The sequence below is a fragment of the Seriola dumerili genome, unplaced genomic scaffold (assembly GCF_002260705.1).
Source record: "Seriola dumerili isolate Sdu_G_001 unplaced genomic scaffold, Sdu_1.0 BDQW01000088.1, whole genome shotgun sequence".
Taxonomy (NCBI): Eukaryota; Metazoa; Chordata; class Actinopteri; order Carangiformes; family Carangidae; genus Seriola; species Seriola dumerili.
Genome location: NW_019174343.1, coordinates 808260 through 880348, shown reverse-complemented (window position 1 = coordinate 880348; position 72089 = coordinate 808260). Strand labels below are relative to the sequence as shown.

General features: G+C 41.5%; 2 protein-coding genes across 2 annotated transcripts; both read left to right on the top strand.

Annotated features, from left to right (window-relative positions):
• Positions 1-21649: 21649 nt before the first annotated feature.
• Positions 21650-56866, top strand: cntn2 (contactin 2). The gene is made up of 22 exons (XM_022745119.1): positions 21650-21737; positions 25766-25907; positions 30210-30385; positions 30488-30583; positions 30794-31006; positions 32615-32717; positions 32865-33046; positions 33147-33283; positions 34965-35094; positions 35328-35478; positions 38396-38523; positions 38623-38798; positions 41502-41622; positions 43207-43365; positions 44264-44413; positions 45407-45477; positions 46336-46570; positions 47943-48058; positions 49281-49467; positions 51102-51214; positions 53580-53748; positions 56682-56866. Exons 1-22 carry the CDS (start codon positions 21680-21682, stop codon positions 56786-56788), a joined length of 3120 nt encoding a protein of 1039 aa, XP_022600840.1. The 5' UTR covers positions 21650-21679; the 3' UTR covers positions 56789-56866.
• A 7873-nt stretch (positions 56867-64739) lies between these two features.
• LOC111221569 (acidic mammalian chitinase-like) lies at positions 64740-71361 on the top strand. Its single transcript, XM_022745020.1, has 11 exons — positions 64740-64758; positions 65645-65719; positions 65817-66021; positions 67414-67470; positions 67564-67729; positions 68554-68678; positions 68937-69060; positions 69688-69870; positions 70091-70207; positions 70790-70916; positions 71153-71361. Exons 1-11 carry the CDS (start codon positions 64740-64742, stop codon positions 71359-71361), a joined length of 1407 nt encoding a protein of 468 aa, XP_022600741.1.
• The last annotated feature ends 728 nt before the right edge of the window (positions 71362-72089 follow it).

The window sequence follows — 72089 nt, the reverse complement described above, 5'->3', positions numbered from 1 at the left end:
ATGTTGACTGGCGAGACTGGGACAAGTAGGTTTTTCTGTGTGGGTGTGTTTCTCATTGTGTGTGTGTCTCCTGCTATACTCTAATCACACACCTATTACAGTCCTCCTTAAAGATTTCACATTCAGTGTGTGGTGATAGAAGGACGGAAAGGGCCAGTATTAACTGCTGTTTACTACATGTGACAAACAACAAATACGTGTGACCTTTAACACAATATTTTGTTTTATTGAATATTTCTATTAACTTCACATAATATACTTAACAGATCCAACCCCCCAACCCTCTCCTCCATGTACCCACATGGGAAATCAATGGGTCCGCATCTGTACATTTCCACTAATATTTAGCCAGGACAACTTTGCTGCATGTGCAGCTACCAACGCAGCATAGTTGCTGCTTTCTTTCATAGAATTCAAAGCTAACTACCAAGTCAGGAAACAATACCCAATAAGAGAAATGGGCCCGATTCCAATCCAGCTCCTGCACGGTCCCCCTACCCACTCTCACTCCGTTTTCGTGTTCATGGGAAGGGTCCGCCACATTGAGTGTCCAAGTCATAAATGACCTCAAACTCACATTTGATAGACTATTTTCACCCACACATGACGAAATTAGAGGTTAAATAGGACGTGTTTTTTTACTTGACTTGATATTTGAAACTTAAACAAAATTAAAAAATAACGATATAACTAGATTAAGACGGCAAACGAAAACATGTTCAGCAATATCAGAATGCGGCCAAAATAGCACGTGAGTGAATTTTTACTTATTTAATTAATAATTTTCCTTTCACAAGCTAACTGCCATGAATGTGTTCAGGGCCATGTCACTGCCCGCACATCTACAGCTTTGTTAATACTGTGTATAAGATTATCTTTTAGATAAATATTGATTTAATCACACATTATTTTGGGTAACAATGAATTTCCTGTTTCCATCGGAGAAAGTTGAGGGCGTCCCAAAGCTTGCCGTACAGCATGAATGACACTGAACTGAGAACCAGGAAATTAAAATCCAGCCAGCAGAGTTTCAGTGAACAGACCAAAACACACCCAGTGTATCACCACCTGTGTTCACTGTTGTTGGTGTGACAGTAGACGTACTGGAATTATCTTTATCCCAGTTCAGGGGACGCATCCTACAGAGGACGTGGTCTGTGAAGGTGTGGCACTTCGTAGCCGTCGTAGACCGTGAATAGGCCGAACTGAAATGAGACGGTCTGGTCTATGTAGGATTTTCACTTTGCATCATCAGCTGTTCTACCCTTACCGTTGTGTAACAAAGCGCGGCTCCTGTTGCATAGCAACCTTGACAACATATAACTTTTTTCTCGAAACCTTGTGGTTTTAAGGCATTTGGTTTTAACAGTTGTACAGTTAGTTGTTGAACTGAGCTGAAACACAATATTTACATGTCATAGTGTAATCCTCCTCTCTGTCAGTGTTGTTTGCTTTCATTACCGGTGCGCAGTGAATCTTGGGATAGGTTGGTCTACGAAAGATCCAGCTGTTGGAGCCTTCGTTGTCCAGGTAAGGAAGGACACATTTAAAGGGACCTTGGAAATGGGACACTTTAGCGACTGGTTGATCAACTTATGAAATCTATCACTTGATGTAATATGTCAAAGGTAAATTAAAGTTCAGAACCACTTTTACATCTGCTCTTTATACTGTTTAGACTCTTATTTAAGGTGTCATACAGCAGTGTAATGTTAGCCCTGTTATGGGACACTTTGCAGAGGTACTTGTGGTCAGCTGTATTGAGATAAACAGCTACAGTAACTTCTGAGACGGTTTAAAATTTAGTGTCTGGTATTAATATATCAATGTGAAAACACTGACATGATCATACACTGGTCCTCTCTCTCTGAAGCCATTGTTGATCTGTGACATTCATCTGTTTTTGATTATTTCAGCAGTAAGACACTAATATTAGGATGACACAACAGACAGGCTGCTGAAACTGCTTATCACAGGATCCAGTGTGTTTGTGCAGCACAGAGAGTGACTGTACTGAGTTAACACTGAGACTACCTAACATCACCTGTCACTGTAGCAGACTGTGTAATGTCCAGTCCAGTGGGTTTTTAACAGGCAGTCATTTCTTTAACAAGTAGAGACAAAATAAGTCCTGATGTTTCATACTGTTGAGTCTTACTAAAACAACGCACACAGTCTGAACATGTGATGTGACCTCCCTGACCTGAGACTGGCATCAAATGATGGTGTTGTTAGAGCATCTGGAAGGGTGCGTGTAATTTATTGTTCCCATTCCTGCCAAATTTGTGGATGCCTCGCTATTCAGGTTGTTTGCGTCAACAATACAACAATAATAACTACTACTAATAGTAATGATAATAATTGAAATAATATCATCCTTATAATGTACTGTACTCTTTGATTATTAGAATTATAATATAGGGGAATGGTTGAAATGTCATTTTAAGTGTTGGAGTATACATCCCTATAATTATTAAAGCTCCATATTTTCCTCTTCTTCTGAATACAGGCTGTGTGCATTTCTCTGTGGACTGAGGCTTTGATACTTTCACAGTATTAATGTGTAACCTAGACCTGCTTTATAATCAAACAACACACAAACATCTACCTCTAGACTATAGGGAGCTTTAAATTATGTGAAAAAAAGCAGTTATTTTCAGTTTTGGCTGCTGGGCCAGTGAAAATTTTATTAGGGGCCATTGGGGCCAATGGGGGCCCAAGTCGGGCCAGAGAACAAACTTTACTGTTGTTATATGAACAGTTCTGTCACAGACAGGGATTTCTTGATGGTATTTGAGTTTCTGGCTACAATAAACATAGTGACTGTTGTTAAGTGTTTTCTTTGTTTGTTGTTGTCACCTGTCACAGTTGGTTTTTCTGACTGAGTGGATGTGAGGGGAAGAAGGAGTGATGACAAGGTTAGGAAAGCTGATGTCTGACAGTAGGACCATGTGTGTCACTTAGTGCTGGGTCACTTTCTGGACTCTGAGCTGTTGATCCTTGGCCCAGGGTGCATCCTGACCTTATCCCACCCAGCACCCTTCTGTGGCCTGAGCTCAGCTATAAATCAGCCCTATCTACTGCCACGACAGGAAGTCAGAGGAGACACTAATCACACACTATTTTCTGATCTTAATCAGATTTCAATAACAAATAACTAAATAATAGGGATGCCCCAATTGATCAGCCACCAATCAAGATTTTTTAATTAGAAATACGTTATCAGTAGATGTGAATTAATGATTCTAGTCACGACCAACTTAGAACAGATCACCTGTGGTTAATACTCAGGTGGGTTAGGGTTACTCTGTGTGCTCTGTGGTGTAGCCCCGCCTCCCACCTTGTTCACAGGCCACATGTCGGCCGTGTGGACCTTTTACAAAGTGTGAGACTGATAGAACACACACCACCGGCAACGCATGACACCAAAAAATCCCATTATTCTTCAGTTTGCATAATGAAACTGAGTCTCTGTTCTGAGACATATTGCCTCTTATTCATTAGACTATTTGCACTGTTTATCGTATGAAATAGGCTTAATATTTTTTGCCAGTCTGTTAATAATTGTGTTAATTCACATAAATTAACACATGTAAATAATTAATTATTACATTGTGTAATTCGGTTGTTCTTACTGTAGGATACCTGCTGCATTTCTCTTTGGGAGTTTTTTGTTCTGCTCTGTTGAACAAGTAAAACCATGTTGTTGACTTTTTGTGGTCCTTTTGTCAGGTTACGCTGCTGCCTGTTGGAGGTCCCAGTTCACTACAAAGCTAAACATACTGACCAACCACTAAACCAGCTGCCATAACAAAACACAAAAATGATTAGTATCAGCTGTGGATCAGCTGATCTCTCATCTACTTTCAGTTTACAATTTAGAGAACAGAGAAAAACTGGACAATATTCACAAGTTAACATCATTACAGTCCAGCCAAAAATATTGTGATATACAAGACAGTTCAAAGTTTAATTTGTCACATGACAAGGTTCAATGTACATTAAGCAGAATAGTGAAATGAGGGATGGACTCCACAGACTGCACAAAACTGTAAAAAAAAAATTTGACATGAAAAATATTGTATATGGCAGGTAATATCATGACAGTCAATACTGAATATTGGACCATGCCGGCTTTAAACATGACTGAAACAGTTAATTCAATATTAAAACTAATTGTTGACTAATTGTTTCCTCTGTAGTCAGGTCCAACATGTATTCATTACAATCATGTGTCAGTGTGTCCAGTACCAGAGTGGATCATGATTATCTTTACTGATAAAGGTAGAGATGAAGGAGACTGCAGATGTGAGTCTGTTTTTGTAAATTAAAGCATGAACACAAGGTTCAGGTCTACCATTTGCTTGTTCTGGATTAGGTATTGATTATTGTCTCATGGATTGTACTGAGTAAGAGGCTGGAGCTCAGGTCTGCACTGGAGTCATGTGACTGATCAGAGTGGGTGTGTGAGTGCTGCTGTAGTGGTACAGTAGTCACTTCATGTAAATGGTTCTCTGTTTAACAGGGCAAGTGGAAAGAGGGACTCATAGACCTGCTATTGTTCCCTAATGATCAGGCACATACACACACACACACACAAACACACACACACACACACACACACACACACACACACACACACACACACACACAGAATAGATGTGTTTGTGTGCTGATGAAGTCAGACACAGTGTGCATGAAGTCATCCTGCTCTCAGACCCCCTCATAAGTGGAGGGGACACTAATGGCTGGTTGAGGGCAAGGCAGGCAGCCTGGAGATTTTTATCTGTCCCCAGGGCCAGGGTCTAGGTCCTGGTTAAGGACTCACCATTATGCATTAGGTTTTCAGATTTGGCTGCCATTTTCCTTTCAAAAGCAAATAGTTTAATTATGTCGTGACAGTATTAGTCTTGTTAATATTATCTTGGCATTAAGGTATGGTAAGGTATACTTTATTGTCAAGCTGGGGAAACTTGTCTTGGGCTCCAAGCCACTGCATCTAATCAGACAACAACATCACAGTGCACATGCACGCAAGCGCATACATCATACATTCAAACCTATAAATTGTGCCTAGGATCACAAGTTGAATGTGAGACAGGGTGAAACACACTGGAAACACGACAGAAGTGGACACAGTGGACACAACCATGGGGGTGTGGGTGGATACCATGAAGCATGAAGGCGGGTGGGGGATTACATTAGAGAATGATTGACTAAAAGTGACCACGGCACCGCCTGACGCACCTGTAGTACACACCTGCACCTCTCATGTCAAGAGCTGTTCGCTCTGAGGTTTATTGGATTGTTATTTTGTTGTTATTGTTTATTATCAACAGCCAGAGTTTTTTTTTTTAACAATTGTTCCACCTGGATCTGACTTAGCCTATAAGCTCTCACAGAGACCGGTGTGGCGTGTGTACTGGACTGGACAGCCGCCGGCAGCACAGTTGAGATTTATTAGGCTGTATTATAATTCTTTAGTCATTATAAATGAGGGTGATTTTATAACAAAATCAAGGTCTAGTTTGTATTCACAAAATAAAGTTTGCGAAGTGGCTGCGTCATGAGTGGACATGCCGACAGTGACTTTCCTCATCACTAAACCATCAGCTTCCCCCTCGCTCAGGTCCTGAGAAAGTGACTCTTGCTCTCTCTCCAGATCCACATATAAAAATGTAGGCCTAATGTTAAATGAAACAATAAGTGGAAAAATAGACAAAATAGAAACATTGTAATAAAAACAAATCAAAAAATTTTGAAATCATTATGGAAACTGAAGCAAGTGCTATTTTAAAGCTGGAAAAAGTTCAGTCTCTGCTAACCCTAAGCATGTTAACTACTACTGTAAACAGCTAGCCCACTAACTGCAGCTGGAGGCAGCAGGTCTTGTTCTGCTCTGCAGCCTTGGAGAGTTTGGTGTAGCTCCTCATGAACCAGGCGGAGACCGAGGCGGAGACCAAACTTTCAAATTACACTTACATATAGCAGCTCATACATAAATAACATCTCTATCCAAACGAATAGTCCATATGAACTAAGCAAATAGTGAGATTGGTAGCGACACAGTTTGTAAACAGAAGACAGCATTGTGGGTAAGGAGCAGCAGAGAGCTGACAAACATCTGACAGAAGAATCAAAGTGGTGGAAAGATATGAATCACAACTTCCAGTCAGGAGTTTCAGAATAAAATCAGAGTGGACACAGGTTGCAGATGATGAGCAAGATCGTGGATTGTGATTCTCCCCAAAAAGATTGTGATATGATCCTTAGGCCAGATCACCCACCCCTAGTATTTTGCTCCTGCTTATGTAGGAGCATATTATTCTCTTGACAATGTGTTCTTAAAATAAGATTGAAATACTGCACCACTGATTAAAGACCAGGTTTTTGTGGTCAATCACTTTCCACTGCCTCAAGATAGCATTGCTCTTGATCACACCTCATTTCAAGACCAACACACCCATGGGTGGTCAGATGGGTGCAAGTGTATTTGCTATTTAAATAATGTGGGCACTGGACGGGAAAATGACAACTGCCTCGGTCTGAAACTAGCAAAGACACTTGTGTTGCACTTTGTGCCGGTTGTGAGATAGAGCTCTTGAAGTTGAGTTAGAGATGATGCCGAGGTTTCTGGTCTCTGGCTCAGTCCCAAAGGATTTCATTTTGTGATGTTTGAGCCTCAAACCCTATGACTAAAATTGCAGTTTTTCAACGTCCAGTGACATCCGAAAAACATTTAAACTGCTGTGACTGAGGAGTTTCATATACAGTGAGAACAGACCTGGTTCCTCAGGGTCACTGACTGAAGAGATAAAGTCATCATGTCTGAACTGGATCAGTCAGAAAGACCTGGTCAGGAGAGCTGAAGGTCAGACTCAGGTCAAGCAGCACTGTACTGATACTCAGCCCTCTCTTGACTCAGCACCTATCAATAATAGATTAGTATGACCAGAACAAGGTTGGCTCAGTGCTATGTGACTGCACAGTACATCTCTCAGTCTGGCCTTCTCTGCAGACCAGGCTCTGGAATAGTATGAAAGGAGGAGGACTGAGTCTAAATGATAGTGTTGGTGCTGTTAGTTGATATGATTCATAGGGTTTACATAGGCAGGCTGAAAGTGCCACATGAAATCTGGAGATTGTCAGTCACGCTGTGTGAAGGACACTGAAGAGACATAAAGGACAGTCTTCAGGGACCTGGTCCAGGACGAGGTATTTGTGAAATCACTTCTGAGCACTGTGGCAGCCAGCTGACTCTGATGAATCTTTGGTTTGTTTTTCTGAACTGAAGAAAAAAGGAAACATCTCTCTCTGTCTCAGGGCTCCAATGTTCTGCAGCTGAAGAACACAAATAGTTTTAACAGAGGTGGGACAGAAGATGTGTAGAGGTCGACCTCAGAACAATCACATAAAATAACAAACACAGACAGATCAGGCTCCAAATCACTCTGACATTTTGAATCTTGAAGTCGCAGCAGATGCATTAAAGTATTCTCACAAGACAGGAAGCCCAGTGTGGGGTCACATGATCAGTTAAACTGCAGGATAATCCCTATATCACCTTTTTCTTTTTTTAAAGTATATTTTTTTGGGCTTTTTGTGCCTTTATTGGACAGGATAGTAGAGAGAGACAGGAAATGGGGAGGCAGAGAGGGGGAATGACATGCAGTAAAGGGCCGTCTGATGCGGGATTCGAACCAGGGCTGACTGCAGCGAGGACTATAGCCTCTACATATGGGGCACCTGCTTAGACTACTGCGCCACTCGACGCCCCTATATCACCTTTTTCAAAGGTCATGTTTCTTTTCTGCTTTTCAAAGGGGCAACAGGAGAGACTTAAAAACATACATTCTGCACTCAGCATCAGGCCAGTGTGGCTCAGACAAACACACCTGAGCATCTCACTCACTAACCATGTGGGGTGTATCGGAAGTCTGCAGGATGCTCAGCTGTTTTGTACATGTCTGTCATGCTAAGGAGAGCAGGGCAGCTGGTCCCCCACATACCCACACCAGTGTTTCCAGTCCCTTCAGGAGAGACAGATACTAGTAGATAATGGGCAAAATAACTCACTGCAAGACTGGGAATTAAACACTGTCTGTAACTTATGCCTCTAGGGGTCTCTCAATCAAAACAATAAGAAAAGGCAACTGTTGTCATTGACATGTTTTTGTTTTTCTGTTGTCAGACAATGGAACAAAAACAGTGACTGAAACATGGCCATTTTTAAGCTGCTGCTCTGCTGCTGTTAAAACTCTGATGTTATAACCACAACGTCATCTGAAAACAGCACCAAACACATCAGTTAAAGACAAAGGCTGAGCTGTGATTAGAAAGTTAGAAGGGACAGAATATTAGGGTGGTTTCATATATAGTCCTTTTTAAATGAAACAAACTCAGTCCTGTTGAAGTGGACCAAAAAGTGAATGAACAGTGTGTGTTGTGTTTGTAAGTGTGTGTGTGTGTGTGTGTGTGTGTGTGTGTGCGTGCATGTGCATGCGTGCATGTGCGTGTGTTTGTTCTTTAACCTCAGACAGACTAATGTCAGGTTTTACGACGCCAGAATGAGGTTCTCCTGGATCTGGGCATTGTGTAGTAGTAAGGTTTAAATTAGAGTCAGAAAGATGCTCTCTGGTGGTAGGTTCCTGGTGAGAATCTGGAATAAAATAAAAAATTCTGGGCTACAGTTGGATTTGTAGTCTCTGAGGTTAGTGATGCAGCTAGATTGTCAAGGTAGAAGCTGATTTGGAGGAAGAAGAAACAGACTCAGCAGAAATTAGCAGGGACAAAGAGCAGTGTGAGGCCAGACCTGTCAGAGTGTCTTCTGCAGGATCACAAAGCAAACTACTTCAAACATTTGCTATAGTTATAGACTGTACATTTTGAATTCAAACAGGTCTTTACAGTTCAAATATTTTTTCCCCCACTTTTAAAAGTACTGTAAACCCAGATAAGTAGAATTACTTAAAAAAATCAAGGTAACTGCACTCAAGCCCATAAATGGAATGGAATAGAATATTTAAGTTGAATGTACTAATAACAAAGTTACAGTAACTAAATATTCTTAGTTTAAACAACCTTTCCCCACCCATTTATTTAAATCAGCTTGTTAAGTTAACATTACTCCATTACCAATTCAACTAAATTGCATATTCTAATTGACCAAACTAAACCTTTTTAGCGCCTGAAACTCAAAAAATGTCTTTAAATCACTCATTTAAAATACAACCAACTGCAACATTTCAGTATCCAATTTTTTATTGAATACATCTTTTTTTCAGAGAAAAAACAAAGCCATCGCCTAATAGGCTTTGTCATATATGGTTTCATAAAGCAGAAGTAATGTTAACAGGCACGGCAGTTTAACGACAGGGACGTTTTACGGTAGCAGGTGGGAGGCTTTTGGGGGTACTTAGAAAAAGCCAGAAATTGCGGTATGTTGGTTGCCACAAGCTGTATGTTCAGAGCCGAGAATAAAGCTGAGCTAAACTGAGAAAAGCCTTCCCTCGATCATTCTACAGGCTTCAAGTGTGAAATGAAAAGAAAAAAAATGTCTTTACCTCAATTTCTGTGCTTCTACAAATGTGCTTGGCACAAGGTAAATCTCAGCCCTGCCAAACAATATCATTTTAACATTTACACCTCACATGCAGTCCTCAAATTTGGTTCACAAACCAGGAAAAAAAGTCAGCCCTGCTGAATACTGGCAACTAAACATTTACAAATAAGAAATCTGTCCATTGAACATGGAAGTAAAAGAGAGGAGTGTGAAGGAAACAATGAAAAGAGAGAACAGGAGGGCAAAGAAAAAAAAAACAAAGAGCAGATACGGAAAGAGCGGGTGTACGGAGAACCCTACTCTCCCATAAGCCTCTACAGTGTACCTCCTCTCTACATTGCAAGCTGATTTTTGAGGGTTTGGAGTTTGGGTTTTAGATCTGTCTTACCCAAGTTTAACAGTAGCCGTTGGAAAAAATCAAAAGTATTCCTCATGCATTTTGGGTAATCAAGGTGAATGGCATATGTGAGTCCAAACACAATGTACATGGCCTGGGGCAGGTTCTCAACATGCATCACGATGTTTCCCTCCAAGATAATTGCAACCGAGGTTGCATTGTGGTGAAGGGGCTGCTTGTGTATACTGACGTCCGGTTGATGGCAGAGGATTCCCACTGGCATGTTACTGTATGAATTCTCATCATCAACGCCCTGAAAAAGGAACAGGACATGATCATGTCAATATGACAACATAGTGCTACAAACAGCCTCTATAGGTACACAGATCACGTCTGCCCAGTTTCCGCCTACTGTCCTTTCACGAATGATCTGGGGTGAACAGAGGTCATGATTTTGAAGTATGCCTCCTCCAGAGAAGTTTTCTTTTTTTGTTGTTAGGGAGAGAGGAGGGAGGGAGAACAGAGGAGCTAGAAAGTGGAGGTGAAGAGAGGGGAAAGGAAATAGAGGGAGAGGAGGAGAGGTAGAGAACGGGGAGCAGGGAGGGGAGGTAAAGAACAGGGGGAAGAGAATAGAAATAGAGGGATAGGAGAGTAGGTAGAGAACAGGGGGAGCAGGGAGGGGAAGTAAAGAGAGGAGAAGGGAGGTAGAGAACAGCGGCGCTAGAAAGGGTAGGTGAAGGGAGGAGCAAGGAAATAGAAGGAGAGGAGGGGAGGTAGAGAACAGGGGGAGAATACAAATAGAAGGAGAGGAGAGGAGGTAGAGAACGGGGAGCAGGGAGGGCAGGTGAAGGGAGGAAAAAGGAAATAGAGGGAGAGGAGGGGAGGTAGAGAACGGGGAGCAGGGAGGGCAGGTGAAGGGAGGAAAAAGGAAATAGAGGGAGAGGAGTGTAGGTAGAGAACAGGCGGAGGAGACTTGAATGTGCACAAACAGTCCTGGTGCAAACAAGGAAATGGTACTGTCCTTGTGTAACTACCATGTTTTAACTGGTAGTGTTTAAAAAGCTGCGCCCTCTTTCCACAAATAAAACCACAATACTTACACTTCCACTCCATCCTCAGCTAGCAAAGGAAAAATGGCAATTTGCTAACAGTGCAAAGTTTAAGAAAAGACCTTGATAGTGGCTTTCCAAATGAACACAATAGCCAACAAGCTAACATTAGTTAATTAGCAAGACAGCAAAGAGTGGGACAGCCAGCTAACAAAAATTAAATCACTGTAATGAAGAAATTACACAACTCATAATGTGACCTTGTGTGCACCAACCTGCAAAGATGTCTGCGGATCCGTGGCTAGCTGCTTCACGTCTCAGCTCGGCTTGAGTTTTCTGGAAGCAACAGAGAAATTTTTCAGTCGAGTGCCAAAGGCCATCGTCAAACTCGACGAGTCCGCGCTGTCTCAAAACTGAGGTCGGTGCCGATGTAACCGACGGACGTCCACTGTGAGCCCACTTTGAGCCCGCTGTGAGTGCGCGCGCAGGCTGTGTGGGAGCGGACACCACGGTGGACTCGAAGTGCACCCAAAGTGGACGCTCGTCGTCAGATACGTCGGCGAAAAGCGTTAGCTCTGCGCTAACTTATCGAGACGTTCGCTGGTCCGTTGCCCGCGTTTTAGCTAACACAGGTGTTCGGCTCAGCTCAGTGTGGGACAGCGGTAGCTGATTGCTTATAGTATAGTTACTAGTTAATACCAGTTGGTTCACTCAGTATAAAGCTGTCTTTTTGTATTGTGTTATATGTTCAATAAAATGTTCAAACGAAAAGTCACTTAGCTACATTGCTAGCTTGATGATAACTAGCTTTTTAAAATAAAATGGTAAATTACATCTATTGCACTAGCGCCAGGTACTTACCGTTTTGACGCTGGACACCGGTCATTCACTGAAGAAATTGTGGTCCAAAAACTTTGCTGCTGAAAAAGTTCGGAGCTCATCGATTCCACTCTATCAAACTGGTATAAACCGGATTTCTGGCGGCTGCATGGGTGACATCAGCATAACAGGCAAAAAGGGATGATAATGAGTTGTTTGAGCTCAAACACATAATTACAATAGGACTGGCCATTATATAGTAGAATTTACTCAGAATTCATAATTGATTTAAGAAATGTAACATTTTTAAGTAATGTGAACTTGGTTTGTTTGAGTAGAAACTACTGATTGGACTTACAATTGGACAACACAATTACAATAAGAGAGGACATGAAAACGTTCAGCTTAATCAGAATTAGTAAGTAATGTCAATAAATTGGACATATTTAAGTAATATGAACTGAGTCTCTTTGAGTTGAATCAAAATCTGGGTTTACAGTGAGACTACCAGGTGAACCACAGATTATCTTTCTTATTCAGTGTCTCACACAGAGCACAGCCTCAGTCTGGATCCACAATAATATTATAATATATATAATATAATAATAATATTCTTTATTTACTTCAACTCCAGAACGTCACAGACTTTTATTAAAGGCAGGTCTTTATGTCTAACTCACTCTGTTTGATATGTAGAGTTGGTCATAGTCGTTAGTACCAAGCCTTGTTACCGATGACTTCTCTCTCTCCCTCCCTCTCTCCTGCTCTCTCTGCTCAGTGTGTCTTATGTTTAGTTTTTCCTCTGCCTTCTTTAGCAATAATTATACATGGAATGAAAGAAGTTTATTTGCTGTAATAGAGGTGAGGCTCAGTGTATTGGAAGTGCTTCTTCTCTTCCAGAGCAGCCGGGAAACTGGAGTGGCTCAGTAGACTGCAGCTTGGCACTCCACTGACCATTGGTGGAAATATCATTAATGAAGTGATATTCACTGAATGATAAAGTAAAATTAATATTATTTTCACTTTGCTGTGTTTACTTTATGCAGCTCCATAAATCACAATTAAAAATTAATTGTGTCATTAATGTGATTAGATTATCTTTTGTTGCATAAAACAGCCTGAATTTGTTTTGTTACTGTGCTGAGTGATATATAAACATAATTATAATATAATATAAGAACAGTGTTTTCATTCCCTATCAAACTACTGAAGATTTGATAAAGTCAAATACCAAAAGATTTATAATAAATTTATATTTACAAGGGAATTTCAGCCTGTATAGACCAAGGATATGGAGGCAGAGGAGCAGTACTCTGCTGCCTCATCCCCTCCACCCCCCCACTGTGCTGTCATTCCAGATGCCCCAGAATACCAGGAAGCAGTGTCCTGTATCACCAAACTGCTGTTGAAATAAATGAGCCACAGTCCTAAAATAGCTTTGTTCAATTTCCTGCTTATCACCACTTTTCAAAGTAACCTAGTTTACTTGCAGTTACATTTACATACAGACAAAAAACTATATGCAATCATTCTCTCACAGTTTGTCTTATGGACCAACCTGCTGTGAATTATCATCCCCAGATAATCACAGTGATTCTGATCCCTCTTATTTCTCTGGGTGGTCCTTCAACCTTCATCCATCTCTCCAGCCTTTCAAACTGTTTTACCTCCATTCAAGTGACATTGTTTCGCCCTAATGTGTGTGTCAGTGTGTGTATGTGTGTGTATGTTGTGTGGTCCTTGTGTGTCCCATTAGCAGATGTCCATACAGCCCTAAAAGCCCTGTGGCCTGGGGCGGTCGTACTCCTTCATGGAGCATGACGGTGAGAGTGATGCATTGTGGTGAAGGACAGATACAGAGTGTGTGTCACAGTTAGAATTATTTCTCAGATGATAAACATGATGGAAAATTTTTGTGTTTTGTTTACTGTCAAATCAGATTCCAAGATTTTTTGCAACAGGTTTGATCTGGTTTGACAGGGAAGCAGCAGAAGGATGGATTTGTTTTTATCATTGGCTGGGACCCAATAACCAGGATCTCAGGTTTGTTCAAATTCAACTGGAGAAAAATTATTTGACATCCAGGGTTTAACCTCACACAGGACGCTAAAAGAGGGAGCACCAACTTGGCATGCTGCACTTTGACCTGTTGTACAATGACCTCAGGCTCGACAGAACCTGACATTGCGTAGAGTTTCATGGCTAAAATGCCGACCAACAGTGTGTCAAGGACCACTAACCGAAATGTTTAAAAGCATAACTCCAAATGAACATAATTCAAAACGGCACAGGGAAATTACTCAAGCAATAACAGAGTTCATAGGGAAAGATATGATGCCTCTCAGCACGGTGACCAAGCCTGGGTTTACGGCTTTGATAAATACACTGGATAAGCGGTACAGTATGCCCTTCCGCACATATTTTAGCAAGGTTGCCATACCGGAGCTATCTAAAAAATGCAAGCTGAGAGTCGCAGTGGAGTTTTTCGCTACAACTGACCTTTGGTTAAGCTGTACAGCAGAGCTCTATCAGAGTCTTATGGAGCATTTCATTATTGAAGACTTCGACCTCAAAGCTCGCTGCCTGCAAACTAACTGCCTACTTCCCAGACGACCACACAGGGGAAAACACTGCAGCTGGCGAATGAGAGGGGCTTGCCAGCTGGGATCTCCATGAAGAGAACCATGTCTGCATAATGATGGACCATTATACATGCTTACAAGCCTGTAAGTTAAACAAATTATTCAATATACTACTGTGATTGAAGTAGTTAAATAAAAATAGTTATTCATATCAATTCATGCATCATCTAATTTCATCATGACATATAGGCCTGGCCTACAGGAAAGAACAGTTTATGTTTAATCTATCTAATTTTGTGTCAGTCATAATATAGAATGATTTATTCCTTGTGTTTGTTGAATAACACAGAAGATTCCCAGATCGTTCAGCCCTATATCTATGGATGATGTGCCCAGGGCGAAGCATGTATAAGGAAAATTGGTCCCACAACTGACCCCTGAGGCAGACTATACTTAATGTAAGAAAATGAAGAGACGAAGTTGTTCATGGAGACACAGAACCCTGTTGGTCAGTTGTGTCAAAGGCTGTGCTGAGGTCCAGGAGTACTGAGCCCATGCCATCATCAGCAGCCATTAAAAAGTCATTGGTGACTTTGAGCTTGGATATTATTTTTTCTAGATTTTTGCTATAAAAGGCAACTGGAAGTTGGTCTGAAGTGTTGAGGGAGAGAGTCCAGGTTTTTTTAGCATCCGGGTCAATCAGGCAGTTTTAAAATAATCGGTACACAACCATTAGACAAGGAACTGTTAAAAACAGAGAGCAAACTAGGCCTGATAGAGTCCATAATTTTAAGTGAAAACCAAGTTGCTAAAATGTCAAGAGGGCTGGAGGACACTCTCATACGTGATACTGTATCTAAAAGTTCAGACCATAGACTGTATATAAAAATGGACATCGACTTCGGGTCTGGAAAATGAAGCCAGTGCGGAAGTGCCTTAAACTTGGATTCTATCAAATGACCATCAGGGGGCAACTCCACTGGTTGCAAAATGAAGTCCGATTGTATTGAAGTCTAAGGGAAGATGACCCTGCTTGTCACTTGCTTTATTACCTCAGTAAACTTTTTCATTATGTGTTTATGGTCTGAATTGCTAGTTTAAGTTTTCTTCAATACAACATGATCAATGTGGTGAAATTATTGTCCTATCTAAAAGAAAATAGACATTAAAGCAGAGTGGTTTTAGGGTGTGGCTACCGCGTGATTGACACACAGGTGGACCTGCCTATTAATCTGGATAGAGGCCAGAGTGATGTGTCGGACATTTGACTCGTCATTGTGTTTTCAGTTCATCAAAGTTAGCTCTAACATGTTGTTTGCCTGAAAATGTCTTGTTCGGTGTTCAATTGTTCTGAAAGACACTCGGAGGAGTCAGCGGTTACATTTTTTCTGGTAAGTACATTTTGTTTTAAGCCCATTTTTTGCTAGCCAAAATGAGCATCACTGTTAATATCACAGTTCAGGTGAGGATGCACCTTGCTAACCAAGCTAGCCAGCTAGTGCTACACTTAGCTGATAACTTAGAAATTACTATACAAATAGTACCTGGCACCACTGGGCTGATAACCTGTGTCAACCTGGGTTAGCCCGTGGAGGTGTTGAGTCAAAGCCCAATAAAAAGGTACATTTAATCAACGTTAATGGATGTTTGATTTGTGTTTCTTGCACATGTGACCCAGTTTACTGTAAGTGATCTGAGCAGCGTTAATGTAAGTTAATAAATTGGCCATCAAGACGTTGTGATAGTTCAAGTTAAGATAACGTGACGTTTACAAAATGTGTAGAAAAATATGTGTCATATAGAAGATTGTTCATTTAATACTCAAAGCAGTCCTCAACTGAAGTAGACGTTCATGCACCAATCCTGTCAGCTGATATATTTGTGATTAACTGTGATCAGCCGCATCTTAACTCAAGTGTTTGTCTATTGTTATTTGAAAGGTTTCCATACTGTGAAAACTGAGTGATCTGTGCCAACAGAAGGAGGACCTCATGTACAAAGCAGCCCATTTGTTTCCATTCATCTGGTTGTGGAGAAGGGAGACTGCATGGACATCCTAAGTTCTCAAATGGGCTGTGATGATGATGCTAGAAAACCACTCCCCGTTCATCTTCCTCTGATGAAGTGACAGACTAACTGCTGATGAGTTTGTTTATTATTCTCTGTCTTCAGTATTCACAGGTTCAGTTTCTTACCTGCAACTTCATTTCTGCTGTTGTTGGCAGGTGATGGTAGCAACACTTTTAAGAACAGAATTTATAAATATTAAACTGATTAAGTGATGGATCATCTCTAGCACTGTCACCACCTCCACAGGTGAAAGTATTTACCAATTGATATCAGCATGTTTTTTGATCCTTCATTGTGAGTGTTGTCGGACAACATTTAAACATTTCTTGTATTTTTGTTGTTGATTAAAGCTAACATAGAAATAGCCACACAATGCTGTACATGTTACTATTGTGAAAATTCATACCAGATGTGTTCTATAAAAAGCATCAACAAAGTTAAAGCAAGAGTTTCATAAATAACTTAATAGACATTATAAACTACATTTATTTAAAAAAATTACAACACTGGATTTATTAAATACTGTAGTGTACAATTTACAATCAACTGTAACTATTTAAAAGATAAATAAAATACAGTTGTGGATGAAGTTAAAGCTGAATTTCACTGTCATATGTAAATTTGATTAATAAAAAGAAGTAGTTGAATCAACAGTGCAACAGAATCTTTAGAAACAAGTATAATCATTATTCATCATGAGTCCTAATGTGTGAGACAGTTAATATTTATTTGCTCCAGTAACAATCTCCCTCTAAATAAGTGATGCTGTTGGAACAGCACACTGATATTAACTATAATGGCTGAGGACTATGAAATATGGACTCTAATGTTTTAAACTATTGATAATTTGTTACAGCTACAGTGGAGTCCAAAAGTCATCTGATTGTATGTCTGACATGGGGCAGAGAGTGTAATAAGACAGTGAGGGTGTAGGGAACAAGGAAGAGCATAGCTGTTAAGACTGAACAATGTTATGGCCACAAGTGTTACATTAAAAAATACTATATTATCATATAAGACACTGTGTTTATGTTTGGGAAGATGTGTGGAAACTGCAGGCGGAGGTGGTGCAGGGTCTCCATCATTGCTGTAAGAGGTTGTAGGTGTCCCCAAAGATCCAGACCTTGGCTGGATGGAAAAAAACATTATAATAGAGGGAAATCATATCAATATCATAGTATAGAGAAAAAGACAAAATAAACAGCACTCTGATTAGATGATCACAGATATCTGAAAATACATTATTCCCTCAGCTTAGTTGTAATAAACAGTCTGCTGAACCGTTTTACATGAAATAACAATAGAATAGAAACTAATACTCAGTTTGGTGTCATTGTGCAGGTGCACATGTCATGATGGTTCTCAGCTCTCAGTGATGTTCTTTATTCTGACAGAGACAGAATCATTCCAACAGATGTTTTGACTCCTGTCATCAATAATGAAATGAACTAGAGCTGAAAACTAGCCGACTAACACTGAACCAAACTTAATATGAACAAACACGACACACACGTCCGCTGCTCTGCTCTTTAACAGCACGTCCAGACACGACAGTTAATTGTAATAACGGCATCGTTTAGTGACCGTGACTTACCGACATTGACAACCCGCTGTCATTGTTAACACTAAGTTTGGTAACGTCACCTTAGCTTTGCAGAACTAATTTTAAAACACTTTATAACATGTTTTCCCTTGGTCCATGGAGCGGTTACACCACATAGCTTACACACAGTCAGAGCCACCCCTCACCCCTCCCCAGCTCCACCCTCTCCTCCAAATATCATTTCTTCAGGTTTCAAAAAACCAAAATGGCGTTGGCCAAAACGGAAACTCCTGGCTTCAAAAGGGCAGTACACAAACCAATGGGTGACGTCACGGTGGGTTGCCACTTGGTTCAGACAGGTTAATAGGATAAAACTGGTTCAGGCTATGTATTTGTGGGTAAAGAGAATCGGTGTAAGAGGCAATAGTCATTATTAAGACTCTAATTGACTCCACTTTGTCATTAAAATAAGGTAAAAACATTTCATAATCAGCATTACTTTCTGCTGGGGCACAGGGAGGAGTTGGATTTAAGAGGTGGTTGACTGTCTTGAATAAAAATCTAGGGTTGTGTTGATGGGTAGAAATAAGATCTGAAAATAGTGTCTTCTTGCATCCTTGTCCATATCGTTGATGTTGATATTATCATCTTAAGCACAGCATCATATTGTGTCACAGCGTAATTTCTAGATGACCACTGAATGGCCAGCTTAGGTTTTATTAGCTCAGTGTCAGTGGTAGACAGTAGGAATCAGTGACCATCAGTCACTGTGTGATGTTTGAACCAGTTTTAATGTTGGAAGAACACAACGGTAGTTTTATTAGCAGGCAGTGGAGCAGGGTCTGAGTGAAGGCCTTGGGGCAGCCTTCTCTTTCTCTACCGTTATCCATCTCTGCCTTCTGCCGTCTCTGAGAGTTGGGCACCTGGAGGACTGAGCCAGGCTTACACCAACCCCACAGAGCTTCAGTCCGACCTCAGAGGTAAACATTCCAGAAGAAATGAAGGTTTGACAGGATCCAAGCGGGGTATGGTTCTGTTTTTCATCTGTCTTCAGGAACTGACCCTGACCTTAGAAATAGATACAAATAAATGCAGTGGCATGCGTGTTACCCTCACTTGCAGAAGTGGTAATTTTACAACTAAAATGTCATAATATTTTGAGAATAAAGTGGTAATTGTAGGTTCCGTGTTGTTTTAGAGGAGAAATATCAGAAGCTTTAAAATGAGGAACGTGGAGCATCCTGTTCTACTTTAGCAGAGGTTTCATATGGAGATACTTCATCTTTTGGCTCATCATCATCATCCTCAGCCTCAGGACACTGAAAAGACGGTGAAGAAACTGAGTCTATTCTATACAGACAGACAAACAGCAGCTGCCAGAAGCAACTCAGGCTGACATTGACTGTCTTTTCACCTGTTTGATTGGTTGATGTTATATTCTTAAAAATTCGTTTTTTTCTCTCAAAATTTGACATTTTTAATTCTTGTAATATTGTGACTTGATTTCATGGCCTCTCTCTGTTTCATTTCATCTCCTTCTTCATCAGTCTGTCACTTCTGCTCTCACTCCTTCTCTTCTTCACTCTTTCTTTTTCCTTTCAACTTGTATGTTTGATTCCCCTGTTGCTCTGTCATTCCCTAGCTGTTTTATTCTTCCATGCTGTGCCCTTCCCTTCACCCTCAACAGTTTGTGTGAGTGCAGACTGATAGTGATGTGTGTGTGTCTTACCCACTGAAGTCATTTAGGCCTAATGATGCATTGAGAATTGTAATTCTATATTGAGTGAATCTTAAGCAGATAAAGTACGATGGACTGTGTGTGTTGAGGTGATACACCCCTCAAAAACAACTCATCTCAGATTTATTCAAGTAGTATCTGGTTATAAAGAATCATCAAGTCCATGATAAATTTTAAGGTGGAAACTCTTTTCCACTATGTATGGACAGTAGCAAATATTTTTGTCTGGACTGCAACAGTGGGTCCCAACCTATAATTGTGAATGTCGCTGACTGACTGACTGATCACAGTTCTACCATTGGTCAGCCGAATGCCACATGACTAAGTTGGAGTTTCCCCATTGGCTGTAGCTCTTTCAAAATGAATTGGCAAAAACAGTTTCTATTAGGTGGATGTTTACAGCCTGCAGTGTTGCTAACATAGAACTGAAATGAGGCCACCTCTTGAGGAGGTCTCAATTCGGCTCACTGAGTCCACCTCTCAAGGTGCTCCTCAAGGCCGCATTGCGGTTTGCTAAACTTGTGCATTGTGAAGACAAAGCGCTCCAGGTTCTCTTTGCCTTTTGCTGTTGTGTTTTAGTCCTGCTGCAGACACATCACCTGCTATTGCACTGGGACACCTGAAAAAATGTAAAGATGGAACCATGGCCCTTTGATCAGGACAACGTCTACCGTGAGCAGTGAGAGGAGGGGAGAAGCAAACAGATATAGAGATTAAATCAGATCACACTAGGCTGAATGCTAAATAACCTACAACATGGTCTGGCCATATACTAGGTTTTAACTTAGTCTTTTTAAAGAAACATTAAATTTGAATGTGAAGTTCAGTCTTGACCTTGGGAATAACCAGTTTTACAAAAATCTCATGTCCACTTACTGGCTTTTTCAAGAACTCTCAACCTCACCTGTCAGTCTGCACCAGCTGGTGGAATTTGCTCTGTTCAGACATGAGTTAGATTAAAAACATACCGAAGTAACATCTCAAAAGTCATCTTCATGACGGCTAAGTTCATGTGGGAATGAAGAAGCTGGTTAGTGGACTCTAAATTTCGATTTCTTTGTCATATCAATAAAGTTTTGTGTAAGTCATTTCAGTGGCAGATTGAGACTTAAAGGTGCTAGATCTACATTTTTTCTATTGCTACATAGCTAACATTAGCATTAACAGCTGTTTACTTACCAGTCTAGGAGAAATGCTCATATGTTCAGTAACGGCAACATTAACCCTGGTTTTTCTTCTATTTCTATCACTTCTTTTCTTTGACTCCGAATGTGGTTTCTTGCCAGGAGCGGGAAGTGGTGATGGTGGTGGTGATGGTGGTGATGGTGGTGGTGATGGTAGTGGTGGTCGCTTGCCAAGAACTTCACCCATTGTTGTGTTTATTGTTCCATTTTCAACATGTCCTCTGATCAGCTACTTCTTTATCCTCACTGAGAGCACACTGGATGCCACGGGGAATCACTACCACCTCTTGAGGTACAAAGTGGTGTTAGGAGATGGGACAGGATGGGGCTGGCTGGCTAGCATGTTAACTTCAGTATTTCTGCAACACAATACATCAAAACTGTTATTTCTTCACATTTAGTCATTTAGTAATAATTTTATCATTTTTTTCATGAAAAATTATTCTATACTTTTTCTATTGTATGATATATAACATACTTTATTTGCTTCTTGAAATAAACAAAATGAGCACAAAGTTCTGAATGAATGGTGATCTGCAAAATAGTGAAGTTCAGCAATACCAAGACAATTTGAAAGAAGGGGGTTGGACTGACCTCTTGTCCATGTAGTGATTCTAACTGAGTGCATTTTACTGTTGTTTGCTTGAAGAGTTTCTCATGAACATGATCTTGTTCTGTATTTCTGCACAGGCCCAAACTGGAATTCCTCTTCCTGTGAGGCAAGGTGAACAGGTTTTGATCCCATCTGCTCCTGGTTTGTTTGTGATCCTGTTGTAGTCCAGCTGGATCCAGATCATGGAGCGCCTTCTGTGTCTGCTGCTCCTCAGCTCAGTGGCTCTGAGGGAAGCAGTCGGTAAGTTCAGATTAACACACACACACACACACACACACACACACAAATGTGGGTTTTAAGGTGGCTTACAGAGCCAGTGTTGGTGTTGATAATTAACATTAGAACCAGGTTTACTCACATGTTCCACTTAATGACACTGATTCTCTTATCCAGGCAGAAGAGTTTTGTAGCCAATCAAATTATCACTCTACACTTTTTGTCACGTCATTTACGGCTGCTTCATGTACGTTATCATTTATTTAAGTCTGTTTCCATCAAACTTGGGTCAAATTGCAAATTAGCATAAAAACAGATGAATGGAAACAAAGTAAAGTTACTGTGAGGTAGCCTCACCTTTCTCCACCATGTTGGTATAAATGACATCGAATTAATATTTTGAGGTAGATTCATGATTCACGATCTGAATCAGTCTCCTCACAGATTTAGTTGAACTCATGATCACATGACTAATTGTGCACACTTCAACTCAAAGGCCCAACTCACAAATCTCTGTATCCTGTTTCCACTCTGGTTTTATTCTGAAAATCCTGACTGGAAGTTGTGATTTGTATCGCCACTTGCCGTTACTCTTCACTCTGCTTTCTGTCTCCCGGCCTTCAGGCAGGTGTCGGCTCCCGCGGACAGACTGTAACTCCTCTATGTTGGACTGCAGCTGGTGATGGTGGTTCTTGTTCTGTTCAGGTGGAGAACTGGAGGTGGAGCTACATCACTGCAGAGCAGAACAAGGACTGCTGTCTCCAGCTGTAGTTAGCGGGCTAGCTAGTAATCAGATGCTAAATGGCGTCATTGTTATTTTGCAGCCTTTCCCTGATGTTGTCTAACAAGACTAGGTCTAAACCGAGTATCTGTCTGGACCTATGGTCAAATCCTGATTTTATAACTGTGACATCGTCTGACAAAATCACCAAACACATAAATGAAAGCCAAAGACTGAGCTGTGATTTCAGCTGGATTTACTGTAACATGATCACTCAGAGAGAAAGGTAGAAGAAACACAATATCTTTCTTTTTTTTTGGGTTATTTTTCAGGCTTTTGCCTTTATCTTACTCATAGTGAGAGAGAGAGAGAGAGAGAGAGAGAGAGAGACAGAGAGGCAGAGAGACAGAGAAAGGAGGATGACATGCAGCTAGGGCCCACAGGCCAGACTCAAACCCGGGCTGCTGGGACAAGGACTAAACCTATTAGCACATGCTCCACCAGGTGAACCACCGGGGCCAGAGACAGATTGTCTTTCTTATTCAGTCTCTCACACACACACAGCCTCCGTCTGGATCCACAATAGTTTATTCTTTATTTCCTTCAACTCCAGAATGTCAGACTTTTTTTTAGAGGCAGGTCTTTATTGATTTATTGTTGAGGTAACATAGGGTCTAACTGTGTGTGTGTTTGTGTGATTGCAGTGAGAGAGCTGTACACTCACACACACACAACTCTTGTCCAAGGTCTTATAAACATGTTTTCTGCCGTGGGCAAAAAGCCAAATGAAATATTTGAAGGATCAAAGAAGTTTCTCTCAGATTGTTGCTGTCTGTGAAAATCAAAACACATTACACAAAACCATGAGCTGAGACTGAGTGTACACAGCAGAGCTGAGTCTGCTCAGAGAACATCTGCACGATGGAGAGTATTCCTGCAGAAGGTTTTCTTTATGTTTGTGAAGTACTGAAAACACACTGGACCCTCCACCCCCACTCTGTCACAGACTGTAGCTATGTTTGTAGCCAAAACCTTCTTTAAGGTGTAAATACAGCAGCAAGCTTCAGGACCAACTTCCCTCCCCATCAGAAACAGAAACTTCAACGATAACGATGTGAGCGTCCACACCAATGAACAATGACACTGCCAGCTCCAGCTGTGTCACAGCCCCAAACTAGATACTGATGACCTGGCACTCTGCACCTTAAAGGAGCTATATGTAAGTTTAACTATTGCTACATAGCTAGCGTTAGCATTAGCAGCTGTTTACTAACCAGTCTAGAAGAAATGTTGTGAGTTCAGCATCAAACTTCATTCCTTTACTCACCAACAGCTGTGTCCAGAGGTGGAGACAAACGTCAGTGTTAACTCTTGTCTCTGTCACATCTTTTCTCCTACAGAAGTTAGCATGCTAACCAGCTAGCCCTGGCCCGTCTCCTCACTGTAGCCTCCAGTCTGTCCTGAAGACGTAGCTGCTCAGAAGGAATATTATAACCTCTTGTCTTGTAAAGACAATGATGGTTGAAGCTCTTGTCAGGAGACAATCACCATCACCTGCTCCTGACAAGAAACCAGGTTCAGCAGCAGAGGAAACTGATAGCTCCTTTAATTATACTTTTCTCAAATCCATTTTAAGAAAAAGAAAAGTTTTAGATGAAAAAAAACAACAAAAAAACACCTCCATTTCATCATTGCAGTACTGGAAAAATATATTCTATTGAGTGAATTACTGTTTTCTTTTTCTTTTTTATTATGATGGTTTTATTTATAAGGTTTTGCATGGACTAAGAACAGAGGGCTGTGGCACATCTCATCTCAAACATTAAGTCAAACCAGATCTGTGATCACTTTTAACTCAGTATGCAACCAAATGAATTTGTCTTTTTATGTGTTTTATATTTGTAGTAGTGTATTGTGAATTGTAATGTTTTTGTTTTATGTTACCTGCTCAGGGACTGTGGATGTAAATTAGCATTTTTTTATACTGATGTTCATTAACATGCATTGTCCCTATGGAATAAATAAATAAATAAATAAAATTACAATACACATTACAGTACAAACTTTAGTTTAACTTTAACTTTACACTCTTTACACACACTGCATCGCTGATTGGCTCACTGACACTAATGAGATTTACTCATTTACTCCTGAGGTATTAAATGAGACATCAGTCCTCGATAGTATCAAACGAAGTTGGTTGGTCCATAACAGTGTTGAAGTTTGATATCCGGCCCTACATAAAAGTACCTAGGTGTCAAAAGTAAATGACTCATTCTGTAGAACAGAGTTCTGTTATTATATTACATGTGATGTTGGATTATTATTACTTATTATTAGCATTTGAATCTTATAGCTGGTTTAGAGATAATTTGAACTACTTTATATATATTGAACAGTCTTATTTATTCCTGTCAGAATTTATATTTGCAGAGCTGCTCGTATAACAAATATTATATGAATATAAAGTAAATGAGGAGGTAAATGCCAAATATCAGCATAATGTCATCCACTGTACCAAAGTGATGTAAAAGTGATTAAACTTAATGTCACTCAATGCTTGCCCACTTAAAGTAACTCAGATTAGCCTATAAAAACACTTGTATTAAAAGTTCATCAAATGTTGTTAAATATGATATGTTATTATCACTGCATATGATAAGAGGACCATGCAGTTTGACTTGAGTACCCACCATAGAAGTAGTGTACATATATACAACCAACACAATAATAAGTACTCTGTAATTAGATTTCATGTATTTCCATCATTTTCTCAAAAAGTTAATATTCTTTCAGCCTTTTACAGAGGTTATATCATATTTACAACACTATCTACATTTGTGTTGTTGTATTAAATGTTGAGCTGCTGAACAGGATAAAAGATTAGTGGCAAACCCTCCCAGAATGGGGTCGCTACTGAATTTGTAAGACGTTGATCTTGCTTGTGTTTTTCAGCGTGTCTTTTATTCTCAGCTCATTAAAGACTGATTAAGGAAAGAACACACTGAACTGTTATGTAATGTTTGTTGGTCATGTTAGGAACAGGTAGAACAGGAGCAAAATCAAACACTGCAGAAAACAGATCTTTACAAGTAGAGAGAAGCTGCTCTCTTTTCTTGATTGTGACAAAGTGACTGAAAACAAAACAGACCAGACATCTCAGCTTCAAACGTCAGAATCATGGGGTTAAAACTTGGACAAAGGACAAGAGGTTAAAAGTTGTGGCTGACAGGAAGTAGTGTCTAGGACATTACCTAAGGTCCTCCCCGTCAGGAAACTTTTGGCTCTGGGTTTGTTGTGTAACTTTGTGTGTTGTTAAAAAATTTTCCAGGTGGAGATGTGTGTGTGTCAGGTCATGACAGCGGCCCGGTGTTTGAAGAACAGCCAAGTGGCACAATTTACCCAGAGGGCCTGAGTGAAGGCAAGGTGACCCTGAGCTGTCAGGCCAGAGCAAGTCCAGCTGCCTCCTACAGGTGGGTAGCACACACCCACTTACACACCTACCCCCCCCCCCCCACACACACACACACACACACACACACACACACACACACCTTTAAAAAGTCTAAATTAAAGTGGTACTTAAATTTCAGTACCACTGCTGAGAGTCAGAGAAGGAATCATTTTGATTGGTTAATCCATTTCAGGTTAATTTAAAGAATGATATCATTAGGAAGTGGTGAAAAAATGATGGTAAATAAATCCAGGTCATGCTGGTTTCCATCATACTTTGATAGGTTGTCCAGTGTGAGAGTGAAACAGGTATTTTATTTTCAAATATGTTTCACTCAGCCAAAGAACGTTCAGTAAACTGTTGTAACAGTGCTGATTTTCATAGTAAGACAGGATTATAAAATTATGTTAATGTACATTTGCGGGTATTACAGTTTTTGCCCGTTGCTTGAACACATTTTGCAAAACTTCGCTCATTGTGCCAAAACTCTACACACAAGTAAACATGACACAACACTGGGAAATATACCATTCACATCTGTGTCAAATTGAAACTCTACTATCAAAACCTAAACTCTGCTATCAAAACCTAACAATCCTTTGTCAAAATGTAACTCTGATGACAAAATGACACACACTTGCATCATATGCATACACTTTCAGATCAGGGGGAACACACTAGTCTACTTTATATAAAACACTGCAGTCTTTGATTTTCACTGTTTATTCAGAAGGCACATTTTCAGGAGGCACATTTTCAAACAACCAAAAAAGCAAATAGGCCTACTCAGTATTGTACATTGCAGCACTGTACATTGCAGTAACATGAATTCAGATAAAGAAAAAAAAAAAAAGAAAAAAACACTATACTGTAAACATGGCATCATGGCAATCGTGCATACGTGGGCTCATGGATCCTGCCGTCTGTTGGGGTCTGGCCACAGGACCTCATTGACATAGCAAGCAATGTCTTCTCCCGCTAGGCACCGGGGAAAATATCCCCTTGCATGTCGAAACCATCCATGGTTTGCTGTCACCTGAATGTCGCCACAGGCCTGATCCATTGCCTGCAGAAGAGGCATGCGGGCATGTGGTTGGCGGTCATATACACGCCATCTCCAAGCCGAAAAGAATTCCTCTATAGGGTTTAAAAATGGTGAGTAAGGGGGCAAGTATACCACTTCAAATTGATTGTGGTTGGTGAACCAGGCCTGGACCAGAGCAGCCCGATGGAAACTGACATTATCCCATACCACCACAAACCTGGGCTGATCTGGTCTGTTCTGTACAACTATATTATGGAGAGCATCTAGAAATGTGAGTATATGTTGGGTATTGTATGGACCTAGTTTTGCATGATGATGCAGAAGCCCTCGAAGGCTTATGGCGGCACACAATGTGATTTCCCCCGCGCTGCCCCGGGACGTGCACAATTGCCCTTTGGCCAATTACATTACGACCCCGTCGTCTTGTTTTGCTCAGGTCGAATCCAGCTTCATCAATGAAAACGAATTCATGAGGCTGTGCAGCTCCATCCATGGCCAAGATTCTCTGTAACAAAAAAAACAAAACATATTACTACAGTGCTACACATACAGAACCCCCACCCCATCACACAGGTACCTGTGTAGCTCTCCGAATGGATCCATGTGGTACTGATATGGTACATATTCAGCTGCTACTGGATTTCACCAATACTGTATTGTAAATGTAAAGGACAGTTACACTTACCCGTACATATTCACATTGAAGTCCTTTGACCCTGACACTTCCTCTCAAATGGGACCCTGTAGAGCTGCTTCATGGTGATGTTGTGTTTTCCCAAGATGCGTCTGATGGTGGTGATGCTCACATGGTTTATGTTGTTGAACACTTGCCTGTCTGCAAGTACTTTCTGTCGTAGCTGGTGGAGACGGATGGCATTGTCTGCCCTCACTAGGTCCACAACGGCAAGTTCCTGCTGTTGTGTGAACAGGCGTTGGCGTCCTCCCCCAGAAGGTCTTCTAGTCATTCTAGAGAAATACAACCACAAATTGTCATTGGTTTGCTTCTTTTTCTTACAGTACTATATATACTGTACTTTACTGTATATACTGTATCATCCACTGTACTGAAACATCTCAATATAAGTAATCATGGTATGTTTCACAAAAACTACCACTTTGGCTGCAAAAGGAGCATTAGCACCCTGCAATACCCTGTACACGTGATGTGGTAATGTGATATACTGTAGTACAGTACTGTAAATACCATCTGAGTAGAGTAGAAGGTAGAGAGGTGAAGACATACCTGTTTTCCAGTCGGAATGTTCTTATTACAGATGCCACTGTGAAGCGGCTTAGATGTGGGTGGACTCTCTGCCCAGCTTCCCTCATAGTCAGGCCATGGTTGATGACATGGTCCACCAAAGTTGCTCTTATATCATCAGAAATAGGGGTCCGTGCATGGCCTCTTTGACCTTGACCTTGTCCTTGTCCTCCTCCTCCTCTTCCTCTTCCTCTTCCTCTTCCTCTTCCTCTTCCTCTTCCTCTTCCTCGTCCTCGTCCTCTTCCTCTTGCTCTACCTCTGCCTCTCGCTCTCCCTCCATCCATGCTTGCAAAGTTCTTGAAATGGCTAAACTGAGGGCTTTTTGTAGCTGGCTGATTGGTGTTCAGTTTTGCAAGTAAGTGCCTTCAGGTGTGTATTTGAGTGGTTGCAATTACCCGATGTGTTTTGTATTTTGGATACATGTGTTTTCCAAATGGCACCTTGAGATTTCATTTTTGAACGAAGTGTCTTATGTATGAAATAGTGTGTAGTATGCAGGACCAAGTGTGTTGCATAAAGGAGTAAGTGTGTTGCAGAATTGCAACTAGAGTACAAAGCAGCGTTTTTGTTTAAGGTATGGGTACATGTGTTTGAGGTATGGTAACAAAAGCTTCAAGTTGTGTTACTTTAGTCTAAGCATGGGTCTATAGTGTTCAAGCAACGGGTAAAAACTGTAAACTGGTGATATGAAGGTAGAATCCTTGAACATTTTCCAAGTTAAACAATTGAAAAAAAAAGAGAAATACAATTAATAAATAAATTAACAAATAATTCAATGATTACAATAAATGAAGATTGAGAAAAATAACTGTAAGTGCTGAATGATAAATAAAGAAAAGATTAGAGTTTTTTTCAGTTGCTAACAAGCATTGGTCAATACTGAATATACTTTTTCAAAACTCTTCACACAGTCTGCATTACAAACATGCATCTCAGCTCAACAGTTCATCTCACCTCAAAAACTCTTTCTCACCAACATGCTCAATAATTGTGGCCCTCATCTCATCAGAGACCACAGCTCTTGGTCTTCCTCTCCTTCCTCTTTTCCCTCTCCTTGCCATGCTTCTCTCTCCACCAGCCTGTCCTCTTTGATCCATATTTCAAAAAAAAAAAAAAACATTCAGAAGCCATCCCCTTTTATCTGCGTGCTACAGTAATGAGGCCAAACACAGGTCACCTGCGTAAGTTTTCACCTGCAAACTGCACTCAGCTGTGTTTGGAATTATTATTATTTAATTTTTTTGTCAATATTATGATATTATTTTCTATAGATTTCAATGTGGCTGCAGCAGGAATGCAGACATTTTTTTTCCCATCATTCTGTTTTGATTGTGTTTTTAACTGTTTTGAACAAAGTGTGTTAGCATTTGAAAAATGTGCTGCAGAAGTATAGTGTTTTGCAGGTGGTGGGCTCTGACTGAGAAAGGAGTTCATGAATTTTGGTAACTGTGGTCACTGAATGCATTTTGTGTGAAAGCAATGAAAAGTGATGCACAGTTTTCTCCACATAGACTTCTGTTTTACTATTGGTATTTCACATATGTTAGAAACATACATCTTCATATATCAGAAGATGTATATGTGTGATAATAATATACTGTAGGTGACACATATTGCAACATCACTGTTGATATAGGAACATATATGTCATATATTACATTTCTGTATGGGCTGGGAGATGATTTGAAGGACAGACCTCCAGCTACAGTATTCTGACATATTCTCATATTATGTGTCAGTTTTGTGTCGGTGCATGAAACAGAGCTCAGCAGTTTGTGGCTCATATGTGTGTATATACTGTGCGCATTATTGTTCTGGTTTTATTTGCAGATCAGTCAATCAAAACTTTGATTCGTAGTGGTTTATGTTTGTGAACCTGAAATTTCTCTCATCACCAGATCATGGCTCAGATCCAAAGTTGGGAGACCTTTTGTTGATAGACTAGTTTAGCTCGTGTCATGTTTACTATGTTCTCTTTGGGACACTTACATTTTGCCCTGCTTTTTGTCTTGCAGGTGGCTTGTGAACGGCACAGATGTCCCGCTTGGCTTGGACGTCCGTTACACCTTGGTGGCCGGCAACCTGGTGATCAGTGGTCCCGACTCCGCCCGAGACGCAGGCTCGTACCAGTGTCTGGCCATCAACCGCTGCGGGACCATCATCAGCAGAGCTGCGAACCTGAAGTTTGGCTGTGAGAGCAGAGGAGTTTAAACCTCTTCAAGTGTCACTGTATCTTACTGCTTCTTCTTATACTTGTTAATGGGGTAGTAATCCTTTCCCTCTCTTTCTTCAGACCTCCATGACTTCCCCTCAGACAGCAGGAGTCCTCAGACAGCATACGAGGGCCTAGGAACCTTCCTGGCCTGCCAGCCGCCTCCACATTACCCAGGTATCCCCTCTGCTTCAGGGTTCTTACTGCTGCTGGGAAGCTAGTCTTTAAACCACAGAGAAGGATGAGCTGTGAGGTGGAAGATGGTTTAACCTCATGAGAGTTTACCTTCACATAAAACCTGCCACAGGCCACAGCTGGAAATGTGCTCAGTTTTGCTTCTGCCTGGATTCCTGATGAGTGTGATTTGTCCTTGTCTCCTTTCTGCAGCTCTGTCTTACCGCTGGCTTCTCAACGAGTTTCCCAACTTCATCCAAAGAACAGATGGCCGTATGTTCGTGTCGCAGGTGACAGGGAACCTGTATGTGGCTAAAGCAGAGCCCAATGACACAGGGAACTACTACTGCTTCACCACCATCAGCCTGGACATCAGCACCAAGAGCACCTTCAGCAAAGCCAACCAGCTCACGGTGATGTCTGACGGTATGGAGGCTGATGCTAACAGCCACATGTAGCTGCAGGTCTGCAGGATGCTGACTGTGTGGAGCAGAATTCACTTTAGCATCCCAGACGTTATTGATTATTGATTAGGCCTGATTATCAGATACTGATTCAAATAAACCTCAAGTTTGTTTTTTTAAAACTTTACTTTGCAAAACACATTTTTAATGTAACAAAACAAAAAACTTCACTTTATTATGTTGTAGATTAAATTTTTGTCCATCAGTCTACAATCAATAACCCATGATGGAAAAGTGAAAACATGTTTTTAGAGATTTATTAAAAACCAAAAAAGCCACTTTTCTGTGGCTCCAAACTGTGGTCGGCTGTTTCCTGTTTGATTTCGTTATCTTTGAGATGAATCTAGATCTTGACACCTGTAGGGAATTGAGCTTAATGGACAGTTGAGAGAGAGAGAGAATCACACCTGTGTGTATCAGGTCCCACAGTTCACTGCAGGTCTGGACAAAGACATGAAGTCCAGTGGACTCTCTGTAGACCTCTGTGGTGAGACAGAGATCAGGACACAAAGCTCTGAGTGTTCTCAGGAGAACCGTGGAACATGTCTGGAACCAGGACTCTTCTAGAGCTGGTGTCCAGACAAACTGAGGGACCAGGTGAGAAGGACCTGGGTCAGGGAGGAGCTTCAGAGTTCCTCTGCAGAGATGGAGAAGCTGCAGGAAGGAGGAGCATCAGTCAGGTGTTTATGGTGGAGAGACGAGACAGAGACACTCAGGGTCAAAGACATGAGACAGTCTGCTGGAGTCTGACAGACAGACTTGAAAGACTCCGAGACCAGGAGGAACCAAACTCTCTGATCTCCAAACACCAGGACCTGCTCAGCACCTGGATGACACCATTGGTACACTGAAGCATGTCCATAGTCCATTTTTGGAGAGACCTGAAGAGGACAGATCACAGACACTTCCTGTCCAGTCTGAGTCTGTAGAGACTCAAGCAGACTGAGGCTGGAACTGCTGCTGAAGGGGGTCCTACAAAGAACTGGACTGAGGGTCTGAAGTATTTTGGAAATGAGAGATTTTAGTTTTTGATTTTTAATACATTTGCAAAAATTTCTAAAAATGTGTTTTCACTTTGTTTGTATGGTTTGCGGAGAGGAGACGGATCCATTTAAAATCAAATCCACAACACAAGTGCAGGGGTCTGAATACTTCCTGAAGCAGCTGTAGACTCAGTGCACAGCTGTTTTCTCTAACACAACAATACAAGATGAAGTGACTGCTTCTTCATAGTTCCTGAACGTCTGACTTTAACACTGGGCCCTGCTCCTACACTGTGTGTTACATGGACACAAATTATTTATCTAGAGCTCAGAATGGAAAGAGTTAATCATCTGGAGAACTCCACATGCTCAGTTCATTTATTTGGTATCTGCCCATTAGATCTTACCTCACAGGGTCCTGGTACATGGTGCCAAAGGAAAGGTCAGGTAGTGCCCACAATCCTCAGAAACCCTCCTCTGTGGATCCTGAGTGTCCAAACGTCATGGCAGCAGGTTCTTAGATCAGATCAGAGCTGCACAATGTGAACATGAATTCATCTGAATATTTACAGTTTATTTTATTTCAGCGAATCCCAGGAAGTCGGCTCCGAGCATTAAGGTACGCTTCCCAACAGAGACCTATGCCCTGGCAGGACACACCGTCCAGTTAGAGTGCTTCGCCTATGGAAAGTAAGTCCCCACCTCGGACATCACTGGATCTGTTGTGCGCTGTGTCCTGTTCAGTAACATCTGTCCTCCTTTAATCCTCCCTCTGTACTGTTTCACCTTCTCTCCCTCTATATCACCTCCACCCTCCCTCCACTCTCTGTCCAACAGTCCAGTTCCTAAACTGCGATGGAGGAAGGTGGATGGACTGATGCCGTCCAAGGCGGGCTCCTCTGCTGATGGCCCCACCCTCACCCTGCCATTCCTCTCCTTCGATGATGAGGGTGTTTACGAGTGTGAAGCCTACAACTCTGAAGGAAGTGACACATACCAGGGACGCATCACTGTGCAAGGTGGAGAACAGAAGTTTGTTGTTATCAGGTTTCATGTCTCTGTCTGTCAGTACATCTTCACTTCACTGTGTCCTGCTGGTCATTCTTCTCCACCCTCCAGCTCAGCCCGAGTGGCTGCAGGTGATGAGCGACTCAGAGGTGGAGATCAGCTCAGAGCTGCACTGGAGCTGTATTGCTGCTGGTAAACCACGCCCCTCCATACGCTGGCTACGCAACGGACAGCCACTCAGCACACAGGTGACACACACAGGCAGTACTGTCACACTGTAGTGTATACACAGCACCTCTGCACACAAAGCTATGTGAACACACTCATCCCAGCACTGGTAATCTAGCTGTAGCTTCCTCTTCCTCAACAAATGGTCAGTAAACCTTGTTTTAAAAAAAAGAGTTGATGTGAAACATTCACATCCTCCTTTTATTCAATTGGAGGGAATAATTTGACTCAAAGAAAGTCTGCCAGTTTTCATACTAACTTAGAGTGTTAGAGGGAAATAATGTCTTTCTATTAAAGCTCCATATTTTACACAGTGTTTTATTTGAAGTGTTGATCCATAAGAAGATATATTTGTGGTTTTAAGAACCAAAAATCATCTTGGTGTAGTTTTACATCTCCTCTCTCAGGCTTCTCTCTGGAGCTCTAGTAACAACTGGTCAGTGAGCCAATCAGAAGAGAGGAGGCTCTGAGCCTCTCCTCTGATGTGTGAATTTGACCATATACGTGGTGAATTACTACATACGTTTATTTACTCACTGTCATCACTGACACTGACACTGACACTGACACAGCAGGTTGAAGCCTGATTCACACAGGGCTGAGATGATCTGATAACTGAACTTGTGTTTCGGCCAATCCTGGGAACTGATCTGATACCAGTGCATTAAATAAGTTATTTTAACAGCTGTGTAGTACTGACCCTGTCTGTCATGGTTTTATAACTCAGGGTAAACTCTTTGTAACGTGAACAGACACATGAATGATGAACTTTAACGGAACTGTCAGTCACTTCCCTCACCAGTTGTCCTGACACTGAGCCACCCCTCCATATTAAAGCCCTACATACTGAACATGTTGTCTTTTTACTGATGCGACTTTCCACTCTAACATGTTGCTAATGGCTAACGTCACACCATTTACTGGAAATCAAGTTCTTCTTCACTGCTCTAACAGTAGCTGCCAGTGGCTACACAGCACAAGTTCCTGTGTAGGCTACTGTTTAAGAGCAGAGAAGAAGAATTACATTCTGGGAAAACTCATGTTTCAACCAGACTATAAAGTTTATTTGTAAATGATGTCTCACATGGAGACTTAATAATAGAAGGAGTCAGACAGAAGTACAAAATCATATTAATATTATATTAATATCCATCCATCCATTATCGATACCACTTATCCTTATAGGGTTGCAGGGGGCCTGCAGCCAATCCCAGCTGACATTGGGCAAGGGCGGGGTACACCCTGGGCAGGTTGCCAGTCGATCACAGGGCTGACTCATAGAGACAAGCAACCATTCACACTCACACTGACACCTAATGTGCACATCTTTGGACTGTGGTGTACCCGGAGTACCCAGAGAGAACCCACGCAGGCACAGGGAGAACATGCAAACTCGACACAGAAAGGCAGGGGTCAAACCCAGAACCTTCTCACTGTGAGGCAACATTGATAACCACTGTACTACCGTGTCGTCCCATATTAATATTATATAAATGATAATAAGAAACAAATCTACATGGGGCAGGAACAGGCTGAAGAAATATCCGCAGACAGAGAGTGGATGTGAACAGGGCTCTTCCTCCTCACTGAGGGAAGAAGACTATGTTATCACATGTTAATTCCCACACGCGGTGTACCCTAAATGTGTGCTTCACACCCTCCCCCCACCCCCACCCAACTCATTTCCCTCTCTTCTCTAAGGACCGGGTGGAGGTGAATGGAGCTCGTCTGAAGATCAGTAACCTGGCCCTGGAGGATTCTGGGATGTACCAGTGTGTGGCTGAAAACAAACATGGCACCATCTACTCCACCGCTGAGCTCAGAGTCCAAGGTAGGAGGAGGCTCCGCTGTCCCTGAGACTGATGCTGTGACAGATTTTTCTTTATGCAGATTGAAGTTTAACAGTTTAATACTGGCTCACGGTAATGAGTCACTATTCCTCCATCTTCTTTCATCTGACTCTGTCCATCCTTCCCTCTCTCTGCATCCATCCATCACCTCATGCCCTCCTCCCTGTTCTGCTCTCTGTACTCTGTTCCTCCATCTTGCTTCCTGTTCCTCCAGTTCAGGCCCCAGACTTCAGACTGAATCCAGTACGGAAGCTGATCCCAGCAGCCAGAGGGGGGCAGGTGAAGATCGAGTGTCGCCCTCGAGCCGCCCCGAAGCCCAGCCTGTTCTGGAGCCGTGGGACGGAGCTGCTCACCAACAGTAGCAGGTAGAGTGGTAACAGGGTCAATGTGGTTTTCATTCACAGCGCAGTGCCTTCACTTTACATTTTAAAACCTTGCAATCCTGTGACCTGGAGTTCAGCAGAAACATCAGCACTGTTGTTCCATGTGGACTGAGTTCATCACACCAGTAGAAATGATCTGTCTTCAATCTGCAGTTTCTGATTTTACAGGAAGCACAGCAGCATCACCTCTTCAGTGATTTAAATCTCTATCAGTAAGGATTTAACATTAACAGACCGGCCAACCTGCGCACACTCTGACATCAGAGTACACTGGGACCATGTGTCAGTCTAAACTACACAAAAAGCTGAGGGAGATGCCGGCACTCACATAGAAAAAGTCTAATATTTTAATATGGGGCAAACAATGAACCTGTTTAAGCTATAAGCCATCATCAGCGTAAGAGACAGTGGTAACTCAGACCATGTATATATAAACATCTGAGGCTAGAAGATAAATGCTTGATTATTTGATGAAGTGCAACTGTGAACAACCATAGGGGGAGTGGCTACATGACATCAGAAACACAACCGTAAAATTAGATGTTATTAGATGTTAATATACAGTATAAACCTGCACCATCTCACTGTTACTCAGTAAGAAATATTAAGCACAATATGGATTCAAAATAATAAAAGCACATATTAGAAAAGCATACATTCATACTTAGAGAAAAAGACAATCCAAAGAAACACATGTGCTCAGAGATATCACTAAATACAACATGTACGCTAAAGCTCAAAACTATCCTGTATGTAAGGGCTTTAGAATAAAGGTTTGTCCGCAGTAAGGATGATAGGAACACAAAAAGCTGTAGCTGTCTATGAGTTTGACCAGTTGTCCTCAGGTCAATGAGCGTCCGGCCAATCTAAAAGCAAAACAAGTAGAGTTTGACCAGTCACATCGCTGGATTCATTTCCCTTGCCTCCACTCACCTATGAAAAACATATTTGCAAGCAGGGATTATTGACAAATGTGTAGACAGTAGCTAGGATCCATACATCCACAGCAACACTTCTCTGGTTCCCCCGCCTCACTGGTTCCTCAGGTGAGGACAGATCTTTGAACTCCTTTGCAAAGGTAAATGACTGCTGATGTGGACATTTGAGTATGTGAATTAATTAGGGCTGAAAAATTGAACAAAATCTTATCTAAATCACAGCAGGACCAAGTGCAATATCCAAATTACAGGAGCTGCAATATTTTAGATAAAAACATGTCACAACAGGCCTTCATAAAGACAAACATTGTGGTGCGTCAGAGACGCCCCGGCCTACCAATGATATTCTCCAGACATAAGTTAACATGCTTGTTTGGTACATACCAAACAAAATTCACATTATTTTTATATTTTTTCCAGTGAAAATTAAAAATGACTCATGTCACAATTGAAATATCTGCCAAAATCATCACAGTATGATGTTTTTTTCATATCATTCAGCTTTAGAATGAAGCTAGCGTTAGTCTGTGTTTGCAAGCTAGCTTGTGTGTTCACCAGTCAATTAACATGAGGACAGTTTAACCACCCTGCTGATGTTCCAGCAGCTGCATGCACCAACACACATCACTTACTTGTGACGCTGGCAGCAGATTTGGGGCGATGTTCTTTCATTTTGGAGTGTTGTGTGTTTGTCAGGTGGTTGATGGAGATGAACGTTTCTCTCTCAGCCTCTCCCTCCCTGTTGCTGCCTTTGAAGGGGATGAGAGGAGCTCATGTAATTGGTCATTTCTGGAGCTGGCCCCGCCTCCATCTGTTGACTCCGTGCTCCTCATTCAAATAATGTAGACGGATAGCTGTTGAGTCAAGCTCCCACAAATTTGTAAGACTGGATTGATTGATGTCCGAGATGTGAACTGCTGTTGTAGCTTGTTGAGAATAAAACACATTTTGCCATTATTTAGTACAAACATGAGATCATGCAGAGATGCCTGAGTCCTTTACCATGAAGCAGGATCTGAGGTCATTGAGGTAACTTCAAGTCAAGTTTAACTCTGAGCCTTCAGTCCTACAGCAGTGGTCACCAATCACCATGGTAACTGATGCTGAACTCGTAACCTAAAAGGATCCTGACAGGGACAAAAGAGTTTACAATAAAGTGATCAATGACAAAGATCAGTAGATATTTATGAATTAAGACAGAGCTTCTAAGAATTCTAAGAAACAAAACAACTACAAAATAACTAGTATATCTTCATTTGACCTAAACACAGGTTCTTTAATCTGACAGGACTCCTGACAGTGATGATGCTTTTACTCTCTTCTTCATCACTGCAACTCAGAACAACATGAGGAGAAATGAGAAAAACTAAACCAACAATGATCCACACACTGTTCAATATTTCCTTTATTGTAAACCAACATTTCAGTCAGACTGACTCATCAGACATCAGCTACTCCTCTCCTCTTTTCTTTCTCTCCTCTCTGCAGCAGAAACAGTCTGACATTAACTTTAACTGTTTTATCTGCATCACATGTTCATAACAGTTTGTTCATCATCGGACTGAAGAGGGAATTAAATGATAATTTATGCTCTTATTTACAGTTTATCCTCAGTTTCACTTTTGTCAGTGAAATTATTTCTATTTCACATTTCACCTCATTGAATCATGAAGATCATCAGAAGCAGAATTTAATTAATTGATATGAATTGAATCAAAGAGGAGCCAAAAACAAGATGCTAAACTGAACTGGATATAATGAGTGATACTGTTGTTTCTGTCAGTGTAAATATGAAATTCATGTGACATGTTCAAGAATATGTCAGTACTGAATATATATACAGCCATAGTTAGTGAAACTGTATTGGACTGCATCACCTGAGAGTTATATATTTATGGGTCTGGTAGCAGTACTGTGAGCAACCAGCTGGAGGCGCTGTTGACCCACCTGTGTCTCCTCAGAGTCACTGTGACATCAGATGGAGTGTTGTGGATCTACAACATCAGCCGGGCAGATGAAGGAAAATACACCTGCTTTGCTGAAAACTACCTGGGCAAGGCCAACAGCACCGGACACCTGTCTGTCAGAGGTACACACATACATGACAAAATCTCAAACTATTCTTTTATTAATTGCCCAGAAACATTTCTTCTGCTGGATTTCATCTGACCCAGCTCTGTTCTTTCAGATGCCACTAAGATCACACTGGCTCCCTCCAATGCTGACATCAATCAGGGCGAGAATGTGACGCTGCAGTGCCACGCCTCCCATGATCCCACCATGGACCTGACCTTCACCTGGGCCCTCAACGGGGTCCTGCTGGACTTGGAGGACTCTGCCGGGCCGTACCATCGGGTGGAAGGGGTGAGTCCTATGGTGTATGGTGGAGAGAAGGTGGTTGGGACAATTCTTTGTCTGTACAACTGTTTGGTAAAATGAGGGTGTAAATCTTTTAAAACACCACACAAATATATAGTTTATCTTTTTAAAATTCCTAAAACTGCTGGACACTAGTTTTTAGTACATGCTGCTCAAACTAGAGAAGATAGTGCAGCTGGAGCTGTAGTGGGTCTTTTCATGGGATGTGATGAAAAGAAGCAGAAATATAGAATATGAAGAGACTTTTACAGATGCTTTCAGACTGTCTTCAGTCAGTCTTTGAGGTTCAGTCAGCTGCTGGTACAGAACCAGGTCTATCTAGACACTGTTTCTAAGGTTCATAGCTCAGAAACCAGGTTTTCTGCCAGTGTATTCTACGCCTTGCTGGCCCACCACGCCTAAGCATGGGGTCATTTGGAGCAGCTCAGTTGGAAACCTAAGATATAATTGTTGGAAAGCCCAGCTGCGACATCTGTTGGTTGAAACACTGCGTCGCTGTTGACCCGTACAGCTTTGGGTTGATGAGCACCCGCCCTCAGTAACGCTGTCAGAAAAAGGACAGCCACAGTCGCAGTGGCCATCAGACACACCAAGGCACTCAGCTGTTTGCCTCACTGTGTGGAAGAGACTGGATCAGTGTTTTATCTGTGAGGAAACATCTTGACTTGAACATTTGTTCTTCGAATGGTCCTGTTTGTTTGATTGAACTTTTCGTTAGTTGTTGTGTCAGTTGTTGGTTATGTTATAATTTTCAGTGCTCCTGTCACACCTCAAAACACTGGCTTTGCAGATATTGTCAGTAGCTGTAGAACTTGTTGGCGTAGAAAGGGTTAAATACCTGAAGCCTTTGTTTTTAGCTCCCTCCATGCTACCTTAGCGCTCCTCATAGTCTACCAGCACATTCCTGATGTAGTGGACACATATAGATGTAAACATAGAATAACATGAGACTGGATTGAATACATCAGCCCTGTTGTCACTGATACCTGATCCAGCTATCTGAGTCAGTATTGGACCAATATCCAATATCAGCATGGGATCAGTACACGCCTATAAACTGCAACACAGTGGATTCATTGGTTAGATGAATGACAGAAAATTATTAACAACTATTAAAACAAACAATCCCCTGTTCCAGCTTCTTGATTTTGGTTATCTGCTTTTTTAAGTTATTTTTTGGGCATTTTTTGCCTTTAATTGGATAGTTGCAGTGAGAGAGAGACAGGAAAGTCAGGGAGGGAGAGAGGGAGGGGATGACATGCAGCAAGGGGCTGAGGGTCGAAATCAAACCCGGGCTGATGTGGTTGGGAGTGAGCCTTGACCAGGGCGACCCCAACATGAGCTTTTTCTAACTGGTATTATTCATGATTTTCTGACGATTAGTCGATTTATGGAGAAGATAATCTACAAATTGTTGATGATTGCTGTACTGAAAAACAGTAATTAGTTGCTGTGTGTTGCTGCTGAACCAGTTCAGTGACAAGAGCATCAGCTCAGAAAGCTGCTGCTGTGACACTAAGGATTCAGTTCAGCTGAAAGACCTGATCCCTCATGTAAAGAACACTTATAGATCTCGATAAGGTGCAGTCCAGAGGCCGGTCCCCTCACGGCTGCTCTTACTTGCTACTCTCATTAATGTGTGTGAATATCAGGGGTGGAAAGAGTACTGGGAGATTTACAACAAGTAAATTCACAGTAAAAATGTTCAACATGAGTCAGTTGAAATGTCTCTGATTTACTGCGTTACATTTTTAAAAGGGGGAAGATGAGGGGTAAAAATATGGTGAGAACAATTACATAGATACAACTATGAAATTAAAGAACATGTTTAGGCTGCAAGGTGTGTATGCAGTGGTGTTTCATTACACTTCACGGGAGAACAGCACTGAAAGCAACCAATATATTCCAGTCAGGCTCTTTGCAGCCTGTGCATACAACTGATAATTACGCATATACACTAAGTTGTCAGTTTATTAGGAACATTTAGCTAAAACTGATGTAGTCTACTACAACAGTCCTGCAATTTAAATATTATTAATTGTTGTATAGTTGTTGATCAAACTGTGTGATCATTGTGGAGGATGTGTGTGTGGAGCTGTTGAGCTGTGTTACATTATACAGACAGCTGTTTGTTATTTAGCCTACCTTCTACAAGTGGGACACTTGTCGAGGTTGCCAGGTGGTGACTTTTGTTTTCACTCAGTAACAATTAAAGTTTAGTAAAATACTTGATGTACGAAATACTACACTACGAGTAAAGATTTACACAAAAATATGACTTTGTTACAGAAATTAGTGTAATTGTTACTTTATGAATATACGCTTTCACTTCTATTTATTTTCTTGAGGTCTGCTGTCAAAAGTAAATGTTCCATTGACACCAGAGTTTGGAGGTTTCTTACCAGAACAGAGAACAGAGGACTGAGCATGAACAGACACAACGGGCTCCAGCTCCACAGTCTGTAACCGCTTCATTTCAGGAGGACATTTCATGGTCCCCGAGCACAGAGCCAGAGGGAACTGAGCTGCTGGACCAGATTCACTTCATGTGTTTCATAATGAGTGTGGATGTGATGAGACACTATTATTAGCTGGAGGTGGGCTTGACTCCTGTAGTCTGTGCCTTAGCCAGGTGTGGTCTAGTTCCTCTGTGTGTTACTCTCCATCTCTCTGCCTATTCTGTTTCAGAAAGAAAACATTGGTGATCTGCTGATTATGAACACTCAGCTGAGTCAGGCGGGGGTCTACGTCTGTATGGCTCAGACTGTGGTGGACAGCGCCTCGGCATCGGCTAAACTGGTGGTTCGAGGTAAGAAGAGTCATCTCGTTCTTAACTGTGCTGCTGGTACTATCAGAGAAAAAACCTCAGACACCACAGAGTTCAGCCCTGCAGACCTGCAGAATACAGACAGCAGGATTATGAATAGAAGAAGGAGGAGGAGGAACAGGAGAAGAAGAAGAAGAAGAAGGAAGAGGAGCAGGAGAAGAAGAAGGAGGAGGAGGAGGAGCAGGAGAAGAAGAATACTTTTGACTTTCACTTTATTTAGGACACATTATGCCAAAAATCTTAAATAGTCAATTTCAAAGCTTCTAATAAATTACCAGTCAACAATTAAAACCCCTCAATCAAAACAACAACAACAACAACAACAACATCACACTCCTACCTACAACTTAAAAAACTAAAAGCTGAGCTGCAGTGACCCATCGTCCCCAGTGGAACACAGGACCTGCCTGATCCCCCACACATCTCTGAAAACATCCAGGTTGCAGGTCAGTCTGTAAAAGGAGACTTTTCTATTCTGAGCCGAGCTGAGACCAGAGCCTTCAGACACAGCACCGGCTCAATCCGGCCCACACCTGACATATGGTTCTTACGGCTTTTCCACATTGCTAGCTTAGCATTTGCTAACAAGAAATTGATAAGAACCAGTGTCTGTCTTTTTAACAGTGTACCTTGGGCCATAAACAAAAAAGTGAAAATGAAAAAAACCTCTCCTAAAGCCTCCACCCACCCATGCAGCAGCCTAAATAAATCAGACAAACGAGGACAGGAAACCACCAGATGTTCTACAGAAGAAGAAGAAGAAGAAGAAGCAGAAGAAAGAGAAGGAGAAGAAGAAGGAGGAGCAGGAGAAGAAGAAAGGGGGGGGCATAAGAAGAGGAAGAAGACCTTAACTCAGTCCTCTGATGAAAACAGGCCCCTCCCCCCGAGGCAGCTCCTCCTCCACACCTGCTCTTCAAGTAGGCAAATACAGTATGATGTTGTTGAACAGTTGGTCAGGTGAGACTGTTCCCCAGAATTCAGGCTGTCAGGTAGTGGACCTGGTGACCTGGTCCCAGGCCTTGGTCGGTTGAAGGCATCAGGTCAGAGGAGAAAGAGAAGGGTTTGAATTGTTGAGGTTGGTTGAGCGGTCAGAGCTCTGCACAACTTCAGAGGAAACAAAGCTGCTAGCTCACCGGTTAATTAATACTTCTATAATGATAACATGCAACAGTGTTAAAGAGTGTGTGGCAGAGAAACATCTGTAATGAACTACTGTCCACTACCTGGGGTGAAGAGATAAAAAAAGAGAGAAAGAGGAGAGAGGAGGGGGAAAAAGGAAGAAAAAATTGTTATGTCATTCAACTACTTATATACAATTATTTATCTGTATCCTTTGTGGTTATTTATTCATTTTTATTTATTTATCATTATTATTATTAAGATACAGAGCAAAATAAGAGTAGAGTCAGTGAGTGTATTTTGAACCCATCATCAGGTGAAGGTAGAGGTGTCAGGACATGTCAGATTCATGGTTTTATTGTCGCTTGAAAATCTGTAAAATACAACTGATAGATGAAAGTTGTAATGAGAATGATAAATGATGGTATTCCTTTTCCTTGTGTCCAGGACCCCCAGGACCTCCTGGAGGTTTACTGGTGAAGAACGTTGCTGAGATGTCAGTGGAGCTCAGGTGGAGTCGAGGCTATGATAATCACAGTCCTATTGGAAAATACATCATCATGGGCCGTTCATCACTGTCATCACAGTGGAAGAGGATGAGGACAGGTGTGTGTGTGTGTGTGTGTGTGTGTGTGTGTCTGTGTGTGTGTGTGGTCAGACTAAATAAGCACAGTGAAGACATACACAGTGGATCCAGGACATAGTGACTGGAGAGGTGAAGCTGGGTCACAGAGGTGTTGTGAGGGTGACTGTGGCAGGGTGAACCTAAACATCCAATAAGAAATGTGACATGTGAACAAGAGCTACTTCATACTACATACAAAATAAAAGTCTATTTTTTCTCCAAGACAAAAAAGTGAAGTCTTGAATCACAGAACAGACCAATATATAGACCAATCTAGATCTAGCAGTTGAGGTATGACTCAGTTTTAGAGGTACTTGTTTGTGTGGCATCAAATGCTCAGGCAAGGTTAGTTCATCTTGGACTTTTGAATTCTCTTTGCTCTCTTCTGTTGTTTGCTTCTTTCTGTCACTTAGAAAATGCTGTGATGTAGTGTTGTAAGAGATCGACCAAATGATATGCCAGACAGCTGACATGACGTGTTGTAGAAAACTATGTGTTTACTTTTATTAACATTACAGCTTGTGTTGCACAGAAAATCAAATGAACCATTTGGTCTGATTCCTTAATGGAGGCCTATTTATTTTCTTTGGCAAAATAAAAGTTAAAAGAAAATGTGGTCATGTTGTGTCCAGTGTATATACATAATGAGAATAGCTCAGGGAAATATCCGGCCCTGAACAACCTAGTTGAATAGCCCCTCTATAGTAGCTGGAAATGGAAACTGACCCTGGACACCCCCTAATGTCCACCCTTTATGAGGGACATTCGTCAATATTTTTGATATTTCAGAGAACATATTGAAAAAAAAAACACAGGTTTAGTTTGATCTTGATGTCTCTTATCTCACCTCGTAACGTCTCCTCACGTCTCCTGCCTCAGATCCAGTGAACATCGAGGGGAACGCAGAGTCGGCTCGCGTGATGGGACTGATGCCCTGGATGGATTATGAATTCCAGGTCATCGCCAGCAATATCCTGGGCAGCGGAGAGCCCAGCATGCCCTCGCACACCATCCGCACACAGCAAGCAGGTGTGGCACCCCAGGTCACCTCCAGTCAGCATACACACTCTCTGAAAAGAGTGGAGAAGTGGTCACTGGAAGTCACTTCACCTTTAATCCAAGTTTCCTTTGACTGCGGCTCTGTAGTCTGGACACCTGGACATCAGGTCCACAGAGTATAAAGAGTCAGAGCAGGAGCAGTGATGCAGTGGTTGAACTGTAGCTTCCCTCACTGAGCACAAACAAGAGAGTTACAGCTTTATTCGGAAGTCAGTTAGAAAAATCAATATCATAAAAATGAATCTAACATGTGGCAGTCTGTTTCAGCCCTGTAACATTATCACACTTAAGATGGACGTTTAAAAAAAAGCAGAACAATCAAAACTGATGCAACAGAACAACCTGGAGTCTACGTATGTTACTCACAATGCAACTCAAACTCAGTGTGTTATGTTAGGAGCAGCTAATGTAGCCTGTAACAGAGATGAGGGGGTGGTGTAGAGGTCTGGTCAGCTCCACAACCCCAGAACAGGAAATAATATAATAATAATAATATAATAATGATAAAGAGAAATAACTAAATATAAAAGAATCATTTATTTGTTCATTTATTTATTTATATATTTTTGAAGTATTTATTTTTTGACATAGAGTCAGTTGGCAGTTTATTAGGAACACCTAGTTAAAACTAATGCAGTCTAATACAACAGTTGTGCAATAGTATTAATTGTTGTGAGAGAGTTGTTTTTATTCAATCTAATTTAATGAATTATTATTTTTTAATATAATTTATGTTTTATCCCTGCATTTTTCCTCATTCTTTTCCCTCTTGCTATACATGTCACACTGTATTAATCTCTGCACACTCTGCTCAGTATTAACAAACACAACAGACCTGATTTGACTTGTGTGTGAGTTTCAGTATCTATTGAATGTTAATGTTGTAGTTAGGTATCCCTACCTGTTCTTTTTCTGTGGATTATGTCATGTGTATCATCTTGTGTCTGTATATTTGACCCCCAGCTCCCACAGTGGCCCCCAGTGGACTTGCAGGAGGAGGAGGAGACCGCAATGAGCTCATTGTCACCTGGACGGTGAGTGGATGACTCACAGTGCATTGTGTATGTGTGTGTGCTGTGTGTGTACATATGTGCACTGCAGCATAATAGAAAGCAGTTTAATTGTCAGTATTTATTAATGTGAGTCATCTGATCTAATGACCTGCAGTAACTGTAGTTTCAGTTGGTAACTGGATTCATGTGGGTTTATTGTGAGTTTCAGTGGTGGTGACTACATTACTGGTACAACTTCATATTGAACACTGTCCTGTTGTGTCTGAGGTTTCAGGTACATTGTGTTTGATAGCAGGTGAAATGTAGCTCAGTCCCAGGTCAGCTAACTGTTAGCTTCATCACATTTCCTTTCAAATGTCACACTGATCATTGTTGATGTGAATCATAAAAAATAAACAAAGTAGCTATGTGAGTCAGCTACAACAGTCGTTTCAGTGAAGTCCAACAACACTGTAAAACAACCAATTCAAATAATAAAGTATTGAATTTACAACACATATACATCACTCACTACCAGGCTTTATGGTCACTCAGACAGTTTGAGAAAAACACATTTAAAACATGATATTTAATAAATTTACTTATGGACCACTAGTGGTCTACAGACCACACTTTGAGAAAAGCTGTTCCATGACTTTCAAACTTCATACCCTCAGTTTAAATCCAAAATTGTGATTCTTATGTACATCATCATAGGACGTCTGCAGGACTGTGGACAGTCTGTGAGAGAATCATTAATACTGATGTTACAGTTGGACAGCCTTCTTACACACACACACACACACACACACACACACACACACACACACACACACATTGGGCTTGCTTCCATTCGTCTCTGTAGAGGTTCACATGTCAGTCCTCTCCTGGATCCCTCAGCCCATGGCCAGAGAGTATCAGAATGGGGACAGCTTCGGCTACGTCCTGGCCTTTAGGAGGAAAGACACGTCGTCGTGGACGGTGGTGCGGATTCCTTACGTGGAGTCGTCCCGCTATGTTTACTACAATGAGAGCCTGACACCGTACAGTCCCTTCGAGGTGAAGATCAAAGCTTACAACCGCAGAGGAGAAGGTCCCTTCAGCCAGATCGCTGTGGTCCACTCTGCAGAGGAAGGTGAGCCAATGACCCCTGACCCCAACCTCCAGTCTTTATGTTGAAGTTGAAGTATTTTTTATTCAGTCATCAACACAGGTCAACATACTTGTCAGAACTAACTGTTGTATAAAGCTTGTTATACAACAGTTAGTTCCGACCATGTAATTTAATATACAGTATATTTGATAATTTGAAAATATTTCCAGAAATAACATTTGAATTAAATGATGTCTGGTTGTCAGAATAATACTTTAGCGCACACCTGAGGTAACGTGTAGACAGAATAGCAAGCCAGTGTGCACTGTACAGGTCAGGACAAGGTTTATGTGTTGCTAAGCAACAGTCTAGTACCAGTTCAATTTGTGTTGGCGTTGAAATAAACAAACAAATCATAATCTGTTGTTGCTTATTTAACTAATATGGCGCTTGTAGAACTGTTGTATAAAAGCAATATCACACTCAAGGTCGTGATGTTGGACTGAATATTTATGTAATATAATTGCTTAAATAGCTACCTTAACACCTGGAAATGGTGGGGTCTGCAGTACCCCTGCAAAATTGGTGCTCTCAGAAAAATTAAGTTACATGGCCCCAACAGCAAATAAGCATCTTTATTAGAACAAGATATACAGTACATTATTATAATAGAGGAATGGGGCAAAAACTGGAAAAGTGCAAGGCTGACGTCAATGACCTCTGAATGTCACAAGGGGTCAGATAAAAATTGCTTCCACGTGTGAAATAAAACCTTGGAGTATGTAAATTATATCCTGAAACTTTCATGCTTTAGTCATAAAATGCACAATTGGTTTGCCTACCTGCCCCACTACAACAATGGATCAGTGTGATCACAGTAACCAGCATTATTAATAATACGTAATAGTCAGACTATTGAATTTATTTTATGTCTAATGTTACAACTCCAGCGAACTTTGCATTACAAAGCAACTTATTCATATTATTTGTAACATAATGATAATTATTATCATAATTATTATTTTTATGAACATGAACTATTTGGATTAATCTGATCACTCTACAGTAGCTTTATCAGCCATATCAGGAAGATGTTGGTTAATAATCAATATCCTTAACATCAGTGATGGTTTAATAAGATATTATTGTCATATTGTGTATATTATTGTGTAGTGAAACAGGTGGGGACAAATTAAAACTGTAATATTGAACTTTACAGCGAACATGAACTGCCTCCACCTGCAGTACTTCTTATAGCCACGAGAGGGCCACATCAGCTTTCAGCAGCCTCACCACAGTCAGCTCACTCACTATCGCTGACAGTGACATGAACATCAGTTTGTTCCTCTATTAGTGACATATTGAGACAGTGTACACTGTGTGTTGCCTGTTCTGACCTCTGACCTCCTCTCAGAGCCAAAAGTGGGACCGTCAAGCATCAACGCCACAGCACTGACCGCCTTTGAGATCCAGGTTTCATGGGAGCCCGTCCAGCAGCTCAGTGCCAACGGCATCCTCAGAGGATACGAGGTGAGCACAGCAGACATGATCTGAAATGTACCATGGCTCCCTTTAATGTAAAAGCAGAGGTAGCCTTCAACAGGGTCATCATCATCACTATCATTAGCATTTCAACCTGATTCTCATCAGAGCAGGACTGGATGTAGATTTGTTTATTGTCTTTTTGTTCCAGTACAGCAGCATCTGACAACATAAAGCAACAACATAAAAACACACAAAACTAGAATCACCTCCTGGTGGTTGTCTGCCTCCTCCACTCAGACTAGTTCCAGGTCACCTCCCTGTTTATCCAGAGTCATAGAAAATATCAACCATTTATGTCCATTAGGTTGTCCAATGTCCACAGCACCACTGTCAGAATCATAGTCCTTGTAGAATAAACATTAAAACAGTGTCCATATTATAGTGTCGCAATGTCCCTTCTTGACTTCTGCTTGGTTATTTGCAGTTGTCTGTCACTTTCAATATGTACACACACAAAAGGTGAATAACACCACGTGCTTCCCAGCTGTGTGTAACAACCCTCATTTGTTACAGATGTTACAGACATATCCATCCATAAGAATAGAAAACACAGAACTCCCTCCTGTCCTTTGTTTACTTTGCTTTAAGACACTATCTCAGCGCCTGTCAGATCATTTCATGTTATTGATGTGATTTTGTAAAATTTCTCTTCAAAGAGGATTTGTTTAATTACATCTCTCATTAGATTCAGATGTGTGGGTGCAGTAAGACCAGTCTTCGTCCTAATAGGCTGACAAATGATACCAAATCCTGTTAATATTGTTTCTAACTATTACTCTACTAGAGTCTATCATTCCTAGAGCCACCATCGAGGGACCTAAATCAGTACGTCTATGCAGATTTGTTGATCAGGTCTGAAAAACATGTCTCCAGTAATTTGCTTGGATGCAGATTTGTTTTTGATTAGAGTTTATTACAGAGTTTGTCTTTGAGGTTTGTTTTAAAAAACCTTTGGTCTCATATAAAAGGTTGTAATGTTGTTTCTACAACAGTTCAAACTCAGTTTATCTATTGTGATTGTTTTAATCTCCAGTCTCATGTTATCAGTGGTGACATCAGCAGGATCATTACCTGTTGGTAAAATCACTTTCATTGTGTCTTATTGATGAGGATGGATGCTGTCAAAAGAAGAATAAACTGTCACTGAGGCTAATGTGTTTCTGCTCAGGCTTGTAAGTGTGTGTTTGGCATCATGTGCTGTGATCAGATCCGGTACTGGCGGCAGCACGAGCGGGAGGCAGCGGCAGACCGAGTGAGGACGGCAGGACTGGACACGACAGCCAGGGTGTCTGGACTTCGACCCAGCACTCGATACCACATTGCTGTACTGGCGTACAATAGCGCCGGCACCGGGCCTCCCTCACCACGCACCACCGTCACCACCAGGAAACCACGTACGGCTGCAACACTCACACACAACATGAGCACTCACAACAACAACGTCCTGGTGTGTTGTGTATCAGTTAGAAATGAGTGAGAGCGATCCAGCAGGTCAAACCTGAGTCTGGTTTTATATCAGTTTCATCAGACTTAACAAGAGGCTGCTCTTACTTTTCATCTGTGGAGTGTCTTCAAACACACTGTGGTGCATTTGGCTCTGCTGTCAAACATTCAATTGATCTGTTTTTTAATGGAACACATGATGACATTCTGGACAGTGGTGCAGCAGTGAGGCTCACAGTGAAAAGGATTCTGGGTCTTTCTGTGTGGAGTTTACATGTTCTCCTCCTGCCTCCTCCCACTGTCCAAAGACTCTAAAGTGTGAATGGTTGTTTGTCTCTAAGGCCCTGTTCAGACCTGTCCAGACCTGTTCAGACCTGTTCAGACCTGGTATTAACATCCGTCTCATGTGATCTGATCACAAGTGGACAGCTCTAAGTTCAGGTTTGAATACCCCCAATACACATTGCCTTCTCTGCAGTTGGTTAGTTGCAGTAAATCCTCTGAAGGAGGAACAGCAAAGACAGTTGTAGCATTAAAATAGAGAATGTAACTGAACAACAGCTGCAAAGACAACAAGGTCAGTAACACTGTGATTCATTATCATGTTGTATTCACCACTGGTTGTCAAGGCTGATAAAACACAACCCCAGAGTTTTCAAAATAAAACACAAACCCCAGAGTTTTCAAAATAAAAGAGGGTCCAGCAGAGTTTCTGAAAGTCTCTGCTTTAGTTAAAACTCTGGAGTCATGTGGACGTCAGGAGTAAACGGTGGACCCCACCTCTCACCCAGTGTCAGCTGAGATTGGCACCACTGGGAGGTAATGTCACCTGGTACTGGTCACTCTGCTCTGAACTGGGACTTTCATGTGAAGGTTAAAAAACAAAGTTTTACAAAGTGTGAGATCATTTGAAGGTGATGAGCTTGAGTCACTCCTCAATCTCTAAACCAGTTCTGTGTTTACAAATGTGTTCCACTCTTAGATGTTGATTCACTGTCATTATTTAACTTCCATAGAAACACACATAGTCACACACAGGACTCGTCCCCTCAGACTGTAATGAGATGAGATGAGTTATACAGTAGCTTACACCTTCCTCACCCCCCAGGCAGCAGCCAGTGGATGATGTCAGTGCTCAGGAAGCAGAACAGTAGGAAACAGTAGGATTAGACCTGATCCCTCCTCTGACTGGAGCCACATCATCAAGTAGACCTGTCAGTTGAAGATAGCTATTTAGTTGGGCAGTCAGTTTAAGTGTGGATGTTGGGAGTTTACAGACCTTTTACTGAAACAGCTTGTTTTGATGAGGGATTCCCCTCTTGGTGCAACAATCTAAAAGTTGAATTTTGAAAAGTGTGAATGGATTTAAGTGCTAGCTGCAATGTGCTGTATCCTCTGCAAAGAACATAGTATTTGTTTATGTGTAATATTCACATAATGTTAGGACTTTAATGTTCCAATTTCCTTCTCTCTCAGGTGATTTTCTTTTCTTAGGTGAACTGCTCTTCTGATATTATTGTTTTTTCATCTTAGTCTTAATGATTTCAAAAAGTCATTTTTAAACAGGTCTGTGTTTCTGTTTCAGCTCCTAATCGTCGCCCAGGCAACGTGTCATGGAAGACAGATGGTTCATGGGTAATGGTGCGGTGGGACCACGTGAAGGCCATGCACAACGAGTCAGTTGTGCTGGGCTACAAAGTGAGTGCTGTTTGACTGAACATTTGTGTACTGAGTACTGAGTGTACTTCAGTTTACTGAAGTGTTGACTTGAAGAACCTATAACATTTTCTCCATTAGCTTCTGTCTGTGAGTGATGAAGACAACCTTCACTCATTCCTGGTTATTTGAAGTGACAGATTTATGTATTTGTTTGAGTTTGTCATTGTGCTATCCTCACTGGTTTGAAGTACGCAGGGCTTAGATGTCATGTACCTCCCACCTAATCCTGAAGAAGCTGATTGGCTGACCTAATAAATAAAACGCTCCATATAGTCTAAAGGTAGATGTCCATGTGTTGTTTGATTATCAAGCAGGTCTAGGTTCTATATTAATACTGTGAAAGTATCAAAGCCTCAGTCCACAGAGAAATGCAGACAGCCTGTATTCAGAAACTGAGCCTTAAAACCAGCCGTCAGGACTTGTTGTGTGACTTTTTTATGTCACAACAAAGCAGTCACCACTATTAACCACGCCCCAAACCCACCCCAATCCCTACCTGGACCCACCATCCAACCTTGCTGGATTTGGTTTCTCTGAGTCCTAAAGGAGTTTAAATCGAAAAAACAACTGGACTTGATTATTTGTCTGGGAAGACGTTTCACCTCTCATCCAAGAGGCTTCATCAGTTCATGTACACATCTGACCAGGCTGGGACTGGTCCGACTTTCTGGTGTGGAGACCCAGGTATTTAACCTCTTGTGGGCGTTCACAAGGCTGATGACGTCACTGGTTCCCTTTTGTGCTCCAAGTGTCAACGACAGTCGTTTGCATGACTGTCGTTGGTGGAAAGTTGGTTTCGACTTCGTTAGTTCTCTATTGTGTTATAACGACAGTCGTTGGAGTCACTTGCCACTTGTGAACAGTTGTTATTCTTTGAGGCTAGATTGTTGAATCTCCTGGGAAGGGATGAAAGGGCAGCGTTGTAAATTGAAGATAGGTGGTGTCTGAGACCTCCTCCCCTGTTGAGGGATGGTTTCTCTCTGTCCTCTCGGTCTAGGATGTGAACATTGCTGTCCTCAAAGGAGTGGGCTTTCTCCTTAAGATGTAAATGGACAGCAGAGTCTAAGCCTGAGGAGTTGGCTCTCCTGTGTTGGGCCATGCGTTTATGCAGTGGTTGTTTTGTTTCTCCAATGTAGAGATCATTGCATTCCTCGTTGCACTGGACTGCATGCACCAGATTGCTTTTGCGGGTGTGTGGTGTTCTGTCCTTGGGATGTACCAGCCTCTGTCTGAGTGTGTTGCTGGGTTTGAAATACACAGGGATACGGTGTTTGTTGAAGATCCTCCTGAGTTTTTCCGATACTCCAGACACATATGGAATGACTATGTTGTTTCTCTTGTTTTGTTTTTCTTTCTCAACCACTTTGCTGGTTTTCTTTCTGGAAGTAGCTGCAGTTTTCACAAAGTCCAGCTAGGGTAACCACAAGTTGTGAGGGCATCCCTCAGGTGCTTGTGTTCTGCCCCTTGGGCCTGTGAGCTGGTGGGCACGTTACCCGCTCTGTGTTGCAGGGTTCTGATAACGCCAAGCTTGTGTTCCAGAGGGTGGTGTGAGTCGAAAAGTAGATATTGGTCTGTGTGTGTGGGTTTTCTGTATACCCCAATGTGGAGGCTCCTGTCCTTTTTCATATGGACGTCACAATCTAAGAATGGCAAACCATTGTCCTTGGCATCCTCTGGTGAACTTGATGTTTTTGTCCACTGAGTTAATGTGTTCGGTAAAAGCTTGCACTTCTTTGGATTTGATTTTAACCCATGTGTCGTCCACATACCTGAACCAGTGGCTCGGTGTTGTTCCTTCAAAGGAGTTCAAGGCCTTGTTTTCCACCTCCTCCATGTATAGATTTGCCACAATAGGGGATACTGGTGAACCCATGGCGCAGCCGTGTTTTTGTCTGTAAAATTTGCCATTAAACTGGAAATATGTGGTGTTGAGGCACAAATCCAGAAGCTGGCAGATGTGTTCAGGTTTGAGATTTGTTCGGTTTTGCAGGGAATTGTCCTGTGTGAGTCGTTCTCTTACCGTAGCCGAAGCCTCCATAGTTGGAATACAGGTGAAAAGAGAAGTCACATCGTAGGATACCATGGTTTCATCTGGTTCCATTTCCGGAACATAAAAATGGAACCAGATGAAACCATGGTATCCTACGATAAAAAAAACCCTGGACCAACTTATCATCACAAGATAACTGCTGTAACAACAGCACTGCAGCACACACTTTACACACTTTACTAAACACGTTAGATTCTACACACGTCACTAAACATGTTAACTCCTACAAACATCACTAAACATGCTATCTTCTTTAATAGCGTAATATGACTTCGTTTCTCTGTGTATTATCAGGTCCTGTACAAACATGAGGGCCAGACGGCGCTGAAGGTTCTGGACAAGGCGAAGACATCCATCAGTCTGCCGCTGCCAAAAGACAACGGTTACGTTGTGTTGGAGATTCGGTCCTGGGGAGAGGGAGGGGATGGGCCAGCACATGAGATCATAGTGTCCCGGGACTCAGGTGAGATACCCAGAACACACACACCACAGCTGGATCTGTAGAAGTACCACATCACTCCAGTCCTCTGAGGACACCTGGTTTTACAGAGTGCTGTTTTAACACCAACACAAACAAACAGTATGTTTATCATTAACTGCTGATGTAGCAGCGTCATGTGGAAGAACCAACTTCAGGGCTGTTTTGACAGAAGATATCTCAGACTGGTCTGTAGTGTTGGTCTAGGTCAGTCTAATGCCAGTCAGACTGTTTCACAAAAATAAAGACAGACTCCTTTTAAGACAAAAACATTAGACACCTTATTGCCAAGCTAACTCAGGCCTAAGCCTAATGTTACCATGGGAACATTGTAATCAGACACCTGCACTGAGCAGTAGCACCCAACAACAACAAACATTATTTGTGGTTTGGTAACATTTTTATGGAGAGAGCAAAGAGAAGAGAAATAGTTTTAAACACAAATGCAACATGCAAAGTACCAAAACCTGCAGTTCCTCTAATGACCACTAGAGTCTGGCTCCAACAGTGAGTCAATCCCCATAGGGTTAGGGTTCAGGCACTGCCAAGATGGCAACAGTGGAGCAGCTCAAACTGAGCTTTAAAAGCACTCTTCAGAAACCTGTGGGTAACATCACAGAGGCTCGGCCATCTTTATTTACAGTCTATGTCTCAAACACAAGGACACAAGGAGTGAAATGTTACAATTCAGTGTGTGTGTGTATGTGTGTGTGTGTGTGTGTCCATGTATATGTATAGTTACAACTACACACAGTAGGCTGCTGTCACAGAAATAGATGAAGTGAAAAAAAAAAGTAATTTCTTACCTCAAAATTTATTTTTTCCCTCTAAAACTGTCAGTGTCTGTCTCAGGGTGCTACTTCCTCACATGTGGAATCAGCACTAAATTGAGCAGGTATAGTGCATCAGGTGATTTTTGATTCAACCACCAGTCTCCTCTACATGTTTAATACAGGTCAGGAAGCCAGATTTAAAAGGCAGGAATGTGAAAACCTTGCCCTGTTATGGCTCTGTCATTTTATGATTTAACTCATGGATGAGTTGTGGTCCAAATTGTGATTGGATAAAATCCTCTATCAGAGGCATCCTGGTTACCTCTGACCATAACGTCCCCACTTCACATGCACCAGGGGACTTTGTTGCATGTCAGTTCTGCCGACTCCTGGGGGGGTGGGGGGCTCCAATTAACAAAAGATAAGATAAGACAATAAGGCCCTGATTTACTAAAGCTTTGCGTGCGTAAAAACGTGCGCAAACGTGACAGCACGCGCAAACACATGTTGATGCTGATCTACCAACCGGGCGCACCGAGGATTGCGTCTGTCAGTCGGGCAAAATAACACGCGCTATCCATTTAGTGCTTCTGCCTTCATGAATATGCAATATAGGCGTGCCTGCCAGAACGCGCAAAATATTGGGAGGAGTAGATGCAAATAGATTCATTTTGGCACGCAATGAGATTTACCAAACCTCAAACTAATTGCGCTGATTATTTTTGCGTCTATATTTAGCACGTTTGAAAGTCAAGTCTTAGGCTACCTGGCACAGCCGTGCGCACAGATGGCTGCGGTCATTGTTGCAAGGAGGCGGCGTAGGCACGACAGGCAACGGAGAGAACGCATCTTTTCTGTTCGTGTCACTCTTTTTGGAATGGCAGAAGAAAAAATAACCGAGACATATCGGTTATCCGGCGATGCAAAACAAAAACAGTCATTCGTTCAGAGTTCAGAAAATCCTTAAATAATAAATGTTGCATCATAATGTCAAGTGATTCTTGTTTGTGCTATTTTGACAAAACCAAAAATTCACATTTTTATGTACTAAAGCCCACTTTCTTTTAGACATAGGAAACATTTAGTTCGGCCCCAGTTCCTGTCATTTATTCCTGAAACTTAAAACAAATGATGCGCTCTTTATTTGATATCTTAGTAAATCAGGCCCTAAGTCTGTTTATTTGCAGATTGTACAGTAAAGTTCTCACGTGATTGTGTAAAGTTTTTTAGGTTTGTGTTAAATAATACTTCAGTTCTGGGCGGTGCCTTGATACAGAGTGACCCCTCTACAGAGACTGAAACAGAGACTGTTTTTGTTCCAAGGCCGTGTTATCTGAGAGATATGGACGAGAGGATATCTGTTATGTTGATCATAAACATGTCAGCAGTATCTAAAACAAATATGGAACAGTTTGATATTTAGATTTAGTTCTGTAGTGACAGAGCAGAGGTGTAAAGGTCAAACACCAGGACTGAGTGTGAGCCTCAGAGTTTATTTCACTTCCTGGTACATTTCCATCTTCACCAACACGTCTGGTCATACAGCACCAGTGACTGAGCTCAGTGCAGCGTCTGTAGTCGAAGGTGATCATACAGAAATCTGCACTGAAGACACAAAGTAAAGAGAAGCACTGTATTCACAGTATGAGACACACACTGACTGCAGCCTGAAGAGGACTTTTATGTTGAAAACACCTATGTGAGTCAGGAGAAAAAAGGTGCAGCCACACAGCCCAAAGCAGGCTGCAATGCATTATGGGTTATAATACATTCCTCCAAGAACCATCGACTAAATTTAAACTTGTTCCTCAGTCGGTCTGGACCAGGAGGGAGAGCTGTCCCTGCTCTGACACATTGATGAAGCATGGTTTCATCCTCCTGCAGACTGGGAGCACTGACCACAGCTCTTTGACCCCCTCAGGTCCTCACACCTGCCAGTTTCTCCCACATCCCGAACTGTGACTCTGAAAACCTGTTGGTCTGATCCCAGACTAGGAGATGAAGCACCGTTAATCAACTTTATTCACTTCATATGTGTGTGGTCATAATGTTGGAACCTGTTTACAGTGTGAGCTGCAGACTCATTCAGCAACAGTACATCTTGTGAAAATGAGTGGTTACATAACCTCTGTCTGTGTCTCACAGGAACTGGAATGATGGTCCAGAACGAGGCCTCCTCCCCCAACCTGTCGTCTCTGCACCTCCTCACGGTCCTAGTCTCCCTCGCTCTTGTGTCTTTGTCAGGCCTGTGATCTTAGCCGGTCTCTGGACTCTGAAACTGAAGCTCTCCTGTGTCTCAGCCTGAGTTCTGGGTCAGGGGTGGGTTCTGGTTGTTGGGGGAGGTCGTAGCACTGCAGGGATTAGAGGGATGGGGGAGGAAGGTGGAGGTCAAGGTTTCATTTTTTTAATATAATGAAAACAAAGAGGGTCTTTTTTTAAAAAACATCGGGATGGGTTGACGGGGAGGGAGGGAGCGAGGGGCAGGAAAGCCCTGTCTGATTGTGTGTTCGTGTACAAGTGTCCATAAAACCATGCCTTATGGGGACCATCACATCTGTGGCTGATGCCCCTCCAGACAGACTTCAGGTGTGTCACCTCTGACATCACGACCATGTGACAGAGGTCTGTCTATTCACACTGAGAGCAACATGACTGAGCACGGACGGACGGAGGGGCTATAACTGCACGGCCTACGGTGGCCCTGAGAGGTCAACACAAAAACACCTGCAGAAAATCATTTGCAATCACTCACAATACAACTACAAAGTGATGAACCAGGCTGTTTAATGCTTTGTGACTTTTGAAGTGAAAAGCACTGAACAACAAGTGCGTCCCAGCCTAGTTCATCACTTTGTAGTGTCCCCTGGAAGCACTTCTGTTGTTTTGTGAGTGATTGATGAAGATGTTTTCTGAATGTGTTTGTGTTTTATTTGCATGTGTTTTCTGAAGTTGCAGCTGGTTGAGCTCTCTGGGCCACTGTAACAGTCAGTGTTCAGCACATCCCCACAAAAAGTTTTATAACATCCAGGAACAGAAAGATATGACTCAAAGACCAAATTATCCTGGATCCAATGAAACAACATTTTCATATTCCTTTTCTAAACCACTACTTTGTTCTTTGTTCTTTGAGCTTTGGATGGACACATATAACTACACAATCATTTCCTGTTCATCAGGTGATCAAGTGATCTGATCATTACCAACTGCTCTGTAAGGTTATCTGTAAAAATAAACTTTCATGTCCAGTGTGAAACCAGCAGTTTAAATATAATGAATTCATCAGAGGTACACATGAGATTTAAAGAAGCCACAGTGATGAACATGAATGCAGCAGCTGAGGTTGTGCTGAAGAAAAGAAACAGTTTGACATGAAGCAGTCAGAGGGATGTGACAGTCATGGAGCCATTATATAGGAGGTGATGAGGATGAGGATGTTGTTCCTGATAATGACCCTGCTGAACTGCATCAGCTGCTGTTCTAACATACGCCACTTAAATCATAAGCTCCATGATGAAGCTGTTGAACCTGCCTCACTGTGGACGTGGTTGAGACATTATCAGTAACAGATCTGCATCACGAGAGAAAACAGTTTTACATTAAGTTTTCTATTAAGTATAACTTAAAGGTGCAGTATGTGAGAATTCATACTCCAAACAAAGAGTGGGCAGTGTATTGGAAAGACCCCCATTGTTAGAAAGGAAAAGCACTCTTTGCCCCCTTCTCCTGTGCCATAGACAGACTAACCATCAGGCTAACAGGGACATATCCCAGTCTGCACATGACAGTGTGCTGCATGTGTGGTCAGGGAGCTGAACTATAAAAATGATACCGCTCTCATGTCTGTCTGTCAAATATGGAGCTAGGGCCAGGAGGTGGTTGGCTCAGCTTAGCTTAGTTTAAACCATGGAGGCAGAGACACACTGCTGGCCTGGCTCTTTCCAGAGATAATTAGATCCACCTGCAACTCTTAAGCTCACTAATGAACAGGTTATATCTTGTTTTGTTTTTAATTCAGTGTGTCCTTCACACAGAGCCAGGAGAAAGTAAGTGTATTTCCCCAAACGTCAAACACCAGGTCAGGACAGAAGATTATCTTTTCCCTGGGTCGACACATCCAGCTACTGCATCTGAAAATGATTCTGAATTCTAGAGGTGGAAAAGAGTGAAAGTTTTACTTCCCCCTGTAGAAAAGTTCATAAAGGTGGTTTCATCAGTCAGTATTAAAATCAATCTTGTTAAGCAGATATTACTGACGCTTGTCCCTCTGAACCTGGAGTGGTTCTTGCTGCTCTCGTTGCTCACAGTGTGAACACAGAATCAGACTGCTCCTCTGTAGATCTGTTCATGGTTGGTTTTCAGCTCCTGATCACATCTGTGTGCTCGTTAGTGTTTTTGCATTGGCTGTAATTAAAGCAAACTGCAGAGCTACATCATTGCTCCTGATGAATTTAATGTCTGAGTCTGGAGGAGTGACAGAGGATGTGTTTACATTGTTGTGCCTGCGTTGTTTGAGTAATTCTGACAACAGTGTAAAGAGCTTGTGTTCAGTCTCACTGCAGGTCGCTGTGACATCACAGATCAAAGAGTTGGTTGGTTATCAGAGAACAGTTAACAGGGTCATACATCGTCCTCACTGTAAACCTGTCAGCGTCTATTAGCTCTTATGTAACATGTCTGGTTCACTGCAGTTTACAGGAAGGATGTGACCTCCAGCTGACCCACTCTGTCTGTGACCCACTGCAGTGTCCTGAGTCCAGCTACAGGTATCTGGTCCAGCTCAGGTCAGAGGAGACTTCAAGTGCTTTAATTTGTGTCTTTTTGTTGTTTTTAGTTGATTTGTTCGGACCTGTGTAAACTGTGTTGTTGTCAATAGCTTAATGAGTTGAAGCAGAACTGATGCTGTGGGTTCAGACTCAGGTTTTCTTTTACTGCCAACAAAACCACCTGGTCCAGTTTGAGTATGATTCTGTGTTCTCTCCTGCTGGTTTATGTCCACTGCCAAAATTCAACACCAACGCTGAGGAGCAGTGAAGCTCACTGAGACACTGTGTTGCTGTCTCTTGTAATTTGTCACCGTCTGTGTGGCGATGATGTAGAGCATTAAACAGTGAGACTGTGATGTCACTGTGATGGACGAGTTCATATGTCATACGTTCTTGTGTTTTAGATCAGTTACATGGTTCAGACCCATCTCACAATAACATTATTTATTATATGACATCATCCTCACTTAACCCTGCCCATATTTCAGTTGCTATGACCTGAGTATTTCCTGTCACCCATTACCATGGAAAAGTGTTACTTCACTCTTGAAGAGAAAAATACCCTGCACACTGCTCCTGCTCAGCATCACAGTATATTGATGATCCTAACGTTTCTCTCCAGACCTTTGTCTGATGTATTTGAAAAAGAGGTGGAGCAGCGTTATCTATGTAAGATCATGGTTGTAAGAACTGTTTCAAATACTTCAAACAAAGGACTGGAGAGACTGGAACATTAGGATGATCAATAAATTGTAATGCTAAGCAAGAGCAGTGTGGGAGATATAGTTCTTTTCAAGACAGATGAGTTGTCATAGCGATAGATCAGTTGTCCACATGGGACTCTATGGTAGAACATGAGCAAATGTGTGTTTACCAAATTTTCAAATGTCAATAATCACCTCAACAATCCTGCATTGATCATTTTATAATTTGTATTGAACCCACACACATTCCAAGAAACCAAAACATGCCAGCGTCATACAGATGTGTTCTCACCACTGTGATAAAGTTGCACAAGGCTGATTTGAGGTCAGTCTGAGGAAGGACTCCTACAGACCAGCAGACAGGTGGCAGACGTGGTTTTTATTTCACCTGCCTCTCAGACGAGTCTGAATCCACAGCATCAACGTCTGAGTGAAAGAAACCATAAAGACCTAAAAAGATCAGAGAAACAACATGTGAACAAAGTTCTTCTGTAACCTGTTAACTTTTCCTATTTAATTATCATTATCATGATTTCAGTTTTTATTTTGTTGTACAGTATTTAAAACCAAAACCTTGTTGTGTAAAGTTTCACTGTGTGAGTGGTTGAATGACTGACTGCCTGATTGTACGATGTTGTGCTTTATTTTATAACTTCATCAGATTTTACACAGACATGCCCCTTGTTAATGGCTGAACTGACATTATTGTAAAAACAGTGAATTAGACAAAGTTTAGGAAAAATCATCTTCTGTTTACACTGGAAACAAAAATTATTTTCATTATCATTTTTATTATTATTATTGCCCACATGTTCTCTGATTAGTCCCATCTTCAGTGTGCTGATGTTTGCTGTGGTCCACCTCCAAACCTACAGTATTTTTCCCATCATGCTCTAAACACTGACTGTCCTGGTTGGCTGGCAGCTTCACTACTGGTGTCAATCTTCAAAAACCTGAACTGGTCTGAACCTGAATTTAAACGACACCACTGTCTGTCACTCAGCTGCTTCATCCAGGTCCAGGTTTTGTGTTCCTGTGCTTCCTGTGTTTCACTGTGTCTGCGTCATGTTCAGGTTTACTGGAGGACTGACTGACAGGTGTCATCACTTCACATGGTGACAGTGAGTCTGTATTTCACGTGTTAGGGCTGAGATGCAGTGGCTTCTGTTGCCTTTGGGCCTTTTCAACATTGTAGGGGAATGGGGGTGCTACTTGTAAATATGATTTAAAATAAACACATTGGAATTGTACTTCAGTGACGTGTGCTTTCACTACAAACACAATCATGGTCATTGATTAACAAATGAATTATGTGGATGGGAGGAAAGATCATGTGTTACCTAAAAGGAAACAGTACATCCTGAAGCCAATGAGCTCATCAGAGTTTTAGATTTCTTGTGCACAAGTAAACACTTGTTGGCTGCACCACAGGAACAGTCAGGGAGAGATGATTTATGGTCATGAGGATTCATGCCCTGGGGACCATGAATATCCAGTAGTTCTTGAGTCATCTTGTGATGATGATTAAAGCAGAAAACACCCAGCACTGCAGATGTCCCCTGAGTGTGGTCTGACTGAGGACAGGGTCCTAAAGCTGCTGATGGAGGGTGGGGGACAGTTAAGTTGGTGGGGTTCTAGTGTCTCCTGTGTTACATGTATTAACCATATCAAAGTACTGGAAAAAAGCTGTCAGTTCTGCAAGTGATGTTTCCCTTGGATAAAACAAAATACACAACCTTCCCAGGAAAACACGGTGCATTGTACATGTCAGGGTTTGACTGTGCTGTGGAAGGTTTAGTTCAGATCCGGACTAATGTGTTAAAACACAAAAGTGATAGAGGCAATAGTAAAGCAGCAGCTCCATGCACTGAGAGGTAAAATCAATGTTTTTGTCAAAGGAGTCTTGTTGCTTTGAAGAACGCAATATAGCAGCTTCAGCCCCCCGTCAGGAGGGCTGTATGACAAGAAGTACTGAAAATATTCTAAATATAACAAACACCTAAATTGATGCTGATTTTTTACATGGACTTTTTTAGGTTGCTGCTGCCCTGTCTACAGCAGTACACTGCATTATGTCCTTCTCCATACTGGGGGCATGCTGACCATCTACTGTAGGCTATATACTGACTATGGATAAGTACCTCATACAACCCCACTTGAAAAAATCTGAGTCAGTTAGCCACATTGAATTTTTAGAGCCAAAATCTGATCCACACAGCCAAAACCTTGGGCTTTGGTAATTATGTAATAAAAAAAAAATCTGCAGCATAACCAACAGGCCTACTTAAACTTAATTCTTCCTTTCATTACATAAGAATTTGTCCCTTGAAGAATGTGTGTCATTCAGACAAATACATCACAGTCCATGAGGAGTTCACTGTATTCAAGCCTTTAAATTCTTTAACACTGACAGTGTCCTTCAGGCCGTCAGGCACAAACATTTTTGGATAATTGCTGTAAAAATCTGCAGTGGAAATATCTGCTGCTTCTCTCCAAGTTTCCTGGTTATATGCAGCCAATCACGTCGCAGGTTTTTCTCAATCCAGCCAATCCCTGAAGAGGGAAAGTGGTTGAAACAGAGGGGAGATAGCTCTTACAGCAAGTTAAAGGAAGATAGAGAGAAAGCTGAAAGAAAACTGAAAAAGAATATAATAAGAAGGAGAAAGGAGGAAGAAGATGGAAGAAAATAGAAAACAACTAGAATTACCTCCTCCTGGTTCTGTCCTCCATCAACTAGTCAAGTTACAGGAAATATGGTCACAGTCTCTCCTTCATGGAGTTACAGTGTTGAATAATGTCCAGATGTGTTTTTACAGAACATTATGATGTCACAGTGAATTTGACCTTTGACCTTTTGGATATAAAATGTCATCACAAAATTTTATCCTTATAGACATTTCAGTTAAATTGTGTCATAATTAGTGAATAAATTAGAGTTATGGCCAAAAAAGTGTCACAACAACCTTGACCTTTGACCTTTAACCACCAAATTCTACTCAGTTCATCTTAGCGAATGTTTGTACTAAATTTGAAGAAATTCCCTTGAGGTGTTACTGAGATATCATGTTCATGAAAATAAACATACTACCTGTGGTTAAAGCTGTCGGCATAGAAACAACATCAAACCGAAATTTGTGCATGATTCTCTAGCCTCTGTTCTCATTAGCATGAGTCAGTGTCCTGGTTTTGATCAGTCTTCACATGGACCATGAAAACCCTGGTTATTTAAATGATTCAGACAGTGTCCAGGTTTCTCCATCTGATCACAGGTTATTTACTGTTAATGATCTGCATCACTGAAGTCACTTCTTCTGTTCTGATTGTCAGGACATAATTTAGTATGATATTTCTTCTTCAAATGTTAATTTCTGTCCATGTTCAGTTGATGACATATCTGAGAGTGTCACAGATAATGGTCAGAGACCTGGATTTGACCTGCCACAGCAAGCAGATCCAGGTTTCTCAAAACTGGAAAAAGGAAGAAAACATAACTGGTATGAAAAACAAAAACAAAAACCTGATCATGACCAGGATACTCATACGTATGTAAACACATTCACTGGAGCTGATTGATAATGAACAAAAAATCGGGGTTGCCTCTGTCCAAACACTGAAACCATGGATGGACTGGTGATGAGTTCAGCAGCTGAAAAGATGTAACATGTTCAGTAGAAAGGACAGCTAGGCTTACATTTTCCAGTCTTTGTGCTAAGCTATGATAAACATAGAGCTACTGGACAAGATGAAACTGACATGAATCAATTCATTTAACCGCGTGTGAGATAGAAAACAAGCACATTTATTAAAGTACAGGAGGGTTCCTGTGGTCACCTGGGTCACAACCAGAGGTCCAGACCCTCATCCAACCAGAGGTCCAGACCCTCATCCAACCAGAGGTCCAGACCCTCATCCAACCAGAGGTCCAGACCCTCATCCAACTGGAGGTTCGGACTGACATTGAACAGGAGACAAAACCAGGTTCCCAGCAGGAAGCTGGGAGCTGGATTTTAGTCTGTCTGCATCACTGTTTCATCATTACTGATCATTATTTCCTGTCATTAATTAATACAGAGGTTCACTTATTGCTGTTATCACTGAGCTGATAGTTGGTTTCCCAGCAGCCCTAGGTTTCTCCCAGTCTTAGCTGGAAGTGAGGCTATTGGGCACGTCAGCCAGACTCCCACCACACTGAGCTCTTATCTCCTGCACTTTGCCACCAGATATTATTCATTAATGAGTAAAATATAAATTTGACCCAGCTCCACCGAGTCCAGGACTCTGCTTCTGTTCCTTCTGAAGAAAGGTAATGAGATCATCCTGAGCATGTCAGCATGTCTGGAATAGTGTTATATATTAGCATTTAGATGTAGGTTGTTGCATATGAAAATGTTTTACATTAAAGAGGGAAGAAATTGATCACATTATATTTATATTTACTCATTGGACAGTTGCTTTTATCCAAAGTCACTGCAACAGCTTTGTAATCAGTCAACTGTTTGGCAAAAAAAAGGTTCCATCAAAATACATCAAACTGAATCAGCTTAAAATTATTTATTTTATCTGAGAAATAAACTAAAGGTATCAAATTGACTTGTATATAAAATACAGAAACATGTTCCATCAGTTAATTGTCTGTTGACTAATTAATAGTCTAGTTGTTAGGTAGTAATAGTTTTTCTCATCAATCAGAGGCTCATCATTTCAGCAGAAAACTGTTTGGATCTCCAGAGGGAACGATGGCAAGACTCTTCACAGGTAAATACCACTCATTCATTCATTTAATTCAATTCAAACGCTTTTTGTTATATACAGAAATGGTTATCAATGCGATGAAATTCTTAGTTTTCTGTCTCCGTATCCTGACATCATCAGTTATTGCATCTGACTGAAAAAAAAACCCTAACCCCATACCACAAACTACAATAAAATAAGATCAGATAAAATGAATTAGTAAAGAAGACAAAAGCAAATATGTATAGACATAAATAGCCACACATATGCATCCATTTGTATATATACATATTTCCACTCACATTCATACAAATAGGGTACACAATAAGAATAATACCAAATACAATATAAAGAAATCCGTGTAATAAAAACAGAGATGTGTAAGTGTGTAAGGGTTGAATTAAGTTCTGTGGGGGTGGTGGGTTATGTAGAGAGGGTGGAGGTGTTAGTGCACTCACTCATGCATTGATTCAGATTTATATTAACTCATGCATTTATTAAATAATTACATTATTCACCTATTAATTTGAACTATGTTCAGCTTTTTCTGTTTGTCAGTGGTGATAATATATTAGAGTAATATAAAATGGTACTAAGAGAACAAATAATGATCATAATGTTGATAAAAAAAATCATTATTGTTATGTTATTTAAACTTTATATTACAGTATAATTGTACAGTGCTAATTTGCTCTCTCACTATATAAACCAGTTTTATCGATATACTCTAAAACAACATATGATGCTTTATTCTCTAGATTTGATTAAAAAAATGCCACATAAAAATAAATAAATACATTTTCATGGGAAGTGAACTGTACATTTCCAGGTTACTTTATTTTCCTATTAATCATACATTTGTGTTTGGCTATTTTTGTGCTGAGCTATTTTTTCTTGTCTTGGACATGAGATGTGTTTTATGTGTGTGTTACCTGTGTTTTCTCTCCTCTATCAGCTCTGGGCGTCCTGCTCACTCTGCACATGGGTAAGTATCTGCTTCATGTGATGGGTGTTGACTCTTCATCAAACTCAGAACAAATGAGTCAGAGTCTCATTTCTGCTGTGCCTACACTTTCCTTCAGTGTCATCCAACAAACTGGTGTGCCACATGACCAACTGGGCCCAGTACAGGCCCAGCATGGCCAAATTCACCGCAGACAACATTGACCCCTTCCTGTGCACCCACGTCATCTACGCCCTGGCCACCATCAACAGCTTCAACCAGCTCAGCCCCATCGAGTGGAATGACGAGCAGCAGTACCAGAGACTCAGCAGCCTCAAGAGTGTGTAAGTTTACACAGTGAGTGCAGGTGGTCTGGACCCACATGTACAGCACAGTGTTCAGAACTGTATTCAACATGTCCAGTCCTTCTATGTTCAAACTAAGACAAGACAAATAGTCTTTTTAACAGTATTTGGTCAGGAACCATTTGCTGCTGGTATCCTGTTTTTAGGGTTATTAAGTTATTTTTTTGGTATTTTTGCCCTTATTGTGATAGCACAATGAGAGAGAAACAGGAAGTCTGGGAGAGAGATAGAGGGCATGCAGCATAGGGCTGTGGGTCAGACTCAAACCCATGGCCGCTGTGGTTAGCCTGTGTGATACGCGCTCTACCAGGTGAGCCACAGAGGCACCCCAGGTAGCAGCATTGTAATGAACACACAAATTAGAGTTGTCACATAAAGTTTTTGAAAGCATGGACAAAGTTTGCAATTGATTGTACAGAAATAAAGACTCAGATTCAACATGATTAATGCATATTTATGCTTCTGCATAATAATTTCTCTAGCCACCTATAAACCTATAAATCTATTTTAAAGATGGCCAGGGAGGAACCATCCCCATGTCAGCTATGTCTTAGAATGAATAACAACTCCATAAGATATTAACCCTTTCCAACATCCACTGTTAATTGTTCTTGATCGACCTCAATGGTACAAGTTTTTAGATGGTAAAATTACAGTGGGATGCAAAACCAGAAATTTTTTCTGTTTTGACATAAAGCACTTCAACAATTGCCTGATAATATGCTATATAGGGATATAGGACAATATTAATATTATCCTCTGCTTTCTCGGGGAGGGGCTGCGCACACACACACACCATATACACAGAGTGAACAGCAGAGCAGAGAGGCTGCGCCATACACAGAACCAGGTGAAGTAAAGAAAATGAAGATTACTGGAGTTGACACAACTATCACTGAACTTTACGTTACTGAAAGTGCAATAGAAAGTTAAAGGCCATCCATGGATGGATGGATGGATGGAAACACATGACTGTCAACGTTGAGACCGCTGATCATTTCCTTTTAATCATGTCTATTCCACAACCTTAACTATATGTTTGTTATAGTAAGCATGACCACAAAAGTCCTCTAACATTAAGGAAGTACTTATTTTAACCCAAACCTGATCTTTTCCTAAACCTAACCAAATTGTCACCATTCCACAATGTTTAACATCTGTTTATTATTGTCAACATGATGACAAAGGTCTGGTTCACCTGGTACATATCTGAGGGTAGGGATAAGTGACCTCTATGTTCGTTTAGGTTGGAGGACTTGTTGGTAGGAGTGAGGTATTCCTATCAAGTAAAGCTCAAATACACAAAAAGTGGAATATAGTGATGTCATCAGCATATGTTTGACCAGAAACTCTGTAATATTCTGCTTATAGCAATCCTGTACTGAAGACTCTGCTGTCAGTTGGAGGCACAGTCAATGGAGTCAGCCCGTAAGTTCAAATGCTACGCCAGTCTCCCACACACACTCTGCTGCTGTGTTACCAGAATGGACGCCACAGTTTGTGTTGTCTCCATCCCACCAGATTCATCGCCATGGTCGCCAAGCCTGAGAGACGTGCAGTCTTCATCAAGTCGGCCATCAGCTTCCTGCGCACCCATAACTTTGATGGGTTGAACCTGGCCTGGGAATATCCAGGACACAATGGCAGCCCACAGGAAGACAAGGAGAGGTTCACTCTGCTGGTCACGGTTAGCATGGTTCCCACTTTTCAGTAATAGTTTTTGAGAGTTAGACCTTTATTTAAAAGCCAGTAATATATATGTCACAGTCTTTAGCCATGCTAGCATCATGGCTGTAGAACATCAAACTGTCCACCACCTTTGTCCAGATTGAAATATTTCAGCTGATTTTCATGTTACCCAGAGGACAAATCCTACTGACTTTGATGATCCTGTCTGATTTTGACATCACCCTTTGTCAACCAGAGGGTTGACATTTTTGGTTTTTTATCAAAAAATCTCAACTATTCAATGGATTGACAAGAATTCTTTTTAAAGACATTCAAGGTCCCAGGAGGATGTCAGCTAATGCTAATATACTAAAGATGGTAAACATGGAAAACATTTTATCTGCCTAACATCAACATGTCAGCATGCTGACATGAGCATTTACCTCAAAGCACAGCTATGCTTAAAGGAGCTATTTCTAAGTTTTGCTATTGCTACATGACTAACATTAGCATTAACAGCTGTTTACTTACCAGTCTTTCATTTACAATACAAGAGGCTCCTTTAAATAAATCTTGAAAGAGGCACTATACAAGACTCTAGACTGTCTTGTTTACCTGTAAGTACGACCCCACCCTCAAGCCAATCAGTGTTATTCAAAAAAAGAATAATAATGAATCCACTTATTGTACTTTTCGATATTGTATCACAAACTTAGGAAATGCAAGAAAAAATTTTGATTTTGGACAATTAACAACTGAACAAACTCTTCACACTCAGTCTTATAGTATGAGATAGACATAAACAATGAGATGCGGGGGTGTGTTGTTTCTTTGTGCCAACAGGAGCTGTCAGTGGCCTTTGAGGAAGATGCCAGAGAGAACCGGAAGACTCCACTGCTGCTATCGGCCAACGTTGCTTCTTTCCCTCCCACCATCAACAGTGCCTATGAAGTCAACAAGATTTCACCGTGAGTTTGATTTCACTGGATTCAGTTCAAAATTAAGGTAGCCTATCCAAAAAGGTACAGTTTTGGTATCAGTAGTAAAACACAGGTATTGTATTGGTACTGATAATTTCAAATAAACCAGCTCTAGTGAATGTGAATGACAGTTACAGGTGTCAGTATCTTGCGCAAGGACACCTTGGTAGGAAATATGATGTTCTTCACCAGTGATATGGAATATTTTAGTGCTGACCTAAAAAGAAAACCTTTGAAAACCAACAGTTACTTGGACTTCATTAATGTCATGACCTACGACTTCCATGGACACTGGGAGGCAGCTACTGGACACAACAGCCCACTGTACCCCAGCTCTGTGGACTCCGGCTCACACAGTCATCACAATATCGTAAGATGCACACAAATGACAGACACTTTCACATTAGTCTGTTGTTGTGTTAGTTTCACTGTGTACTTATTGTCAAATTAAAAAAGTTTAGGTTTTAACCTTTTTGGCTAGACCGCAACAGAGTGAGATCTATGAACATGAATGTCACTGACTTACTGAGTGATGAAGTTACGCCATTGGTCAGTGCACTTTAAAAAATGAATTGTTATGAACAGTTTCAAATACATCATCAGGGGGTGTTTACAGCCAGTGTGGCCAACTTATTGCCTTTGTTGCTAGATTTCTTTTCAAAAAAGCACCTGGCATCAAATCAAGCAACTTTTTGGACAAATCTTAGTGAAGAAGAGAGTCTCCAAATCTACGCATCCTTGTATATTCTACTTATGCAATTATGTGATTGTTCGTCCTCAGTTTTGCACATTGACCATACATGCCCCAGCCTTACAGTATACCCGAGTTTTGTTCTAGTCTTTCTACGTTTAAAGCTGCAATACCTGATTTTTGACCACTTAGGAGCAGGAGGTCTCACAAACCTCCAGACAATGAGCCCTGATATAGTACTGAATATAGAGATCAAGTTTTTGTTAGCCAATAGTTGTCTGCTTACAGCCATATGCTTTTTGTTAGAACTCCTCTGTGTCCCACTGGCTGTCTCTGGGAGCTCCAGCTGAGAAGCTGCTGTTGGGCTTCCCCACCTACGGACGAACCTACCACCTGAGCAGTGCTGCTACCGGCCTGGGAGCACCAGCTAACGGCCCCGCAGAAGCTGGGCCCTACACTCGCACTGCCGGCTTCTGGGCCTCTTATGAGGTACAGTCATATATATATTCCTATAATATTCAGCTGAGTTTGTGCTGAAATTCAATAATGATTCCTGCCTCTGTGTTCACTGATGTTGAAGATGACAATTTTAGATCTCACCCACTGGTGTGGATATGCACCAATGTGAGCACTAAAGCCACATTGGCAAACCTTACCAAGAGTTAACCTGAGGAGTCTGATCTAACTCTTCATGTTTTCGTGCCACCAGATCTGTGATTTCACCTCCAGTGCTACAGTTGAATGGATCTCTGAGCAGGAGGTTCCATATGCCACCTATGGCAGTTCCTGGGTGGGCTATGACGACAAGCGGAGCTATTCTTCAAAGGTAGGAGCTCCATTACTACTAACTCTGTTTCATTTACAGTCTCTTTCTCTTTATTAATGAGCACTCGCCTTCATAGACGCCAATAATGTTTCCGTTAGTCAAATCCACAGATTTCAGCACCGTAGGAAATTAACAGCGATGGCCGACACACACACACACACACACACACACACACACACACACACACACACACACACAGAGGGATTGAAAATGAAAAATGTAACTAATGATATACAACATGAAACGGAGTGTGATAGATTCTAGATTAGATCAATATGAGGGTCTCACTATGATTGGTGGTTACAATTAAGGGGAGGGGCCTGACAGCTAAACACCCACAGCAGCTTAGTCTCTATGGCTCATCCAATCTAACACCAACCTGGAGTTTGTTATCAAATCAATGTAAATTTGGCCTCAACTACATGCTCCCACACATGGGTGCTGGGACCCGTAAATTTCAGTGCCTATGCTGGCTCTATAGAATAAATAAAGCAATAGAAAAAGTAGTTCTAGGTCCATGTCATAGGTTTGTAGGATGCTGCTGTTCTCCTCACCTTTGCTACTGATGTTGTCGTCCCGCAGGTCCAGTGGATGACAGCCCACAACCTGGGAGGTGCTCATGTGTGGACTCTGGACATGGATGACTTCGGTGGATCCTTCTGCTCAGCTGGACCGTATCCTCTCGTCAACCACCTCAGGATGTCCATGGGTAAATACTGAAGCTTGGCCGACCGAGAGCCAGCCCTGCTCACTCTAATGCCTTTTACTAATTGATTGATCATTAGCAATTCCAGACACCTAAAAACAATACTGTATTTCATAAGTTGCGAATTTCAAAGTTGTGTTTCATAAAATTCTCCTAATCTTCTCCTTAATTTTGGCACAGTGTGTAATCAAATGCTGGTTTAGCCTCTGTTGATTCTGTCCCCACATTTGACTCTTCAGGCTTCCCCCCAAAGCCCACCACCACACCGGCTCCTACCACCACCAGGGACCCCATGGTTGACTTCTGCCGCGGCCGCCCTGATGGCCTGTATGAGAACCTGGCTGATAAGACCACCTATTTCCAGTGCTTCCAGGGAAACACCTACCTGCACCGCTGCCAGCCCGGCCTCATCTACTGGGACTCCTGCAAGTGCTGCGACTGGCCCTGAGCCACACAAACATGAACTACAACACATTGAGTCCATGAATGTAAAAGAAAGTGAATTATGTCTCAATAAAGTCTTTTCACAGACTGTCAGCTCACACTGATTCAAATCATGGTGCTGGATTACAGCAGGAACAGAACCTGAACAAATTGCTGTCTCAGTGAAATATTTACAGTTGACTCATCTGCTTTAAAGCTAAATATACTGAATCATATCATCACATGACCTGATGAAAGATACACATGATCACATGTACTTTTCATTCTTGTGTTATCTTAAAACAAAAAAAAAACTGAACAATTCTCTACATATCTTGAACTTTTAATTGCATTATTAGATACAAATTATATGTCCTTAAATCCATTCTTAATTGTAGCAAAGGTTACTGGTGTGTTCCCATTATTCATGTCCACTCCTCAGTAAAACACTCAGCTGTGTTATCACTCTGAAGGGAGTGTAGCATTAGCACTGAAGCTGATTGGTGTCAGCGGCTTCATTCATGTATCATAATCAGTGGCTCATTCACTAACAGTGTGGCTATTTATCTCAGGTCTTGTCACTGACGACATTCTAATTATTGGTGACTTTAATATTCACTTGAATATGGCCTGGGATCCTCTAAGTAAAGCCTTTCAAGCAATCACTGACAATTTTGGTTTCACCCAGTTTGTGGCTGAACTAACTCACTGCAATGGCAACACTCTAGACTTGATCCTATCCTGTGGAATTGA

Coding starts and splice junctions, on each gene's coding strand:
- cntn2 (XM_022745119.1), top strand. CDS start 21,680: ATGGAGCGCCTTCTGTGTCTGCTGCTCCTCAGCTCAGTGGCTCTGAGG. Junction 33,047..33,146: donor GGGACGCATCACTGTGCAAG/GTGGAGAACAGA, acceptor TCCACCCTCCAG/CTCAGCCCGAGTGGCTGCAG. Junction 41,623..43,206: donor GGCTAAACTGGTGGTTCGAG/GTAAGAAGAGTC, acceptor CCTTGTGTCCAG/GACCCCCAGGACCTCCTGGA.
- LOC111221569 (XM_022745020.1), top strand. Junction 69,871..70,090: donor GCTTCTGGGCCTCTTATGAG/GTACAGTCATAT, acceptor TCGTGCCACCAG/ATCTGTGATTTCACCTCCAG. Junction 70,917..71,152: donor CCACCTCAGGATGTCCATGG/GTAAATACTGAA, acceptor TTGACTCTTCAG/GCTTCCCCCCAAAGCCCACC.